The sequence below is a fragment of the Balearica regulorum genome, chromosome 9 (genome assembly GCF_011004875.1).
Source record: "Balearica regulorum gibbericeps isolate bBalReg1 chromosome 9, bBalReg1.pri, whole genome shotgun sequence".
In the NCBI taxonomy this organism is placed as follows: Eukaryota; Metazoa; Chordata; class Aves; order Gruiformes; family Gruidae; genus Balearica; species Balearica regulorum.
Genome location: NC_046192.1, coordinates 24,495,743 through 24,557,118, shown reverse-complemented (window position 1 = coordinate 24,557,118; position 61,376 = coordinate 24,495,743). Strand labels below are relative to the sequence as shown.

The window sequence follows — 61,376 nt, the reverse complement described above, 5'->3', positions numbered from 1 at the left end:
AAAGTAATGATAGACTCTGTTTCCCTCAGTTATCAGTTGACAAGCTGAAAGGGACTTTAAACAATAGGTATTTACCCAGCATTTTTTCCTAGACGTAATAATGTCCAGTATAGCTTTTTCATCCACTCAGCTGCCAGTGGGGATCAGGATGTTATATACAGGAGAAAACAGCTCTCATCATCTGTTTTTGAGGGCTTTTATTGTTAAGTTTTTATTGTATAATGGAGAGTCCTGGCTCCTTTAATACTATACAATGGCCTGGCTAATTCAGCTGTCCACGTTTCCTAATCCTTTCACAATAAAGCAAATATTTTTCCTTTCTTGATGGATACTAGAAATCCCACTTAAAACAAAAAGCAAAGCTAAACAACAACAAAAAAAGCTTGTAAAGTTAAATTGAATGCAGTAATACCGAGAAGGCGTTTCAAAGACAGTGAAGCCTATACAGACAGGCAACTCCAGCCAGCAGCTGACGCCTGCAAGAACGGTTTTAAAGTACTTCTATGTTTTTCATGCTCTTTTCTTTGACCTTTAGTTCAAGGTCATCTGTGCTGAGCAGCTGACTTTTCTTGGTCCCTTGAGTGGCTGCTGAAGATGGGCTTCAGTATCATAATGAGGAACATGGAACAGTACATTTTTAAACCTTCCCCTTTCCAGATAAAGTATGATAAAACTAATTTAGCCCTTGAAGGAACAAATCTATTAGCTCTTGATAGCTAATTTAATTCCTGATAATTTATTGTGCTGTATGAGTTGTGAAAAGAGATTCAAATGCCTTTTGGAGGGTAATAAGAAATCATTATCGGGAAAAAAAACACTATGGAAAAGGAAAATATTTGAAAGATTAAGCAGAGAGAGATGGAAGCGCCTGCCTGACATGAGCTGTGTGAGGAGGTTGGCAGCTTGAAGGGGGGAGCTGAAGGCAAGTGAAGTATCTGGGGAGAGGATAAGGTGAAGAACTTGGCTTGAGAGAAAATACATTCTGGTTTTAGGCTGGTTTGTCATCTCAAGGTTTCAGGAGTTCATGCTTTTCACCGTCAGATAAAAAGGCCTGTTTTAATTTCTTTGCATGAAGAAATAGGGGGCAATGGTTAAATCTGAGTCTGGTATTTTTTCTGGAACTGCAGGAATTTGTGTGATTTATTTGATTTTTATCTAGCGTTCCCATAGACTTTTATCTCTAGATATGGCCACAAAGTGCTAATATGTATAGATCCTCTCTTAGCTTTTATTGTTGAATCTGGAGGATGGCACTATGTTCCCTAAGTGAACAGCCAGCATCAAAACAAGTTATTTGTATGGTAATCCAAAAAGAGATAATTTATTGGCACATGCTAGGTTTCTGGCATACAAGGGTAGGTAAATGTTCTGCCAGCAAGCTAAGGGAGCAGCAAAGCTACTCATGTTTGCAGGACATCTTGCATATTAACACGCATTTTCCCTCAAATTCAGCTATCCTACCAGTTCAGTGAGCGCAGCGTAGTCACCGAAGTCCAGGTCTCTGAAATATGCATCTTTTCCTCTCATACTGTATTTTGTAGCACCACAGTTGCTGCCAATCTTATTTGATGACTGCCATGTGTTAACAATTTTCCGTACATAAAACCAGCTAGCTAACACTGCATCTTTCCACTTTCGTTAGGCCCTGGACCAGGACACAAATTTCATGGCGTGTGGGAGCCCCGCTCCCATTTCCCTTGTCATAGATTTTTCTGTTTGTTTTCGGGCAGGCTGCTTTCTCTTTCTGTGCCTCCTCCTTTAAAGTGGAGCCATAACATTATTAGTGAATAACTTGTTTGTTTGAAGTATAAGGTCATTAGGTAGAGAGCAGAACACGTAAAAATAACGCCAACAATTTAGAGAGATGTTTGCACAACACAACAACAAGAGGTGTTCACTCCAGCATCCTCCTCGCTGCAGCTTTTGGTGCGGTCAGCCCTGCGAGGCTTGAGAGGCTTTCTGACATCTCACAGTCTTTAGGGACCGGACACCGTATGGGCCTGGACACCCCCTGCCCCTGGCTAACGCTCCAGCCCATGGATCCCTCTTGCAGGATGGGGGCAGCTGTGTGGGGAGAGGGGCCGCTGCCCGAAGGAGCCGATCCAAGGGATGGAGGCTATGGCAGCAGCGGCACCCGAGAAGCCAGCTCTTTCCAGAGGCAAAGCTGTCAGGACTGACAGGTTGCTAGAGATTCATTTTCACTTATGAGCCATGAAATAAAGCTCATCTCCCTGGCCATTTACTACTATGCAGTCCCATTGATTTTTATGGGAGTTGCCCAGTGTTTCATAGCAGAGTGTAATTCTGTTTTTTTTCTTGGACATTTCTGATTTGCCTACCATTCACTTAATGGTTCAATCAAAAGCCCGCTAAGCTTTTTATCGTATTTAAATGGAAGACATTAGCATAGCATGGATGCTTTAATGTACTTATATATGAATCTTTAATATATTCTTATTGATCAAGTCCTTCTATGATAACAAAGTGCTGTCCTCCCCATTTACACAGACAAAAATTAAAACACAGAAAGGAAACTAATTGCAAATGTCATATGCAGGGTTTAGCAACAAAGACTCAAATGCAGTTGTTCCAAATCTAGTGTCCTAACTCCAGGATCATCCTTTTTCCTTCAAGAAGGCTTTTTGCCACTGTTTGAGGTGTCAGAGGTTTTTGTGCACAGAAGGAGCCTTGTTGACACTGTCACAGAATCCCAGACTGGTTTGGGTTGGAAGGGACCTCCCAGCCCATCCAGTCCCACCCCCTGCCATGGGCAGGGACACCCTCCACTAGCCCAGGTTGCCCAAAGCCCCATCCAACCTGGCCTTGAACACTGCCAGGGAGCCAGGGGCAGCCACAGCTTCTCTGGGCACCCTGTGCCAGGGCCTCAGCACCCTCACAGGGAAGAATTTCTGCCTCCCATCCCATCTCCATCTCCCCTCCTGCAGCTTCAGGCCATTCCCCCTTGTCCTGTCACCACATGCCCTTGTCACCAGCCCCTCTCCAGCTTTCCTGTAGCCCCCTTAGGGACTGGAAGGGGCTGTAAGGCTGCTCTTGGTTATGCACAGCTGTGTTTGGTTTGGCGAGGCATAATTCTGCTCTGCGCTGAGTCTTCATTTACAATTAGAAGAGAATTGTTGCAAAGGAGCTAAATCAGGTTCTAGGGTTTAAAAAGCTCTAAAGGCAATTATTAATTTATGAGAGTAAGTTGTTGGTAAGATTACGTGAGCATGTGGAAACAACTCTTGGGGTCATTAAAAAACAAGAACAGATTTATTGGCTGATCAGATGTCAATACGCTTCCCTTACAAGCGTGGACATTGTATCCTGTGAGGGAACTAGAATGGGCAGGGAAAGTATCTGCTATTGCTAATACAATATTAAATAGAAATCCTCTCTACTTAATCCTCTTATTAGGTATTGTATTACTTTGGATGTTAGCGTGTTTGCTACCTGTTGGTAAGAGCAAGTAATGATGTGATCTGACATTTTATGAGAACATTGTAAATTATTTGTATAAAAAGGGATGATATATCAATCAATTTGCATCGATACTGTGCAAGAGAGGATACCCGTATGGCCCAAATCTTGTGAGGCATGGAGGAGAATTTACTACAAGTTTACCATTTTCTGTTGCTGACAGTTAGATGTATGTCCTGTCTTGCAGAGGATGAATGCAGTTTGCTTGCTGGCAGCTAAATTATTGAATATGGGCCTGGTAATAGAAAATGTGGAAGGCTTTATCTCCCTATGAGATCAGAAGGAACTGAACAAACCCAGCCCCTCCTTGGAGGACTGAAGCCTTTTTTCTTTTTTCCTTTGTTTCTCTGTGTTTTCCTTGCGTGCATTCACTGTGGCTTTAGAGGCAGAGGAGGGGCTGAACTCTGCCGGGCTTGCAGCGCTGAGGCAGGGTGGAGTTGGATGGCTGTACGGATGGGGTGTTAGGCAGTGGCTGAGGGACCAGTGAGCAGAAACAGGGTCTGCTGGAAATCTAACCTGGCACCTGCTTTGGCTTCTGGGCACCACTGGCCCAAGAAACCAACATCGGAAGGAAAAATAGCATTTTCTGACAGCAAGTAAACAAAAACTATTGAAAACTGGAACTCGACTCTCTACTTTTACTCAAAATGAATACTGCTTTCTACAAGAGGCATGTAGTAGCAAAATTCAGCTGTGACCACATCAAGAGACTATGCAGTATGAGCAAGTCGTGCAGACCAGGTTCTATGTAAATGTGTATTTGGCTGTAGAAAATGTTAATCACAAAAAGAATTAGCAATTTGTGAAATTCCAGTTGTTCTGTGTTGACATGAACCCACTGAGCAAAGCGTGGGCTTGCCCTATAGAAAGAACAATGGTGGGTTTTTTCCCCGATGCTTAAAATACAGCCAACCCATGTTAGATCTTAAAGCATGCATCTGTGGCGCTGTACCTGGTATGAAAATAATCCCCATCTGTAGCACACTGAAGAGAACCAAGGAACTTCTCTAGAAAGCCAGGCCTCTTTGAGCTATCCATGAATCGTTAGCAGTTTCCTAAGATACAGAGGAATTTCAAATGATCTCCTCTTCTTTTCCCATACTACAACCTTTATAGTTTGGGAGATGTGAAACCTTGGCTATCAAACAAGGCAAAAGTGCCCCCCCTCTTTCCTTCACACCTTATGTCCCTGATACTGCAGACAGTCTACTAACCATGTGGATTAGATGTGTGCAGCCCAAACTTGGAGTTTAGATTACTCTAATGGTAACATTATCTGCAAACAGCTTAAATCCATGAGGCTCAATAAAGCAGTTTAGTGCATAAGGGAAGACTTGAGGTAGTAGCAGTGCGGTTCATGTGGATTTACATGAAGTGGAAACCCTCTTCTCCTAAGAACAATTGTTAAAGGCAGGAAACGTAAATAGTATAAATAAAAACAGGGTAAGAAAGGCTAGGAAAATGATGCTCTCTCTGTGTCACATTTAAGTAGTAGTAGACCAAGAATTCTTTGTGTTAACTGAAGCAATATGACATGAAGGTTTGTCTGGATGGGGAAGGTAGCAGGCAGTAAGGTAAATAGCAAATTTAATGGCATTTGTTGTAAGGACAAGCCCTAAGGGGAATGTCTAACAGTGTGGAACCAGCATGCAGAATAACCTGGTGAACTACTAATTACATTACAGTCAAAATCAATATGGAAAATCGAAGCAAAGCTAGAAGCTATGACATATATTCTTTCCTCATACTTGCACTGAGTCACCTTGGCTTGTAAGAGAACCACCAAATAACTCACACGATCTCTTAGTTTCTCTGGTTTTGGGCTAGCAGAGCTGGATACACCAATGTGAAATTCCTTTCTACATAACTTTTCTATTATTTTTAAACTGCAGAAGGGTATCAGGTTGTCCAATAGTCTAATATTAAAGACGCTTTCTCCAGTATAAATCTCAATGTTTTTTCAGGAATAACATGGTTTGTGGCTTTGCACATTTATCACTGTGAATTATAACACTTCTACAAAGACTTTCTTCAATTACAGCATTATTTTCAACAAATTTCTTTTAAAACCCATCAAAATATTGATCTTGAGATTGGAAACATCTCAATATTTTTCGTTATCACACCACATCCCCTAATTTTACAAGCAAATTGATCTGATAACGTGACCATCTGATGTAGCAGTAAAACAGGAAGTGGAACCATTTCCACGTCTTCTAGAGCATTTGGAATCCCAAGGAGCGTGAAGGAGCGCAGTTGTCTCTTCGGTGCCACAGAACGTCACTGCTCTGCAGTGAATGAGCCCGGTCGGCTGTGGATATTCATAAAGGTCTAACTCAGATTGCAGGAGAAGGGCAGCAGCTCGAAACTCAGAACTGAGCTCATCTACAAAAGTCCCTTGCCCAAGGTTCAGGTAAATACAGTTCAGCACCAACTATTTCTGAATGTAATATATATTTCTGTACAGCTGTATATTCTTTATACATACCTGTCTAATTTCAAGGTAACACAAATTGCTCCATGGACACTAGAGCCAATGAAATCTGGTATCACGTGGGTTTATGTCCTTCATCCCTACACTTGTTCTGGCACAGTAACCCTGCCCACCACCTCGGGTTCCATATCCCCCGGTTCCCAGCAACGCTGCGGTACGACGGCTGGTGCTGAATTAACCTTGTCCTTTGCGGCTGATAAAATACCTGTGATGCTCAGTATTTGCCGTGAGGTCACTCTGAAGCTTTCAAAGGTGTCACTGCTGCAATAAGCATTTGCATACGTTCATTTCTAATACCTGTCGGTTATTCCTGTGGTGAAATAATAGAAAACTCCTTTAATCTTTCTTTAATATCCATTTCCTGGCACAGGCCCTGGTTAGCTGTGACTTAAATACAGCAGTTTTCATTGGCAACACTATTGCTCTTAATCGAGCACGCTGGAGGTGTGCCAAGGTGTCTGGCAATGGTCCACCTCCCATTTCTGCTCTGCACCAACTTTTAAATGAATACTCTGACCCCAGCTATGTGTTCCCAGATACTGATTTTATTCTTTGGCATTATAGTATGAAACTACTAGTAAAGCTAAATCCAGGTAGGATTTGTTTGGGTGTGAGGATGCTGTTCAGGATTACAAACCATCTCAGCTTAATGTATAGGAGCCATCGCATTTCTCACCCGTCACAATAAGTGACGGGATAATTGCCTCCCTGTAATGCGGGAGGGCTGTTCACATCCGACTTGCAATATCTCCTGTACACAAACAGCTCAGGGCTTCTGCAATCAGGAGTATCTTGCATGGGGCTGACCTGGGTTATTCGCCACAATTCCTACTTTAGAAAGGTACTTTGCAGCTCCTGCCAGGAAAGAATGAGCTTGTCTTTACAGCTTGGGGAGAAACTGCAGCTCTTGCCATTCTTTTTGACACCAATGGAATAACGTATCCCAAATAGTCTGACAATTAATCTCATAATCTTATTTTTACACAACTGTGGCTATTTTGTTCTGATGAACATCTAACAGTATCATTTGTTCATTAATTAAGGATGCTGCCTTTTCCCAAATGCCATTTAGGACTCTCTTTGTTCCCTTGACATAAGGCAGTGTATAAAATTCCCTGTGAAGTTTAACCTTCCATTAGCGCTCACCTTTTTTTATCTACTTCAACTCTAGTTAAGGTCTTAATTGCACCTTGTGGACAGATGTAAAATGGTTTCTTTGACATGAGTATGAGCTCTTTCAGGAGAGTAACTCTGCTAACTCATTTGTGATGTAAAGCAAAATGCCTGGTAAGGAGAGGGACATTTCCACTGGACACTATGCAAATTCATGGTAAAACCCAGGAGCCTTTCTAGAGAGAATAATGAAAACACAGACCCTCCCATGCGTTTGACCTCAGATGCATGAGATCCCCTAATCCTGCCTTCGTGGCAGTGGGTTATATCGTAGATACTTTTATTCACTTGAGAAAAGAGAGGTTGTGGAGCCAGGGGTGGCCGTGGAGCCCGGTCTGTCACCATCTCTGCCCCCAGCAGGAGGAACTGCTGGGCCAGCCCTGGCCATCTCCTTCCAGTCTTTGCCGCCATCCTCTGCGTGAGGAAGGCACGATGAATTGCACAAGCCTCCAGCATAATGCCAAAGACTTGAGGAGGCCCTGCAAACATTTAGGAAACACTAACTGTTTTATCACAATGCTTCTGGCTTCCTGGACAGCTAGGCGCTGACTTGTGGCACAGCAAGAGCTCCGCCTCATCCTTAGCCGTGAAATTTTACTTTATGCAGTAGTTTTTTCCAGCAAGCACATTCTTCCAGTTGCCTTCTCCCTCTTTGAGAAATGTAAAGAAATCACAGAACAGCTTGTTGAGTACCTCTGATGAGAGAGTCAACATTTTGAGTTTTATCTAGCATCAGAGGCAGGGAGATGTTCCCTGGTTTTAGAACATCATTCCTAAAAAGCACCATTACAGCACAGTCTTATAAAATTTGACGGGGGAATCAGAAAGGCTCAGTGGCCAAGGAGCAATGCTGCACATGATGATGGAGCGAGTTGCCCACAGAACTGAAAATGAGTAATAATAAAATATTATAATAATATAACTTTAGAATGACTATTGTAATTATAATTTATAATAAGATGTTATGATACAATTATATTATAATAATATACATTTATTTCCTGCCTGTAACAGAGTAAGGAGTTCTGTGCACACAGTATTGACCTACATTTTACGCACTCAGACTTGGAAAGCTGAGTGAAGGTTGTTTTTAGCAATGTCTGCTGTGCAGCTCCTTTGTCATGAAAACCTGCAGCAAAAGTGGATAAAACTTGTCAGGAACCAGTTTGTACTGGTTTGTACTGGATGACAAGCGCACCTGTGTGTTTCATTCCTAATCACAGCCATTTGCTAATATTTCCTTTAAGTAGAGCTATCATCTAACTCACTTTTCAGCTCAGTTAGATCAAGCCTTAAGTTGGCAGGCTGGCATTTGACAGATTTGGACAAAACCCGGAGGCACAGCACGCTGTTTGCGTGCCAGTGCTGGCTGCTGGAGGCTGTCAGCCTGCAAGTGCTTTCAAACTCCCTGATGTAGATGGAGCTGTTAAAGGCAACGTGGCGAGGAGCCGTCATTTTAGTGAGGTGAGATGTGGAGCCATAATATTCTATATCTGCTCTGTTGGAGGGTTTCTTGACCTACAGAATGGGGGTTATTTTTTCCACTGTGTTTCACATATTTTACGGGTAGAGCATGCTATTATGATTTTCTTGACTGACCTTTCAATTTATCACAGGCAGTAGGATTTCTTTCGTGATGCCCAAGCTGGGGCTGAACTAGAAAGTCTTTTTAAAAGGTGTCTAGTGATCAAGAATTCATCACGGCCTTTAAAATAATTGCTGCAATGACTACTTAACCCCATTACTCCATATTTACGCTCTATTTCTGGCCTGAATTTTATTGTGGGATTTCCTTTTGTTTTTCACTGGGAGGCTGAGGACTCTTAGCTGCCTCTGTGGGTTCTCCTAACCTGCAATCAAGTCACCCTGACATTTCTTTCCTGAGCTGATTGTAGCATGAATGTTCTTTCTGTAAGCCAAGGTCTCCCATCGCTCTCACCCAGTTCCCTGGATAGTCTCCAATATTTTGATGAGCAGATGCTAGACCTGGTCCCAGCACACTAATAGCCATCTTGCTGCTGCCAGATCCAGATGTGATGTAACTTTTCCCTTTGAATTTACCCTTCCACTCTATTGATGTGGGACTCTCATTAGTCCTCTTTGCCCCAGCGTCATGCTGGGAGTCAGGCTCTGTGAGCAGTAAAACTGAGAAAGAGCATTTTCCTCTGTCGTTCGTCCTGTATGCCCACAAGGCTGGAGCTGTGGGCCATCTCTGGTTTATTTTTAGGTCACATAAACACATTAATTTCTTGATTTAGCAAAGCATTCAGCATTCCCTGTATCCCAGAAGACATCCTATGGCAATGAGGACCACCCGACCCCTTCCAACCACCAGCTCATTCACCAAATAGGACCACAGGGTCTGGCACTAAGTGACATGTGTCAGGCAATGAGGTCAGAATCATTTTGGGGTGAGCAGCCACAGAGCAGGCAGTTGTGCAAGGTCTCGTGTGGTTTGCCCGTAGCCTTTACAAAAAATACTGGAAGTCCTGAGGAATGGTGTTTGGAGTCATGCCAGCCTGAGCCCTGAGATGCTGGCAGGGTGCAGCACTGGCCAGGGAGTCGTGGGAAAGCATCGCTGGTCGTGGCTGGGGCGCGTCACTGAGATGACACACTGGTTTTCGCAGCCAAGCCTGAAGTCTCACTCAGAAAGTTGATCTTCAGTCAAGTAACTCTTGTCTGAAGTGAATAGGCCCTTGATTAAGGACAGAACAGGCTTTCATTAAGACTTTCTTGGCCTAGCCACATTAGATGTGGACTCGTTATGCTTGCTGAAGTAAATATTGCATCTTCTGTGAATACTGGCTCATACAATGCACAATAGGAGCCCTTATTCTGCAGCTTCTCTTTCTTTCTGGGCAGAGCTTTGTTGTCTCTCTGGACTCTTGCTGGAGCCACGAGTTGCCCAAGTGACACCCCACAGCCTGACAGCAAACCAGAGGATATCCTCAGAGCTGCTTAATCAACGTGCTCTCCGCCCCTTTCATTGCAACTGTGGCCAGCAAATTGCTTAAGCTGTTGGAGGGACACAAGCAGCAGCTTATTTGGTGCGGATAGGTAGCCTGTACCTGCAGATGACTCTGGAAGCGGCTCTTTCCGCACAGCAAACGTGGCAGGAGCCGGTCTGTGTTCTCCACATCTCCCCAGGCAATGCTGCACCATGAAGACAAATGCTGAAGCGTACAGCTCACTGCGAGCACCAGAGATGCGCAAACTCTGGTTTGCACCTGCAACTTCCGTTAGTCTTCCTCCACCAGGGAGGAAGGGCTGTCCTAGCTGGAGTGGACCCAACGCAGGTGGCTTCCTGCACGGTGGGCTGGGCAGGACACCCTCCCCTTCCCTGCCAGCACAGAGTACAAATGCATCGTTAGGAAAACACAGCAAGCCATCACACTTGTGAAAGATCATTAATTGTATTCTAGTTTATTCACTGCAGTCAAGTTTTATTATGCCTCAAATAATTAAATACTGCAACTGTGACATTAAAAATACAGGCCAATTTACCAAAATAATTGTATTCTGAAGATTATATACATATCATACATTTTACAGTATCATGTAAACTTTTTTTTTTATACATAAGGTAAATCTGATTTATGGTAACTAGAAAACCCAAAATACTTGCTGACAAAAATATTCCTATGAAACATAAGCACTGTGTCTGGGACATTTAGGAAAATTGCAAAGAATGGAAACAGACTATAAAACATAATATCATTGAGTTAGTAGAAAAATGAATTAAATTACATTCATATAAAAAGTTAAACTAAAAACATTGCTATGCATCATTATTAAAAAAGGGAAAAAAAAGTCCCAAACCCTCTCCTCTTATATATTAACACACACTTTCATGGGGAGCTACTGTGCGCCTCATTTCCAGCAATGGGGCGTAGCCCGGGAAATCCAGATTCCCATTCTCTTTTGAACATATATTAAATAACTAGGGTCTGTACCAATACAAATATTGTATATAGTCATGCACTGTGATTATGTTCATAGCAGCCTACCAAGGCACAATTTTTGTGTAGTTCCCCCCCCTCCTTGCATTTGGGCATGCAGTGATAGAGATGTTTGCTGTGCAGCAAAACTCACGTGGGATTTGTCTTTAGTCTGAGTTTCACACTGGGGGACACAGAAATCCTTCCAGCATAGACTTAAGAGGAAATAAGCAAAAGAAGGGAAAGGCCTTAATTCAGTAACTCGGTTAAGACACCTTAACCCTCTGCAGTCCTCAGAAAGCATGTCCCAGAGGTGATGTAATTATATTTCTCCAGTCACATATTTTATATATGTGAACTAGGAGAACAAAATTGTTCCTTCTATAAGTCTTCATTCCTGTGACAGCTGTAGTGTTTCGATTTGGCATAATGCATCTTCAAGTGTAAATGGGTTTCTAGCTCCCACCTCATCTCAGCACACCACCGCTGCCATTATTTGCTATGTAGTGCATGTCATTGAAGTACCTAGGCATGCTCATTAAAATAAATGCATAATTTAACTGTATAGAAACAGCTGTTAACCTGGCTGTATTTTGAAGGCTTGTAAAACTTGCATATTTTATAACTGTTCTGCACCTGTAAAAGGCCCGCTCCTGCAAATAGCTAGGCATGTGCTTATCTTCAAGGGTTTGAAGAACCTCATGAGATTGTAACGAATTAAACCACCCATGGGCCCCCACGAGCGCCGCAGGCTGTGCCTGGGCCGGACAGCATGGCCAGCCGTTAGTCATAAAAGTTGCGTCAAGGATGACGGTGAGAGCAGGAGTGACCAACATCGGCTGGGTTTAGGCACTAGATATATTCCCTCGGATGTTGAACGTATCTGAAATCAGACCAAACGTCCCTGTCAGACTTGGACAAGGTGAAAGTGTAATCCAGAATGGTCTTTAGAAAACATGGCCAGAATTATGAAAAATTAAACCTCTATGATGTCTGTTTATGTACAGCTTTAATAGAAAAGAAAGCCTAATCTAGAGTATCAAAATACCATATCCATATAAACATGAGAGCATCTAATAGAAAAGTAAAAAGTGTAAAACACAAACTTTTTTTGGAAATTAAATATCCTAAAAAAGTTGTTTTTAAAAAAAAAAAAAAACAAAAAAACCCCCAAAAACAGGAATTTGTGTGCTTAAAAAAAACAACCCACAAAAAAAGAAAGTGAAGAGGACTACATCTCCCCTCGTCTACGCGTTTTTGCTGCAACAGCTCTGCCTTCCTCCTCCTCCTCCTCCTCCTCATAATTTTCTTCATGAACATCTTTCTGGTTGTTCTCTTCTGGCATTTCTTGTTCTTGGTCAGCCCCTCCGTTATTCTTGTCATCTGCCTGATTGGGGGGGAAAAAAAAAGAAAAAAAGAGGGAAAAAAGCTTCAGTGCAACCGCCAGTTTCCTGACAGTTTATTTTGGGGCAATGAGATGAAGTTAAGGAAAAGGAAGCATGACTGTCAGCTGGAGTTGTTAGAGCTGATGGACAGAAACAGGAAAAGATTTCCAAAGGCCTCCAGGCAGCAAGAACTGATGCGAGGGTGGAAGGATGAGCAAAAGGAAGTTGAGACAACGTGAAATCTTAAGGTCTACTATCTAAAGCAAGCTACAACAGTTATTATGTAATGTCATGGTGACATGATCACAGCTGTGTTAAGTGTTTAACTGTGTCACCAAGTTTGTGGGTTTACACAGTACTTACGTTCTCATCATTTTCACCATATGGCTCTTCAGCATTGCGTTCCAGTTCTCGTTTCTTCTCTTCAGTCAGATCTTCCTGAATCTACAAAGCATAAAGATGTTCCGTGTATTTTAATTTCCTTTAAAAAAGTAGCCTGTGGCATAAACATACACATCTTCACAGCTATACTTTCCATACAATCACAGAACAGTTTGGGTGGGCAGGGACCTCCCAGCCCATCCAGTCCCACCCCTGCCATGGGCAGGGACACCCTCCACTAGCCCAGGTTGCCCAAAGCCCCATCCAACCTGGCCTTGAACACTGCCAGGGAGCCAGGGGCAGCCACAGCTTCTCTGGGCACCCTGTGCCAGGGCCTCAGCACCCTCACAGGGAAGGATTTCTGCCTCACATCCCATCTCCATCTCCCCTCCTGCAGCTTCAGGCCATTCCCCCTTGTCCTGTCACCACATGCCCTTGTCACCAGCCCTTCTCCAGCTTTCCCACCATTTTACAGAATGAAGATTGAAAGGAAAGGGAGGAGAGGGAATGGAGAGGTTAAAGGAGGGAAAAAATCCAACAACCACCCAACAATCAGGAAAATATACTCTCAGAGGAAGTGAGTTAACTTTTAACTACACTTTTCACAGACCTTCTCATCATCAGTTAACACCTTTAGATTTCCATTCCATGTTTTAACTTTACACAGATATTATTTTCTCCTTGTCCTTCATAGGACAGGAGAGTCATTACCAACACTTCCACCCACTGCAGACTCCTAGAACCATTTCAGTTCCGATACGTGATATAGGTATTTAATGGTAACTTTGCCCATGTTTTCCCAGCAGTTTAGTGATCCTTCTGCCAACTGCTCCTGGAAAACCACAAACGATTGGGAGCAAAGAATAATCTCTTCCAGCTCTGTCCTTGAAGAGAGCACAGGCCTCGCTGAGTCTGTTTTCCAGATGTTCAGATCTGGTCTATCACTTCTTTTATGTCAGCACTTTCCCTCGCTTCCGCGGCCTTTTATATTAGGTGCCAATTTGAAAGGGGCACGCTTGGTTTTCTTTTGGAGAACGCCGTTACGCACATCTGCTCCAAAGAGTGTCCCACAAGCTGGGTAAGATGCTTCCGTACGGCTCTTCCCATGGAAAGAAAGCTGTTCCACCTCGCTGGGAAGCACTCGCCACCGAGTGCTGCCACCTACCCCTGCTATGACAAGACTGCTGCTTCCCACAGGGCTTCCTCCCTCCAGCAGCTGCTATCCCGTTCTCCTGACGGCCGCAGCCACCTTCCCAACTGTGTCAGTAGGAGGACAGTATATTTAGCAGTTGCTCCCAACAGGAGGCAAAGCTGCTTGTGAACAAGTTCTTTGGGGTTAGGTATTGCTGCCTGTGGAAGGGCAGCGATCAAACCTGGATCACTTTGAGGGATATACAGGAAAGATTTGAGCAACAGCAACATGTAATATTTGAGTCAACCTCAAACTGAAGCACTATTTCTAATTACAGCATCTCAACTCTTTCTTGATTGCTCATTCAATCACGGCTCACTCTAACGCTTCCAGTAAGCAGGCTGGCCATAGCCCTTTATGAAACATGTATTAACTTACTTCCTGTAATTGCCAAAGTTCCTAACGACCTGGTTTGACTTAAGTGACCGTGGTTTGGACTGGAAAATTCTAAGTGCATACCAGCTAATCTAGACAAAGTGGTCCCCATAAGGGAGTAATGAGTAGCCATTTCTATTGCTTTTTGTAAATCATTATGTATGAAGTAGAAAATAGCAATTGATTAGGTAAGTATCGAAGAACTGCAGGGCAGGAGCACGGCATTCAGCACACGAAGGAAAGAGTCCCTTCCCCTCCTTTTTTCCTCCAGTTCAAAGCAATGTGCTAACAGCTTCCGGATAAATAGCAGGGGCTTACGTAACTTGGATTGCTTGGGATAAATCAAAGATAAATCAAAGTCAGAGCTCAAGAGTAAGTGACCAGCCAAGAAAGGAGGTTGCCCAGAACAGCAGTGTGTTATTAGAGATGCAAAGTTAATGAGGTTTTCCATGACCTTCAGAGGCCTTGAGGTTTTCAGGAATTTTTCCTTGCATTGTGAATGGCTTTGTCTTTTCAATTATTGTACAATTAATGCCATGTTGCAGGAAAGACTAATGGGTTGCAGCATATAAGCTTGAGTAATGCTAAACGTGTCCAGAAGCGGACAGCAGAGTAATGGCAATGGCTTCCTAGGTTTCAGGAAGTCAAAGTGATTTGGGTTCATTTTGTAGTTATAAAAGACACCAACGTTGAACGTTAATAGAGATGTGCTTTGCTACCTGAGCCCACGTATGCCTTATGTCTGCTTTCTTACCTCCTCTTCTCCTTCTTCCTGGTATTGTTCATCCACATTATCTTCCTGCTGGTCAGGATTTCCTGCCATCTGCACACACATCATATAAAAATTCAGTTCTATGTGCATACCTATTAACTTGAGAAGACTGAAGGTTAAAGCTTCTTGTTCTGGAACTAAAACTTTATGTAAAGCTAAAGTAACAATAATAGCATAAGAAGTTACAGAGCGTTCATTAGCATTAATGATAGCCTGGCTACATGATTTAGAACTGCCCTAAATTAAAAAAACCTGACAGCAGAATGATTATAATAAAAATTACTTCACAGAATAAAGCAAGATTTTCCATACTAAGCAGGAAGACACTGAAATATTCGCACCATTAAAGACGAACACCATAAAAATACAGATTCTTTCTGCCTAGAGGAGTTCACAGTTTTAACAGGGCAGAAGTACGCAGCATTCACTGGAATGGCCGTAGCAGGAAAGTGATGCCACTGCTTACAGTTGATTGAGTATTGATGCCATGGAAGCAGCATAGAAGGGATTTGTGGAAGGACGTGAAGATTGTATGGACACAAAGACTGTTCTTGCAGGGGCTTGTGCGAAGGTAAATACAGGGGCCCTGATCTGTGAGCCTACAGATCCTCACCAAGCAGAGCCAGTGACAACAGACATACCAGTGTATCACCAGGAGCAATTCCACACTTTTACGTGCACATGTCATAGATGCTTAAAAGAGATCTTTAAAAATCAAAGTTCTCTCGCCAAGCTGTGCTACGCTGTCCTTACAGAGGACCTACAGATGCTCCCTTTCCCTTTACTGACCACTAGGTGCTCTTCCATTCCTGGATGGCCTTGTTTCTGACTGGTTTGCTTGTGCTTTTCATTCTCATCTGGCAGATTTTCTTCCCTCTCTTGCTCAGCTTCCTCAAATTCATCTTCTCCCTGATTGTTGGGGTCATCAGCAGGATTCACATCTTCCATGGCTGCCTTCTGCAATTTTTAGAAGTGAACGTTAAAGACGTATTTTTATCTCACAGTCAAATTCCATTTTACTTGAAAGCTACCCTAGTGTGAGCTATGTTAGAGCCAACTCTGTACCCATGGGACCCAGCAGGAATCTCCAAAGGCGTCAGGAGTCACTAGATCAAACCCCACCAACACAGAGGTGTCAGCTCCTGAAAGGAAAAATACTTCAGCACGGAACACAGAGAATTGCAGCACGGGTGTGTCTGCTAAAATCCACATTCAAGCCGATGACTTATTTCACACAGGCTGTTGAACTCCTGACTGTCTGACATGTGACAACACCTGATAAGACCAGGTGAAAAAAGATAAGAGTTTAAATGCTCACAGCTCAAAAGAGCTGATGTGATCTTTCAATGTTGATCTTGTCTATGTTTCATTATAAAAAAAAAGCAAGCCACACTCAATTTTCATCACACTTTGCCACTCAGAAAACGAGCATTTTCTTTCTACCTATCTTGATAGCTGTCAAGTTATAGATCCTTTAGAAATATTTACTATACAACTTAATTTGCTGAGGGGAGGGGAGTAAAGACACCACACTTGATGTTCCACATCACCAAGAAGGAACATGGGGGAAGGCACAGGACTCAACCTCCTGCATCCAGGTGTCTGTGCAACCAGTATCACAACTGTGTTCAGCGCCGAAGTATGTTCTCTTTCAGGATCTTGCACTTCTTCTGTACCAACTCCAGGTGGTTTCAGTGGCTGTTGAGTTGGCTCTTACCCTCTTAACTAGTGGTAGTATGAAAAATACCGTCACCACTCTTTTTGACTGACCACCACTGAGTTACTCCTGTTATTTTTTTGAATCCAAATTTACCTGTTCAAGTCCCAGCTAAGTTCAAATCCTTTATTCCACCTAAAGCACAGATCAAAGGAATGTAGAAAAGCAACTTGCTTCCAACAAGGAAACTTTTTTTGATTTCTTCCCAAATCAGTAAGGACAACTTTAAATAGATCATAGATGTAGTTTTAAACTGTCAAACTTGTCTTCTTAGCAGACCTCTGGTTCATCTTATTCCTGTAACGCGCAATTATGTTAGATGAGATTCTGGGTTTTCACTTCAGTAACGACTGCAATCCAAAGCATCTTAATTCATACTCACTGATTCATCAGCCTGCTGATTTTCTACTTGATGTTCTGGTTCTTGCTGTTCATTTGCATTATTTTGATCATCATCTTCACCTTCATCCTGGTGCTGGTTGTCACGTTCATAAGCTGAAAAATTTTTGATATTATTATTGTATTACAGCAGTCTCTGGCTAGCACTTTTAAGAAAGAGTCTCCTATATACTAGCTTCCACACATTTTTAGTAGTAGGCAGCCTTTACCTAAAGAGCTTACCTAAATAGATAACACTAACAGAATTGTTTTACTGCTAGTAGGAAACTGACACCAAAAGATTTTATAATTTGAAGAGATCAAACAAAATCAGAGGCAAAGTCAGGAATGTATCCAAGATCCACAAAGCCCTACCCTGGCAGCTCCATCAGAAGGACTCTTTTCCTCTCAGGAATGTGGATATGATCTTTAGTAATACCTGTGCTTCACTCAGTCACGTCAGCCAGTGTTATCTGAGCTTCTGGTTTTAAATTGCGAGTTTATATTTCACTTGAATCCAAACAGGATATGAAATGAATATTAAAATCTCACATGACAGGCAGCACACAGGGAACCTGTGAACATGGTAGGGACATACGTTTTATCTTACCTCCTTCCTCTTCCTGAATACCTTGTTCTTCTTCCCCTTGTACAATATCATGGTCCATGTTATCATAATGAGCCTGTTGGCTGAGAAAATTAAATGCAAATACATCATTTCGGTTTCAAAAAAAGCGTGGTTTTGCTTTAATAAACAAACCATCCTACTGCATCTCTGCCTCTCCCAGCTCCTGCCAGAAAGGGTTCCATTTAGCTATTACCTAATATTTTCTCACATCATATTCCCTGAAAGACGAGATACTTTGTAGAACGAAGACTTTCTTGTCCAACTATAGTCACTTCTGCTTTTGTATTTCTCCATATATCAACAGGATCTACCTTGTATTCCCAAAAGTGCTAAACTAGTATATTCCATAGTCAAAGCACAAATACTATGACCTGGAAGCAAAGAACCCCTCAGATAAAGGGTCTTAAAGACAGACTGCATGGATCAGTTATTTCGTTGACTATGCAGTTTTAGCTTTCATCTCGAAAGGGGTTTACTTGTGGGGTTGTTCTTGCAGGACTGAATATTTTGACTATCAATTTATGAAAGGCTTTCTTATATCAAAATCCTTTTAGAAGATGGTTCAAGTTAATACTTAATATTTCAATGTTTCAGCAGAGAAAATTCAATGGGCTTAAGATTCCAAAAGACAAAAAACTGTCATTAACAATTTTAAACAAAGTAGAGGCATAAGGAAATACAAAAAGGAGGGTGAAAGGCATGTAGAAGCTACAATATCATGAGTGTAACTGCATTCACAGTAACTTCATGACACTAACAGGGAGTTGGTTTCTCCTGAAATCATGCTTTTGTCTCTACAATGCAAATACTACTAGTTGCTCTTGTCCAGAGAGTCATAGAATCATACAATGGTTTGGTTAAAAACAGCATCTCGCATTTAAGAGGAACTTCAGATTAGGTACCTTAATGCATATCTGATACTGGAGCTCCTCAGTACAAGAACATCATAATTGCTGCTTAATGGAAAATAATGACTAATTTAAAGCAAGCTTTAAGACAAGGGGCATTATATGCCAGAGGCCCCTAACCTCCTTCAGGGATGTGCATGGCAACATGCACTCATTACTCCAGACTTCAGAGGCTTCCATAGTAAAAGGAAAGAAAAAAAGGGAAGAAAACCTTAAAATAGCAACTGGAATTACCAATGGAAAGGAGATGAGGCTCACTGAATTTAGTTTCTGGGCAGTCTAGGTTTATGGCATTAAATCTCCATCTTTTCAAAGGTGACATGGTGGAAGCCATAAACCCAGAGCACAGACCATGACAAACTCATGTAAAAGAATTTAACCTTAGCCGGTTTTTATAGAGTTTTTCTCCTTGTTCTGCCTGTTTCTGCAGCTGAAGCTCTTGTTCTTGAAGCTGTTGCTGCCGTAACAGCTGTCCTCGCAGTCTTTGCTGGTGTAGTGATTCCTGATGTTCTCGTAGCTGATTGGCTTCCTCTGCTCTTTGGGCTGCAAGATGTTGCTGCTCTAGTTGTTGTTCATAAGCCGGCTTGTGTCTTTTTGTTACAGCTTTTGTTGATGTTATCTGGCAGAGAAACGTGTTAGTCATAGATTAATCATAATTTCAATGGTCAGAAACAAGCATGCAGAAGCCTGTGACAAAAGGGAAAGTTATGCAGATGCTACATGCAATAGGCAGAATTACAGCAAAATGATTTTAAGTTTTCTTGGCTCTGCTTAAAGTTTAATTTTTTTGAACACAGACTGGAAGTGTTGGGGTGTTTGTGGAGGACATGGGGAAGGAAGAGGAGATAATGGGCTGCGGGAAGCCATGCTTTGCTTACACATCAATAATAATAATAATCCCTCCCAACATATTACCAGTAAAAGGAAGTTTTGATGGCTGAGAATTAAGACAGCAAATATGCTTCCATTGATTTAACCAGTAATTTCAGTAGGGGTTGCTTTGCGCCTTAAGTGAGACACTGCATATTTTTTACAGTCAGCAGTAACTTAACTAACTCCAGTTTCCCAGCCTAACCTATTGCTGCTCTTCTAAACCACTGCACCTCTCCAACAACGGCTTCTCATCACGCTGCAGTTATACAATTAATCTGCTAGGAGAGTGTTTACAAAGCCTCAGGCAAGATCAGCAAAATATACTTTCCACTGGAGATCCGATCTAGAATGTAAATCCAGGATTTGTTGGTTTTATTTAGAGCTGCATAGAGCAAGACTTGCCATTGCTGTGCACTGATTTCCCCTGGCTATTTTAGTCACGTTCATCTTGCAGTTAAAATTTCCTGTCAAACGACAGCCAACATTTAGATGGAAATGTGTTTACAGAAGGTAGGTATACCTGACAAGGAAACACACTGCAATTTGCTGAGACGCATCAAATTAGTAAGGCAGGACAGTTCTCCATCAAAGTGTTGAAGGTGAATCTCATTCTCATCAGCAATCTTCTTCCCATCAGCTATCACAGGCCTCAAATTTAAAGTAGGAGATGGGATTCAAGCTGACTGCTCTTTTTTTCCATCTGCTGCTTTTTATCAGCAGAATTAACGTTCGTTAAGCTGCATTTGGCAAGCACTGCAGTATGGGCATGCTGAAGTTGAGCCTGAATCCTATGCATCCAAGTGCATTTATTTTCTATAAATATGGCAATTTTATCTGAAAAACAGCGAGTGCTCTGAATCCCAAACTTTCCATAGATGCGACACTGATTTTACTTAGAAATAGGTGAGTGGAATACAGGGACAGCAATAATAAGAGATGCCTCCATTTAAACAGCACATCTAATCAATCAGTGGAAAAGAAAAAAGCTCCATACCTCTGAATTAAGATGATCGCCCAACATGTTGGTTTCTTCTTCTTTCTGTTCCTGTTTTTTCCACTCATGCTCTTCTGGTGCTTGATCCTGTTCCTCCTCTAAGCGCTCAGGCTGACCTGCCTGCTCCATTTCTTCCTCTTCAAGTTCTTTTTTGCGTTCCTCTTCAACTTGATCAACGTGTTGCTCGTCATCCTCTCCTGCTTCTTGTTGCTCCTGAATATTTAGTTCTTTGACGCGCTGGCCCTCATTAGCCCGTCTTTGCAGATGAAAAGGCTCAGCTTTGTCATCTTTTTCCTGGGTATTTACTACTTCTCTCTCTTTTGGCTTCTCATCCTGCAAAACATACACAAGATTATGTGCATGCAAGATATTATGGATTTCATATTTTCAAGAGAGCCGAGGATGCTTTTATTCCAGCCTGCAGTAATGAAGCTAGAGGCACAAGAGCCAAACGCCTGTGTTGGAATAAGCTGCTACTCCTGCCAAACGGTATCAATACCGGATTCTTGGCTCTGCACAGCTACACAAGGTGCTCTACAATTGCATCATGAAGCGGGTTAAGCTTCATTTTCTCTGAAGTGGGACAAAACACTATTACAATTCTATATCTACAAGGGAAGCTTTGTATTTTTATTTCCTGTAGGTTCTGCTGGCCAAGAACCCTTGTAAAACAAAACCATGGCTGATATTGTAACTTCTAGATTTTACCCACAACTTTGCTTTTTTCTTTCTGAACATTGGATAGCATGCCAATTTTTTATATACTGACTTTTAAGTGCACCACTGAAACTTTATAAAACATATGAAAAGACAATTTCTTCAGAACTTGTGAAAGCTTTTCTGTAACACATGAGATACCTAAAATTTTAGAGACTGCCTATTATTCAAAAAATTAAGATTTTAGCAACTTCTTAAAACAGCACTGGTTTAAGTGCATTTACAGTCATGTTGGAAAAGGTCATAATGAATATATTTTTCTACTACTCAACAAGATTAAACTGTTCCTCACTACTTTACTGAAGAACTGTACAACTAGACGTACGCTTCTAATGGAAGTGAAGCACATGGCTAGTATTTTGCTAAACCAAACCATTTCCTACAGCGCCTGTAGCCAGTCAGTACTTGATACCTCCTTCTGCTCATCAGCCACAGCTCCACGGTGCATCAGGAGGTCACTGCGAGGAGATGGTGCTCGCACCTCTGGTTGTTCGTTGGGTTGTTCTACCTTGTCAGGCTGTCGGAAACTTGGCATTTTATTGAGTGTGTCCTTCAACTGTTTGTATTCCTCAACCTGGGACTAAAGTCAACACATTAATTATAGTGTGTCCAAATTAATTTCTTAATAAAACGTAGCCACCTTGGAGTGAACTCGCTGGCAAGACATATGGTAGAAAGACTCAATATTCACATCGGAGCAAACACCAGGGAGAAGGAGGGACGGGAGCCTTTAAAATTGGTTGTTTCCGCGCACTAGGTAACATCAATGCACGACAATCTTTTCAGCCAAAGTGCACATGCATACAAAGTATATTAGAAAAATCTCTGTGGGACAAAGACGAAGATTTGTTTTATTCATGCCAAGCAGGAGAATTGTCAAAAGGGGATGATGCAGTTTTCTTGGCAGACTAAAGCGAGGGAAATCGACAGCACCACAACTTCTCCTTTACTGGTAGAAAGAAGTGCAGTTCTTTCAGAAACAGTAGTTTTAAAGTATACGTACACGTTCTGAAAATGCCAAATCCTCAACATTTAGACAGGTGTTACACAAGACAACAGCCAACGTACAGAACTGAGGCAAAGAAAGTCACAGTACACCTTTGGTGAAGAGCAAGAAAAAAGAAAAAAAAAAAGAGGAAAAATAGGATAAAAAATAAATTTCTAAAGTCTTCCTGAAACGCAACAGTAAAATGTTGTAGTTTGATATGCTGTTTAGTTTTGTACAAGATGAGGATACTTTCAAAAAGCTTTAAAGTCCAGTGTGAGAAGCCAGGCTGGTTGGTACACCAGTCCCTGTCATACAGCAGACACACAAGACAGAATATCTCATAAAGTAAAATTCTGGCGACGGACAGGATTTATAAAAGCTGACCAGCGGCATATACAAAAGGTAGAACCCCATGCGAGGGCTTCTCTCTTGCTCCAGTGGAGGTGGTGTGTGTGTTTACTACCCATTCTGAAGTTGGAGGTGCATTTCATAATCCTTTCTAAAATTCCGGTTAAAAACTGGCTACAGTTCACACTCGGTGACCGCGTATGTTGTTTTGTGTGTTATGTGGTATCATAGCAATCAATAGTACAGCAGACAGGCATGACGCATTGAGGTACAATGCAAAATCCTCATACAAAACAATATCCACAGTGCTACAGATTGACATGATGCAATGCATAACAGCTCCAAAGCCAGACGCACCTCAAAGCATCTTCAAAAGACTATGGCATCCACTAAAACAGATGGGCCTAAAAGCAAAGCAGAATGCACAGTAATTACTCTTGTCATTCCAGAGGGATACTTCTGTTTCCTGATTAACTGTTGGGGACTTCAATAAGAAGTTTTACAGGAAAAAAATGGTATTTTTTTTTATTTTTTTCCCCGCTCACTGACCATGTAGAGAGACCAATATACTAGGATATTTAAACAGTGCACGTCCAGATCAGAATTCAAGTACTCTGCTCCTCTGCACAAGTCATTCTAAGCTGAACATTGTGATTCAAGGCCATAGCCTAAAATGGTATTAATACTGGCAGAAAGACAGGGTTTATAAAAATACATAATGAATCTGTCTGGCTGTTTGAGCTATGGAAAAGTACAAAGATTACAATGCCTTAAAGATTCAGGTCACAAATTCATTAGTGCGGTATTGACTACTGATATTTAATGTCTAGAATACACTTAGAAATAGAGGGATCGTTTATTGAGCTGTGTTTCTAAGCAATAATCCCTTGTGAACTTTCTGTACCTCATTTGCAGGAGAAATCATGCAACTGTGCTAAATACATCCTGTTCTGAAAGAATGTGCAAGACTTCTGTTGAAGGAAAGGTTCTCCATACGATAAATGCTAAATTCTGATTGCAGATAGAAAGGCTTTGTGTGTCACAGGTTTTCTAATTAAAGAACTGAATCAAAGCCAGGAGAAGTATAGGGAGCTTCCCTTTGGGTTTGGTGAACCTTAAATCAGGCCCTGAATCTGCCCTGGTGGAATTTCAGATGTTAGCAAAAACAGCCCAAGTAGCTAACGCGGCCAGTGGGAGAAGAGCTTAAAATTAGCTACCAGCATATTTTAGTGCTGGAAATTAAGATTCTTCATATATTTAGTCTATGAGGGACTTTTCTGGTCTTTCCCTATTTTTTTAGTATCTACATGTATTGACATGCAAAACAAGCAGAACTGAGGGGAAGAAAAAATCCAATGCTTTTAGTGCTGCTAATGGTTTTGTGGACCGTGAAAATACTTAAATGAAGAAAATTAGTCAGGAATAAAAATAACTTCATGCTGCCTCATTGCCTTCCCCTCTGATCTTTCACCACCAGTCTTCCTCTGCTCCAACATTACTCCTACTTTCAGATTCCCCGTGGCCTACACAGCTTGTACTGGCACAGCTGACTGAATCTGCACTAGTCTAGCAAAGTTTGCGCTTCGTGGGTATTTCACTTGAAAATGACATTTAAGAAAACTAATGCGGCTGCTGCTTTTTAACTAATTTGAGTTCCACCTGGAGTTTACATTCCTCCATGTATACTCCACCTCTGTTGCACTGATGTGTGTAGGTTTACAAACCTTCCAGGCATACACAAAACAGAGACTTTATAATATACCAGCATCCAGGTCTCTGTAACGATACACATGAATGTCAGAGTGTGGGATGTTAAACTCACAGAAGTTCTATCAGAGAAGACAGAGAAAGAAAGGTATTCGACAGCTCTCATGGAAGCAGAGATACTCTTTTTATCAGTAATACATGCACTCTTGGGCCTGTAATACAGCTTTTTATTTTCTGACAGCCCTATGATTTGTTGCAGCTTCTTAAGAGCAACCCTTGAACTCATGCATTTCCCTGCAGTGTGCAGCGTGGCGCTAACTGCAAATTCCCCATGCGAAAGGCTACATGCATAACATTACAGTCAGCTGAACTAGGAGAAACGAGTTTTAGGAAGGTTAGAGCTGGTAGAAGCTGCTTTCCTTTCTGACCTGTGCAGCAGCTAGTGCACTCTTGTGGTCTTCCAATGTCACTACAAGCTGGTTGTGTTGGGAGAGTAAGTTCTTATGCTGTTGCTACACAAAAAGAAGAACATTACATGTTTCACAAAAAGTTCATTCTAAAGGTAAATGAGGTAGCCTGGGGATTTTGAACTAGGAAGATAATTCAATTTATTTTGAAAAGAAAATCCTGAGTTGGAATGACAGCATTTATTTCTTTAACATGGAATGCATATTAAACACGCAGAGAAAGCGAGCGTGCCAGGAAAGAAAATTTTGGAGGCCAGAATTTGTATAACTAAAATAAAGTTAAAAGTTGGAGTAGATGTTGATGAATGTTTTTAAAAAAAAAAGAGCTGGAAAACATTCATCTCAGCAAACTTAGTTTGCCAAAACACCATTCTTAACTTGCAAAGTCAAATTTCCAATTCCAATTTCTATACTAAATACTTCTTTTTCAATTCTTTTGGTTTTTCTTTTTCAAATGAGCATGTACCTAAAGTGCAGGTGGCAAAAGACAAGCAATCCAGTTCAGCCATATTCCTCTCCTTTTCGCATAGTCTTCAGCATAGCCCATTTCTGGCTTGTTAAAACTTGGGAACATTTTACTTTTTCTTAATGGTCTTGAAAGTTCTCAAAGCAAAGCTTACCTTGACATCTTGTAGCTGGGTGTGAATGTCTTGGTGAGCTTTTCTCAACTGTCTGTTCTCCTCCCTTAAGTTATACAGGGATTCTGTTTAAAAGAAATGGCACACAGATTTTAAACCCGGTCTGATTTGTAATACTAGATTAAACACCAAAATTAAGACTATAACACAAAGTGCATAAAAACCTACACAACTGCTATAGTAAAAACGGATTAGAGTAATCATATGATTTGTTTGTTAGATCTCTCCCCAGCCCTATAAAGCGCCTTACATTTTCAAGCAGAAAATTGTAAAACTTGGTTAAATTTTATATTAGCGCACCCAGTCTGCAACTGGAATTATGCATCACTGTTCATGCTGGGGAATGCAGACAGCAAAATTCATTATGCTAATGTGAATCTTTAAAAGTGGAGAGGAAGCCACCCTCCTTTCTTCCCCCACATCGCATCTGGTGAGTGAGAATTTTATGTCGTAGGACTAAGCTATTCTTTTGGAAGAGGTGCCCAGATGGCCAGCATACTTAAAAAGCTTTACGTTCTGGGATCAGGAAGAGGGGCTTCTCTTCCCACTTCTTACATGATGTCGATGTGGAATATTGCAAGCAGACACAGGCAAGCTCTTCCCACACTCCAAGCTGCTAGGCTGCAATCCAGCTCAGTCCGAGAGCTAGCTGTATGACTTCACTGGTGCAGTGCCAAGGCAGAACTAATAAACACAGCCTCTGCCTGCAAAATACCACGCAGACAAAACTGCAGACAGCTCCAAAACTAACTCGTGTGTTAGGGACACATGGCAGAAAGTGGCTGAAGGCCCTTGATGAGGACAGCCCCATCCTTTTGTTCTATGCAACTGCATAATTAGGATTGAAGAGGTCTGCAGGCTACAAAGAATCTCTTAATAGGAAACTGGATGGTAAGAGCAAAAAATGAAGTATTCATCATCCAGGTATACAAGTGCAATGTGTTTCAGAGAAGCCGATACAGAGAAAATGAGGTCTAAAATGTATGTAAAGTCACTTCCATAAAGAGACATCATTAAATCTCTGAAAGAAGTACAAATATTCTTAGATTACTTTTTTTGTAAATGAAAGGCAAAGAGGCAAACCTATTTTCCAGATTTATACAAGTCTTGGAACTAAAAATGAAAGACTGTATAAACCAACCTCTGACACTTGACGGGCTTTCCAGTGCTCTGTTTCTTACCCTTTCTCTAATCGAAATAGAAACACGAAGCACGCATATGAATAGATTTCAGAGAGGCCACATAAAATCAGCAATAAAATACAACTTATCAGGAGGCATAAGATGCATGAATGGCCTGTTAGTGAGAACACAGACAATGCCTCTCTGTCTCATCACACAACACACTGGCAAATACACATTTTAATAGAGGCAGCCAGATAAGGTTGTATATACCCTTCAGCTTAGAGATCTCCTGCTCTTTCTCCTGCTGCAGTTGTAAGTATCGCTCCTTGTGGTCACTGAACGTTCTGCTAAACTCTTCTCCTTGTTTTCGGTGATCTTCCTCAAGGTCAGCATGCTGTTTCTTTAGTTCTTCATGTTGACTCTGCAAACACCAAGTTGGACACTGGAACAGTTCTGTATCTGCATATCTGGCTAACATTGCCTTTGGCAATTTGTTAAATAAATCCAGATGAATAGGAAGCATTCATAATAAGCAGTTTATTATTCAAAGCATGCATATTGCAGCTCCTCTCAAACACAAAATGATCTCTGTGATGAACAGTCTCCTGTTCTGGAGCTACATCACCTCACCCTGCAGCTGCACTGTCCCATTGGGAGCTGCTGTCTCAGAAATTCCTTACATGCCAAACTGAGTAAAGTCTGATAAGTCAGGGTTCCATACAAGTAATTGCATTTGATAAGATTAAATTACCCACTGGAAGGCCTGGCTGGAAAAACTGCAGTAAATCATCTTTTAACGGTACCGTTGTACGAGGAAGCACCATCGATGTACTGACGTTCTGGAGTGAATTACCAGAAGCCAGGGAGGCCACATCTCCCCGACGCAGCAGAACCAGTGTCCTGGGAAACCTACCTTCAACATCTGGTGTTGTACGCTCAGCGCACTGTATCGGCTATTCGAGTCTTGCTGTAAAACGAAAACACTAGGGTTAAACAGAACAATCCTGTCATTCCTCTAACCTCTCTACAGGCTGTTATTTAGGAGTCACAAGCCAAGGGACATTAACTCCCCAGGAAAGAATCTCTCCACTAGCTCTGGAACATAGCAAGCATGTATACTTTGCACTTACTGCAGCAACAATGTATTTTAACTTATGCTACTCAGCTCACAAACTGCTCCCCAGTTTCAACATGAAGTAGCCATAAAATACTAATTTACTCTCTTTATAAAAAGAGTTCTCTACAGGTCTCTGGGTCTTTTGCCAGATATAGCTCTCCTTCTGGCACTTGTTATATAAAACAAAGTTTCCTGATGTTTTTATACTTTCCAGTTCAAAGACCATTTGTTAGAAAGTTGTCACTGTCATTTTCCCTGGGGACTAAGCTACAAAAAGATTTCTAATGACTTCTTATCCTCCCTTCCCCTTAAAAATGGTAACATTACATTTGAACAAGCATAATATAAACAGGAGGATATTTTCTGAATTAATTTTTCTGGAACGATATTAGGATCTCCCATTACAGCTCAAATAATTAGGAACTGCAGAACACTTACACATGCAGAGTAGAAACTGAATAAGTGAGCACTCTTTTAATTAGTATTTTGAGACCTCTTTGAACAGTTATAATTGCAAAGCATTTCCTTTTTCTTGCAACTCAAATAGCATCAACCATTAAAAACTTAGTACGTACTGATGACTTACCCTTCCTTTATTTAGTGTTTCCTGTGCTTCTAGTTTATAAACAAGAAAATCTACAACATAAAAGGGAAAATACTGATGAAAAAAACCAGGAGGATTAGAATCTGTACTTAAATGTTAACTACTGCATACATAAATTCTCTTAAGAGCTGAATACTTATGCAGTTACAATTTTCCAAATGATCTTCAAAAAAAACTACAGAGAATTTAACAAAATGCTCAAATTTTGACAAAATATTTTAATTTAAAAATTTCATAGTTTCATAAAATATTTTCATTAACAAGTTTCATATCTTAGTGTGAGAGATAGGGGGTACAGGCTCAAAGCTACAGACGGGTAATTCAATCTGTTACATGAGTTCTCTCAGTAGAGGCCCAGCGGCATCATTCAAAAGGAAAAGGACATTTACAAATGGTGTATTCTTGTATTAGGATAAAAAAATACGTACTTTAAGATGTGTGAAAGTCTAGATTAATTTTAAATAAAACAAAACTTTCCCCTTTTGTTTCTTGATCCTCTTTTCAGGATTTGAAAATAGCAATGGGACAGCTCTACACTAGATGGCACCAGAAAACTACCGAGAACTTCACGGTAAGAAGAATCTCTTACGCGTTCTTAGCCTTTGCTAAAGTAGTTGTTTTAATTCAGCGGCTGAGTCCTCAGTTTTAGGAAGAATACAGGCTTTACTCTGAAAATTGTAGTGAATTTAGAACAACAAAAGACTCGGAGAAAACTCAGAGGATTACATTCAGCTGAAGTTTCATAGAGGGCAGGTGCGTAAGTAATACAACGTGTACCAACATCTCCCCCTCATGCACACCTACAATTTAGTTTTAACCAGAAAAAGGTACGTAAGCATGTGTTTACCCTTAAGCATGTGTAAAAATACTGATTTAGAGTCTAATTTCACATTGATGGAATGCAGGAAAAGATCCTGCATTTATGGTACAAGTTTTAAATCTTCAGCGTGCCGGAACAGGATTTACTCATGCCTGTACTCCACATACCTGTTAGGTTTATGTGCATTGATATACACACATTCTCTGTGTATACTATGTCATGTTACAGTGATCTGTAAGCAGTACTAAAGAGATGTTTACTTTTAAAAAAAAAGGTTAAAAATAAATTTGAAAATTAAATTTAAAAAGATGGACTAAAAAGACCATCACAGATCTGCTGGGGTTGTCCTGCTAATTGGTTATCCATCCGTAGCTCATTGAAGAGTGAACAAAATACATTTGAAGTTACTTTCTGAAAGATTCAAGTTATCTTAAATGTCAAAGTCAAAAAAGCATGTTTTTACCTTCTTTTGCTTTCTTATGTTCAAGCCTTTCCTTTTGTAATGACTTTTCTAGTCTTGACCTGTGCTCATATACGACTGAAAAGAGAAATTTTGGACACAATTCATTTTAGAAGTAATACATACAAAAACCACCGCCCACCCCCAGCACACCCAAAGAGCATTGGCACAGAATGTACCAGGAAAATACAAGTGGAATGAGGTCATAGGATAAAGGACTGTTTGCATCATTGTAGACAGTAACTTTTTTTCTTTTTTTTGGCACGCTACATTGATCCTGAATTTTGGATTATTTCCATTGCATAAACATAGAATGAGATAACTGTGTAAATGATTTGTTTATGGGAACAGCCAGCTATGGCAGATCTACAAAAGCTACCAAAACCTCTCCATCCCAAGTACGCAGGTACGCATTTTCCCATGCTTTCATTCTCTCCTGCCTTGTTTGTAAGGAGAGAAGGCAGTAAGACAGGACAACCTTATTGCCACAGTAAATACTTGCGGCAAATGAATCATCACAAGGAGGGAAGCGAGATGCACCAGAGCAGGACAGCTTAGGCAGTTGCAGTAGTCCACTAGACAAGCTGCTTAGGCTCAGACGTGGAGAAATTTAGATCCGCTCCTAAATACTTCCAAAAACTTGGACAACTCAGTTTTCTGTGACCTTTTTTGTAAAGCCTGGATAACAGTATCCTTTTACACTACAGCGCTGCTGAAGACCCACAGACTGCACAATTAAATGCTCAAATATCCTGCATTTCTTAGTAAACATGTGCTAACAGCAAGTATACATATGCTAAAGCACCCTGTACTCGCAATATCCACACAATCTGAGGAGGATTTGGGGGGGTTTGAGGGGTTTTGTTACCCACCCCACACACCACCACCCCCACCCCCGGTTAAGGGGATAAGGCAGGAAGAACAAAAGAAGTCATCTGAAGGGCTAGGATAGCTGAAGTATAAAGCTAAACTGGATGCTTCTCTGTAAAGCTAGGGCATCAGAGACTGCTCCTCAGGAAATCATTTCAGTTTGAGGGTAGTCTTCACTGATTTTTAAATCCATTTATGCATTTGCTTGAATTGAGTCAAAATACCCACACAATAGTCCAGAGATGAACAAAGAAGTGGTCTGTGTACATTACGTCATCCCAAAAGCAACAAACTGGGGTTTTAGGGGCACCACTCCTAGTACAACCCACACCATCCTCAGCAGACCAGGTCACAGCAGTCATGCAGTATGTCATGAGGTGTGATGCTGTCCCCTCCAGCAGGGTCATCGACTACAAAAAAAAAAATGCATGTGTTTTTTTGGAAAGATGCTCTGACATCTTTGCCAGACTCCACAAGCCCTTTGAGCTGACAGTGCTACCAGAAGAGGTGGTTCTGGTGCTCGTTCTTGTACTGTCCTGCCCGTCGCTCTCGCTGCTTGTGTGACGGGACAGCAGGACCTGGAGGAGGGTGTGTAACCATTTCTTCTGGTGGCAGTGCCGGCTCGTACAGATTTTGAGAGAGCACCGCAGTGACAACTGGCAGTGACCTGGAACACTGGGTGGCATGGCAGGAGATGGATTACTCCACGTTTGAACACAGAAAGCAGAACACAACCTTATTTCTAGATTTTTATGGCATGACAACCACTCTTGGTCATCTCAGTAGTCCAACGGACCCACTGTGCCATCTCTCAGGACCGGAGAAGAGCAGATACCAAACACAGAATACACACAATGAGTTTACAGTATTTCTTTGGCACTGTCTCCCAGGAATTTATGGCTCCCAAGGACTGTCCGACTGCCTGCAGGTCCTTTGTGTACACCACTCCAAAATGGATCTCACATTTATGAATTTGTCTAATCGTTTGTTGTATCCATGTGTATTTAGGAGATCCAATATCCTCTGGCAGACAGTCCCACCACTTACCTGCCAGTAAAGCAGCACTTCATTCAGCTTTTGTGTTGAACATCTCATTTGGGACGTCTCACAAGTGATGGGGCACATCAGTCCCCATTTACCCTTCCCTTGCCACTCACTAGACTGAAAGATCGTTATTTAAAATAGTCTACCAAGTTTGCAGCAAAGGAAATATATTAATTAAAACTCCTGCAAATGTAAATTATATTTGCTCCAGCTCAGTGTAAAACAAGAACTTTTCACTGTCCAAACTGTGATTTGCACTCTTTTAAAGAGTTATTAATTTGTATTAATGGAATGTGTGATTTTTCCTTCAAAACTAGGAAACTCATTTTCTGCAAAGTAAACAATTGGTAAACATAAGCCTTCAACAGGAAGCATCAAATAAAGATTTGCATCTTGGCAGCCACAGAAAACTCCTCTTGCACCTTAAAACATGTTCTTAATTCCACCAAGGTGCATTCTGCAGGCTCTTTAGCTACTGGCTTATCTACAAGTGTTTGTGTTTTGGCTTAGAAGCTGGACTGCTAATCAATCCTTGTCACCTATCTCTACTTTGCTATTTATCTTCTAAAGTCAAGGGCATCAGTCAAGATGAACTAATGTATCAACATCCTCTGCAACAAAACAAGCACATAATGAATATTTACAAAATCACCAGCAAGTAAGCCGGAAAAAAAAAAAAAATGGTAGCACTACAGTAATGGTTTTATCTAGGCATCAAAGACCGTGAATGCCGAATTACATAGCAACCCAGGAGAAAAAAAGAAAATCCATAACGGTTTCCCCTCCCACGCAATCAGGGGTGTAAATAGGCTTTTTGGCAAACGGACTAAACCACAAATGGATTCAGAGGTAACATTTTCCATTTCACTTGTCTGCAAGTGGACCTTCCTCAGCTCCTCCTAGTGTTTTAACAAACACGGGGGGGGGGAAAACCCTGCACAACAAACCCATAATAAGGACAGGAAAAAAGGAGAAAGAGAATGCATTAGTTTGAGTTTTAGGGACTGCAGTGCTCTGTACTTTCCACAGCTAATTGCATCTCTGCTGAGCTTTGCCTTTCCTGTCTTCACCCTGCACTTTCAAGCAATGTCTCTACATCCCTCCCAGGTAATGCATCCTCACTGCTACCTTTGAAACACTGGAACAAAGCCAGCAAAGTCTTAAAATAGCCCTTCAGATGGCCAAAAAGGGCTAAGAAAAACTTCCTCCTACGCCTCTCCCCTTCTAGTTCATTTACTCATTGGTTCAGCAATGTTTTTCTCTGATAAAAGTTCATAATGTGCAACGTAATGAAGATTTTGATTAAGAAAATAATTATTAAGAAAGCATAGCTTCCATATTTTCTAGCTTGCTCTTTTAGGAAGTAGGTTGCAGGTCAGAATTTGTAAGTACATATAGCTGTTTATCTCCCATAAATGTAAATTATTCCCACCAGTCAGGAACTTCCTAGGCAAGAGTCCAAACTACAAGGCTCTTGTTACTCAGCAGGGGATTTCTCCTTCTTCACTACCAGCCTGGATATAAGATGTCTGAGCAAGAATCTCAAAGAAAAAAACAAACTGAAAAACATGTTTTCTATGATAGGTTTCCCAGGCGGCTGGGAGGGCGGTGAAACCTGTATAAGGAATTTGGCAAATTCCTACCGATGCGATGCACTTCATAAATTATTTTTCCCTAGGGTAAGTTCTGATCTTTGTACTGATCTTTGCACAAATAACTGAACTATGTTTCCATGTTATATTTAATAGAATGGTACAAAAAAGGGGAAAAACATTGTCATCTAATGGCTAATATGCACTATTCCAAAGCTGGAATAATTGCAGGTATCAGTTTAATTCTTGAAGTTACCTACATGATGTAACCTACATGAACGAACAAAGAACCATATAAACTCAGAGAGGTGATCCAGCCTCCAAGAGCAGAGCCCAGAAATGCAACTGCTAACATCACAGCTAGTTAAAACACCTTTTGCCTTTGACAAGGAAATATTTAACAGGTCTTGAACTGATCCCAATTAAATCACATCCTTGATTTAAGATTTTTCTCATACAGAAAGGTGAGGTGTGATGCTCTATTGGTTCTCAGAAGATTACACCACGTTGACCATTGCTGAATGTTAATTGCAACACAGGAGTCAAGCAATGTGAGGAAAGCAAGCTTATTTAACAGTCATGGCTATTCCTCTTATCTTTGCTTTGTACCTCTGAGCAGTAAAACATTTATTAAGCAAAACAAGCCATTACTGTATATTTAAGTATTTTCCCATTTTACATTATCAGCAATTTTGCAACTGTGTTACTTTGGTGTTTTGGTCCATCAGAAGCACGACTCCAGAGTTTAAAATACCCCAGCTCTATCTTACATACTGCAAAATTAAGATTACATTGGGATTTAAATATATATGATGCAAGAAATTTTATTAATTTCAATGTTATTGTTTCTTATGCAATTCTGCAATCTTCCTCTGAGCTTACAGTAATACCTTCTGTTTAAAACCAGCAGATTTCAGTAGTCTTGGCACCATTCAATGTTGTGGGTTTTTTTCCTCTCAGACTGTGGCAGAGTTGAACCGAACCAGCAGCGTGGGGTAAGCCTTTTCTAGTAAGACTATGAAGGTCTGTAGAACATAGGCTTGTTAGAAAAATACAGTTAATTTCCAATTCTTGTCACCACAAATAGAACCATTTTAAACGTGAACCCATTCAAATAGCTTTTCTGCTGAGAGTAAAGCAATTACATGAGCCAAGGAAGAATCCCTTCAATATGGGATGTAGGATAGATTTTCTAGTCCAATGACAATAATTAAAATTTTGATCTCAGAAGATATTTTTTGACTCATCTGATGCTAACATTTCATGCTGGGAAATATTAATCTATTAATCTAGCAAGACCTGCTCCCCAAGCTTCCAGCTCTGTATTTGATTAAGTCAGTGAATCTGGCTTTAAACAAGGAGATCCACTATTTTACTACTTATGATCTTCTCGAAACCAGATTATCAAACCATGGGTAGCTCCTGGACAGTATCAGGATGCCCCACCACAGTACAACCCATACTGGTCACAGTACACACTCCATCTACTTCAAAGACTCTCAATTACGAGTTTAGCAATAAACAGATATTCCAGTGACATTGCAAACATCTAAGAAACAATGGAAGTATTCCCACAATAAAGATCAGGAAAACCATGTTTTAAGTATAGAGCAAGAAAACAACATGACAAAAACCATATATTTACAATATATTGAACAAAATATTGAGCCTATTTCATATTTTGTGCCCTTTTTCTTGTTTATATTTATATGAAAAGGACAGAAATAAAAGTCAAGATAACGTGACACTGATTGTGTGTGAAAACCAAGCATTTTTCTGGCTTTATTATGGAACAATTTTGCATACAGGCAGGGATGGACTGCTCTCTTTTTGCTCACTGAAGACCACACCTAGCACTGCGTGCAGTATCACAATTGCCGTTACTTTAAAACAAACTCCTACACTTTTCAATTTACTCATGTGAAGAACAATCAAGTAATAGCTTTGTCAAATTACAGCCAGTCACTGCAGAAGACCAGAATTTCTTCTCCTTCATATTCAGGGGTTTTGTAGTGTTTGTCATAGACCTACCACTGATTTCAGTTGCACAACGAGAAAGCAGTAACATCTATTGCTTTCAACAATCCTGCACGAGAAATAACCTATCAATTAAAATAAACCTGTTTCTCCAATTTAGTACTCCAATAAGAAACTAGACTTTGAGAATGGGACTTGAGCAAATCATGGAGATTTGGGCGTGACTAGCTTGAGTGCAGGCAGCTAGCTGTACACCAGAGCGACGTCCTGCCGCACAGGTGTCCCAGCACAGAGTGGTTCTACACGGATGAGACGCACCACTGCTACTAAAAAGAGCTCCATGCAGAGCTGTGGAGGGAGACACATGAAGTACCTGCACCTAGGTCAAAGTTTAGCCATAAACCAGATGAGACCTACCCAAAGATAACAGAGAACTATGTGCATTTTTATATAACGTTTTCAATCTTGGAACACTGGAATCTTTTCTGGGTAAGCTGGAATATGTCTGAAAAAACACAGAATAGTTTGGGAATTACCTGTATCCTGCTACTTGACATGCCACTGAGCGCTGGGAATCCATCTGGCTCTACAAACTCCAACTCAGTCCCTGGTGTCTTGCCCAGGCCAAGAATCATCAGTGATGCTCTCTATGAAACTTGCCTTCTGTCAAGGGATTTTCCCCCACACTAACATCACAGAGCTTGGTAACAGATTAGACAAGGTATCAGAACTAATCAGAAGAGAACTTCAGAAAGCTCTGGAATGTGTGGAGAGTTCAGATAAGCATATAAGAAAATTCACATGCTTATCAAACCTTCAGCTTTGCATCCTCTAAAAGAACAGAGAAAATCTGAAGCACAACGTGGAGAAGTGTTGCAGATCTTAAAAGTTTTGCTTTGACTGCAGTTCTGAAAATGGGGGAATGCTGGGGAATTTGCCACACTAATGCAGTGGCTCCAGAAACACTTGCTTGAATTTGTAAGAAATAGTTGTGGCCTCTCTTCGTTGTAAGGATGACACAAAAATTAATTTCTAAACTGGAGTAAACATCTACATTTAATAGAATCATTTCACTCCACCCTGCCTCATGTACTCCTTTCTTACACATCAATAACACCTCTAGGAAACAACAGATTTAAAGACAAATTGCAAGATACGTTGGGATATAAGGAGGCATTTATCATGTTGAAGCAGTAAACTAATAGCTGCTGCTAAAAATAAGAAGTTTGAGAAGGGGTATCAAATGCAATTAAATATTTAATCCCTAACAGACAGCCTTCAGACATGACTTTTATTAGGAAAGAGATCACGTTTTCCATCCCAGAAAAGATTTCTTGCGCAATCCACAAAAGATTTCTTCCAACCTTTGGTGCCACCCACGGTTGTGACATGCTGGGTTCAGACTAGCATCTCACCTTGCACAGGCTGTTTTCTATACACTTATGCTAAAGATTTTTATTTTAAGTGAGGATAAATGCAAACAGTTCAAACAAAACCTGTTTAGTGATTTAAGACAAATTCTTACGGTCAGCAGATCTACTTCTAAAAAAAATTCCATTCCCTTTTCTTTTTAAGATTTTCTTCTCTCTATTATTCTGCCATTTTTGTGATGACACAGCAGATGATTTTGAAGAAAACACACAAACATTCAGAAGAGCTGCAGAGACAACAGTTTCCTTCTCACATCATCTCTGAATGTCTGGCTCTGCTCAATTCTCAGCTCCAGGAAACAAGGGCCTGTTCTTTCTCTCCAAAACTGTTTTAGACTTTTTCTTTTTTTTTTTTTCTTTCTCCAATTTTATGCAGAAGTCTAGTGATTCTATCTACATGGTATTAGGATCTATATAAATATATATTCCGAAACTAGTGCAAAATCCACATTGAAGAAAAACAATGTAACCTATATATACACACACATGTTGTTTTAACGGTTTCTAACTGAAACATATATCTCATTTTTATCATAATGGAATATGGCAAAACCTGATGTAATACCTATAGTTATCACATTACAAAACTGCTAAACCACTTCCTTAAATTAGTTCTTGAGAGCTCTAACACAGGGGACTTGGGTCCAGTCAGATGTTTCAAAACACAGCATACAGAAATCAATAGTTTGAGTTAGTGGTTCATAAGTTTTTTTGGTAACAGAGGATCACTGTCAAACCTCAAAACAGACATCTGAGTATGACGGCTGAACTGAAACACTGACAATGGCATTGTTCGACGTGGTGGCATGGATAGGAATAGACTCCTTCCTATGCCCTCCATGAGCACCAGCAGGCCATACTTCTCTCATCATCTCTGTAATTAAGCCCTGGAAATGACTGCCAAACTGGGGGATCTGAGTCACCTCGGGAAAATAAGATACTAGGCTAATTTCAGATACCTTAGGGGAAAAAAAAAAAAAATGTAGAGGAAGAGGTGGAGTAATTGCAGTTTCTTTTATATCTTAATTAATGATACGTGGTAGAAAATCTTGGGAAGTTTTTCTGGTTTATGCCAGATCTCCAGAAAGATCAGAATAGCATGCAGCTCAGAAGACCCTTCTTCAAGCATAGAACAGCATCCAAACACGCTGAATTCCTTAAGTGCTTACCTCAGGCTCCAACATGACTAGATATTGATGCCCCTGATCCTAAAAATCCCAAGAAAAATCACCCAAGAAAAGATTCTGCCTTAATTAGTTGTTCTGCATAGTTCATTCTTTCAGTAATCTGAATTATTTAGCTTTCATTACCATTAAACCTCAAAACAGCACCTGACTTTTAGCAGGACAGATTTAATTATTTTTTGTATGCAAGGATCCTATTCCAAAATTAGCAAGTGAACTATATTAGCCACAAATTGCTGGCAACATCCTCACCACTATATAAGAGCCCCTATAATGCGTACTCAAATCTCATTGTGTGTGGAAACCTTACTCACATGGTTGTCCCACCCAGATACGAAGGCTGACAAGCCTGTATCCTGCCCAGCAAAAACAACCAGCCCAATGAGACAATGCATTTGGAACATCGTATTTAAGACTTAAGAATTAAATCAGTTTTGCTCATGCAAGAAGTAAGGCAGTAATTCCACTCTGTTGTTTAGGCTTTGGTTTTAACAGTAAAAAAAAAAAAATTATCTTAACTGAACCATTCCAGGAGTACCTAATGCTCAGACATTAAAGTTTTGTCAGTACAATTGCAAAGTCTCAACCACCCTAAAACTCTTCCTGCATTGTGTGCTTATCACAGCCAGATAGTGCTTAAACTATGCTGTTGACTACAGGATTTCTGGCTCAGTGTGCAGCTACAATTATCAGATCGTGACCGCAGCTGTTTCATCCTCTGCTTCTTTACTGGTCTCCCTCCAACAAAGCTGATGATGTTTTAGGTGATGCAGAAGCTTCTGTCAAACCTCTGCCTGCTAGGAATATGTGACAGAAGATGACTGTCAAAGAAGCCGGAATGCAAACTCACCAAAGCGTCCACCCATCTTGCATCCCTCCTTCTCTCTCAGCTCTTGAGTGTTCATAAACCCAGACAGATCAATCACTCACAAGCTTTAAAAGGCTTAAATCATAATCAGTAACAAATAGTTTCAGCATATTGGCTCTATCTTGCATCAGACTGTTAGCTACCAGGCCCAATATTAAACCCGGCGAGAAACAACAAAACGCAGGGAACAAAACCACCCTGTTACCTGATGCTGCTTAGCATTCCTTCAGACTACGTGCTCTGTGATCTGCAGCCCAGATTCCAACTTTGCAGCACTGGTAGAAATTTATCCTGGAAGTATTATGTCCACAAGGAAAGTGATTTAAGGGCATTCAGGCACGGATTACATGAATGAAAAAAAAAAAAAAAAAAAAAGGGAAGTCCAGGCATTTGCTCAATTTATCCTTACAGTCGTGGAATTCAGCTGCTGGCACTCTTACTCACTGCGGACCTAGAAGCAGCAAACCAGCTCCCTGAGTTAACTGAGTGAACAAAGCTCTAGCACCTGTTCTGCACTCAGATTATGAAGAAATCTTGGTAATTCCAGACAACCTGAAGATTTTGGGTTGAGCTGCAAAACAGGCATATACCTATCTAAATATACATTTTGTACATACATATATGCATGCATACATATTTGTATACATACAAATGCATATATGAATATACATTCATAGCATTATTTTGCACAAATAATTTCAAACATTTAATGCATTCTAAGTATTCAGAATATTAAATACCCCGTGGAAAATGAGAATGGAAGTACAGAAGACAGATTTTTAGATGAGGTTACAAACCAAAGCATGCCACTTCAGGAAGCCAGGCAGCAGAATTAAGGATGCCATATTTGCCACTTCATACAGTACCATACTTGGCATTGAAGTACACCCACAAGCCAACAGCACACAGGGAACTAACCTCTACTATTATAGTACTACCACAGATCTTTCAGATCTCAGATAGCAACAAAACACAATCAAACTAAGTGGTGTTGTGCTATGTGCGATCTGATAGGAATAGGAATGCGATCTAATAGGAATCACAGGAATTCAAGCTGCTGTTGTAGTGGAGAACAACCAAGCCATACAGGAGCTGCGTGGACGTAGCTCTGCTTGTATGACGCATGTGAAAAATAAGTCATCAAAAGTACTGTTAGTTCTTCCTAGCTCTGCCAATTTAAGCTACAAGTTTAAATAGAGTTTTACAAAAGGGAGGGTGAGATAGTGAAGTACATCCACATCTGTATATACTTCACTAAGAAACGTTTTGGCATCTACATAGTTAGCATGCAGACAGACATAATAAATATTACCCACTACAGTTACACAGAACTATGCTCTGATATCGTGACGCATCATGCGAGTCTCTATAGATAGAGCTGCTATAGATCTAATTAACTTCTAGCAGATCATCTCCAAGGAGGGGCCTCAGTTTAGGACAAAGAGAACAACAGACACAGAGGAATTCTACATTTGCTTTTCAGCACTGAATCAGACAGCTTTGAGGAAATCCACACCTTGGCTACAGTGCGGCAAATCCTGAACTCTCAAGTTCAGAGTCCCGGCTGGGCTGGCTCCCAAGATTACAGTGTGATCTCAGACTGCACAGAGATTGCCTGAAGCCATCGGATATGTTAAAACAGTAAGAGAAAGAGCAGGAAAATTAAGGTAGTAAAAGGCACTAGATGTAGGCTGTTATTAGGATTAGGGATTAAAACAGATTAAACAGATTAAAATAGTACACAAGGAGTTACTTAATACCCAGAGGATGAGAAGACAGAAGTTGTAAGGACTAAAGAGACATTCGTAGATACATGCAATCTTGAAGCAGTCAAAGATACAATCAGGTTCATCTACAGCTGTCAACGTGTATCTGTTCTAGCAACTGAGGTCTGTTCCTATATGGCCAACAGTTTAAGACTTAGCTTGACACATCTTTGTGGGAGGCAAAGAGAGTCAAGTTTTGGTTTTATCACTTTAAGAAATACTAAGTAAGATTATCTTCATGCTTTGAACATATAATGCTCAGAGAATGAGATTTAAAAATAAGCAGCTTACAGGGAAGATCAGCTTCTCTATGAAAGACCTGACAGATAACAATGACTTTAGTTTTTCTTAGCAGCCAAAGAATTTCACATCATCTCTAAATTTTGCCTGCAGTATTCCCTTCACAGGTTACAAAAGCAGCACTACTTTCTCCATGCCCATTAGAACTTTGTTAGAGATAAAAATGCCAAAGTTTGACATTCTTTTTTGTGAAAAGTTTAGCCTTCAAATACAAAATCTTCTACGACATGGGCTGTCTAAAGAGGGTGAGCTGAAGATCCCAACCCCTCCAAAGCAGTTATGCTTATCATGTTTCCCAAGTCTGCCATCCTTTCAATCGCACCCCGGTCTTATTTCTCAGCTGAGAACCTGAAGCTGCGAACACCAGAAAAAGCAGAACTCCCTACAACCGCAGTTGTATGCAGCCCTCTTCAGATCTGGGGCTAAACGATTTTGAGACCTCTTCCTGCACCGTTTTTCGGTAATCCGTGCATTCTGCCTCGGTAGACAAGTGCTATTTTCCCACGTGTACAGACAACCTAGCCTGGTTCACATGCTGCATTTGAGCAAAACAAGGCAATGAAAAAGATAAAAATCTAAGACAACTGGCTTTTCAAACAAAAACAGAAAGCACTGCTCATTCAGGCATGAAGAACTGGCAAGTACCAAAAGGAAGGTTCTTATTACCTATGTAGATGAAAACCCTAAAAAACTGTGCAGAGATAGAAAAATTGTAGAGGGGACAGTTGGAGGTGAAGGGAGGCTACACTCCAGGCTACATCTGAGGAGCCTTCGTAAGATTCTGGGCAGACCAAAGGCACTCGGGTTCAAAACTCTGCCCTTATACATAAACTTAGGAGTTGCCCGTGACCCTTAAGCATTTCACAAACTGATTCCAGTTTCACCCAGAAGCCCTAACAGCGTTCCTCTGTGTACAAGCAGGAAAGCAACTGTGTTTATAGCACCAGTAGTCACAACAAAACCCAACCAAAATTCAGAACAGGAGATATGAGCCTCAAAAGGACAACTTTGTCATCACCTTTTTTTTTTTTTTCCCCCCTCCCTCTCTTAAAACAGTAAAAGTCTACTGATGAAATGTTTGTTCAGGAAGTAGAGGTCCAAAGTTTGGTTCTCTCCTCAGCTTGTAATGAGCTTTAAAGTCTTATTCAATCACCCAGAAGAGCTGTAAACACCAAGAAATCAACCACTGTTGATATGGCACCCTCTTTTCCTCCCAGCAATGCTGTGTCAGTGACCCTACCCTTTAACTGGTTCCTGTTTAAACAATTTCAGAGTGCTCCCATCGTACTTCAGGCCCCAAAGTTACCTCCAGACCAGTATCCATAGAGAAACTGATTACCCCGTAAGTTGCACTGCTTTACTAGCAATACATTTTGTTGCTCTCATAAAAGAATAAACTCAAAGAATAACCTCTCATGTTGTTAATGACGGCAGTGAGATGTAGCCTAGATATTCTTAGAGGGTTTTTTTGTTTGGCAACAGCAGCATTGTTGATTTAAAATCCAGACCATTTAAAAATCAAAAGTTCAAAGTGCAGTCAGATACTGCACCTGCAAACACAGGATTTTCTGTCAGCAGTTTATGTTGTTTCAAAGTCTCTGTTTAAAGAAAATTCCTTCCTGTTGTTCCATATCAAAAAGTTAAATAGAAAAAGTTCAGAAATGGTTTTGGTGTTGTCTATTACCAGTTAGCACAGTGCTTGTGTGCCTCTGGGCAAGTTAGGCAGAGGTTCTCCTCACTAATAAACTGCTACTGCAAAAATCCAAGGGATTATGCAGGGCAGGCCATCCCAGAAAGAGTCATTAAATGTACAGGGAAAGCCAGGGAAGAAAAGTTTATTTCTAGCTCACGAGGCCCAAGTCCTCCAAAGTGCTTAGGCATGTAGCTTCCATTTACTTTACTGGGAGATTAGGCATCTAATGCTTGCTGCTGCATTTAGTACGTCTCTGGGCTCTCAGTCTCACCCTCTTTTAGGTAGTATTAATTAGCAATAGCTAATATAATATAAAATGCAGCATTGGTGCTGCATTTGTCAACTACTAATTGCCTTCTCTTTCCATGAACTTGCTTGGATAGATGATGGCTACTCAATGTTTCAGACATAGAAAGTTTAAACTAACAGTCCAGACCCAATATACCTGACCAAGAGAATCTCTCCTCTGTGTTAGGATAAAGTTTGTTGTGTGCTCCTCTTTGGTATAGCCAGAGCAACAGAAAAAGCTAGCTTGTTGAATTTTAGCTTGAGAACAAGATGTTCCTGTGTCCTCTTCAAATAGTGTTGGCAAATATACAGACTAGCAAAAGTAGCCCTTCAGCCATCTGCCACATACCCATCTCCCAGCCAAACATTTGCACCTTTTTCGTGACTACAGTGAAGGTTTCTGTCAATTTTTTCCATGGCATTACCTGGAAATGGCCTGAAATTGAAATACCAAGTAATGATGGGCTCAGATTGTAGCTAAACACATTCAAGTAATAAATCACTATAACAATCTAACAGCAGAAGTTCAATTCTATGTGCTCTGCATGAAAACTGTACGCTTCCAGGCATGCTTTTATGTATGCTTCCACAGTGAAAAGTATGGTTGAAGATCACCCTGAAGTACTGTTACAGCTGCTAGAGCAGACCACTCTTAATCTTGTTTTATACAGCTTTGAGAAATAAAACTCTAAAGTTTTGAAAGTTGGCTCTGGACTTCATATATGCCGACCAGATAATCTTGCACTTGACAATTAGACAGGCGCTGAGGTCTTGCACTTGCTAAAGCACTGACGCTTCACATATATATCTGCTGCTTTGCATCTGATTTCTGGACATGCAGATGTCAGACACTGGCATCTTTTCATCTTCAAGTACAGGACACCTACATTTGGTACATCCTTAAACCAAGACACACAAGGATCTGTATTTATGTGACAGCTTTAAGCCAAGAAATTCAAAGTTATTCCAAAATAATAGAATAGCCTTATCCAAATAACTTACTTGAACTTTACTTTCAAATTACCCTTTTAAAAAATGCTTTATTAGAACACTCCTCTCCCTCCTGGCACTATTTAAGGTTTACGTTGCCCAGGAACTGTAGCCTTACATTTTTGCAGCTGAATGTTCTCTCAGCAACAGAAAATTAATACTGCTAAGACAACACAGAAGCAGACCAAAGTCCCAGAACTGGACACAGTCTGTACTGTTACATTAGCGGCAGGCAGCATGCCTGCCTTTTCCATTTATACCAGGACCTGCCAAGTGATGTGCAGTCCTTCGGGAGTAAGAGTCACTCTGTGAGATGTGTGGGAGCGAGGGGGAATTAGAGCTCTCTAGGAGTCCATGACAAAAACTCACACTGACTTTGGCGGGGCTGGGACCCTACCCACGGTTAGATATCAAAACCCCACAGGCTGGGGGAAGAGAAGGGGAAGAAGCGCGTAAGAAGCAAAACTTTGTGAGAGGTTGGACAGCTGGAGCCCAGACTTCCCCAGAGGAGGAGGAGGGTATTCTGCAAGCCTTAGGAGAGGGCGGCAGAGGCTCCTGCCGAGGTAAGTACCTTGTAACTGAGCTGAGAGGGACTCTTGATGCTGCTGATACTTGAGCGCCGTGGCCTCAGCCTTCCTCAGCTGGCCCTGCAGCTCGTAGTAGAGCATCGCCCCGTAGAGGAAGCCGAACACCACAGTCAAGAGCAGGAGGGTCTGGAAAATCCGCTTCTGTTTTCGGGAGCACATCCCGTTGCCCATGTCCCCGGCGGGGTCCCGAGGGCCCCCGCCCCTCACGGCTTAGCAGCGGGCTGCTGGAGGCGGCGGACGACGAGGAGGCGACATCGGAGGCCCCGGGTCCGCGCCGGGAGGAGGAGGCGGGAGGGACGGAAGGCGGGAGGGGCGGGCCGAGCACCTCAACCCCTGGGCACCGCCGCGACACCCCGGGCGGCTTCCCCCAGCCTGCGGGCCCTGCGCGTCGGAGCGGAGCCGGCGGGACTCTGCGCGGCGCGGGGCGGGCGCCCCAGCCGCATGCTGCGGCCGCGAGGCTGCCCGGTGCTGCCCGGCCCTCCGGCGGCGGGAGGCGGCGGCCCCCGGCTGACTGCCCCGGCCCCCGAGTCCCCGCGGCAGGGTTGGGCAGCGGCGCTGGCTACCGCGGCCTGCGGGAGAGGGGCTGCGGGGCGGGGGCGGCTCCCTGCTCGCCTCAGGCGGCGCCTTCAGCCCGGCCCCGCCGCGGGGACCCGCCCGGCCGGTGGCTCCGCCGCCGCCGCCGCCGCCACCTGAGAGGAACAAAGGCAACTTCCCCGGCCCCGCACTTACGTGTCACCTCCGCTCCGCCGCGGCTCCCCGCCGCGGGATCCCCGAAGGAAGTCCCGCTCCGGGCGCGGCCTCATTGGGCCCAACCGCGGGTCTCTCCCCTCCCTTCGGGGCGGCAGCGCCTGAGCGCATTGGGTGCCCGCCGCGTCCGTCCGGCCTGCCGGGCGCTCCGCTTCCCTCCGCCCGCCCCTCTCCTCCCGCCCTGCCCAGACCGCACCGACCCGGGGCGGGGGGCGTCGCGGGTGCCGAGGCGGCTTCCTACTGGGGCCGGGGCAGCCGAGGCCCGTGTGCCCGCTCGGCCCTCGTGTGAGGGGACGGGGCTGTTGAGTAGGGGTGTGTGACACCGTGCGGGGCAGGGCACCTGGCGGGTGTGGCAGCCCGTGTGGCAGCCCGGGACAGCCGCTGGGGCAGGGGGTGAAGAAGCCTGTGGCGGCTGGAGGGTACCCTGCCCCACAGCCACACCAGGGCCCGCGGCGAGGGGGAAGCTCCTACTGAGAAGGCAAGGTCCCAAAGAGCCTGGTTTTATAACCAAGCGCCTGATTTATATACACTCTTCATCAGATTAATATATTTTTTTGATAGGTCATTGACCGTACTTTGTTTCGGGGTGCTGGCTGCACCCGAGAGGTACTGCATGTCACGGCCGTCACTGCTCTTTGCCTTTTCCTTCGCCAAGAGTCACGCTCGGGCCGCTGGTGAATCTTAATTCAGGCCCAGAGTATGTCTGTGCTCATGCAGTGCTCCCAAATGCCACTGTCGGGCAATAAAAGGTGAGATAGATCCTAGGGCGTTTATCCTGAATCAGCGTAATTTCAGAATTAGCGTGTATTTTATCACAGGGAAAAACCCAACAAACCAAGACTCAAGCTAAACTAGAAGTAATAATAAGCAAAAAAAAAAAAAAAAAAAAAAAATCAAAGACATACTCCAAAGTTATTTTTTCTAAATATGTCTAACTCATTGATCTGTGTTTTTCACAGGCATTATTCTGGCCTTAAATGAAAAACTACATGAAAGAGGCTTAAAAATTTGTTATTCAAATATTCTACATATACTGGTAATTAATAGCAGTCAGTACCACAAGCTGGTATGACTTCCATCTAAATGTATTTCAAATTTATATTTGTTGTCTTTTAATTTAACGGAATGCCTTGCTTTCTGTTTGAGGACCAAAGTGTTCAAAATTATACGTTAGGAAGAAACTGTAATTGCTTTGAACTAGTGATACTTTAAAAAAAAGTCATATTCTTTTCCCTTGCCTTTAAGAAGCTTCCTGAAGTTCTTGAAGTTACATTTAAAAGCTTTTGTTCAAAACCACGAGTGTTTCAAATTGATTTATCTTCATGCGGGTTTATATGATCCATTTCTTTCACAAAGTAGTCCCAGTAGGTTTCTTAGTATCCCCCAAACTCCAGCTTCCCTTCCTCTCCCAGACTCCTTCAGAGATGTCCTGTCCGGTTTTGCATTACCAGACTCCTCAGGTTGAGCTCAGTTAAGTAGAATGAGACGATTCTTTATTTCTAGACTGAGATTTTGAAATCACTGAAGATGATTTATACTTCAGTTTTGCAGCTATTAAATTATTTAATTTCTTGTTTTTCCACTTGTTGCTTTCATTACCTTTCATAAACCCAGTCTACACCTTTAGTTTTGATCACTTTGCACTGGAGAACAATTGGCTCACCAGCACCTTCATCTGAATATGGTACTGACTTTCAGTTATTATGACGAATCACAGGCATCATAAATGTAAGAGGACACTGAACTGGCATCATTAGTTAATACCTATTCCAAATACATTTAATTGATTATGTTGTAAATACACTTTACCTGCTTGTTGAAATTGGCAGTATGATTAACAAATGCTGAGAAAAAAAGTATGTCCTTTTGCTTATTCAAATATTACTTATATTCAGTAATAGCTAGTGATATATCTCCTCCTCAGCTCATGTAAATTGTGATTCTTCATGAGCAAACCGATTAGAGTTAAAATGAGGAATTTATTGGGAGCAAGGGACTATTATGTGAAGCTATTAGGCAAACTTGAAATCCCAAAATAGAAAGATTTGTACCTAAAAGAGTCTGTCATATATAAAAAAGCATTAAATTAGTTGCTAGGAGAGGAATGTTACTTCGACTAATCACTGAGTAAGTTACTGATATGATCAGGAAAGATGGGGGATAAGTGTTTTCCTTTCCGAGCCATGTTATACCATGGGAAGCGTGCTCGGAGGCTGCAACAGGGAATTCATGGCCAGGCATTTATACACACCTATTTATCATCTTCAGCTTAATTTCCTAAGCAAATGAGGCTTGTGCAATCAAACCGTCTGTCAGTTTGTGCTTTGTAAGGACAAGCAGTTGGCCAACTTCTTGGCCAATTTCAGACAAATTTAAGTGGGTCGTAGAAGTGTTGAGCAAAATGAAGTTCCTATAAATGTTGAGAAATTAGAGGAGCAATATATAAAGTATAACCCTGTAAGTTCCCTAACAGAAGGAAAGGCTATGCATGCTCAGACTCAAGTGGATAACCAAGAAGCTGAGAAATGTTAGGTACATCCTATTTCTTTGGGGCATGGGTTCTCACCATCAACCACAAGATGCGGGAAGCCAGTCCTCAGTAAGTTTGGACATCACAGAACTACATGGTTTTTTGTTTCCTTTGTTTGTTTTCCTCCTCTTAATTCTCTTGTATTTTCTTTCATTTTTTTAAATGTCAGTTTTACTAAGCTTGATTCTGTGATTATTTTGTAGCGAGGGATACCAGTTTCTAATAAAAATTATCGTTGAACGGCTTTGGGTTTTTCCAGAATGATCCAATGAACACAGCAGTTAAATAGATCAGGCAGCAGGTCTTTTTTTTTTTTTTTTTTTTTTTTTTTTTTTAAATCCTACCAATCAATGGATCAGGGATCCAAAGTGATGGAAATGTACAGTGAAAGTTGTCCCATACAGGTCACAGCCCATTCATTCGGTTGCCAGAAGTTAAGGAATGTACTGGCAAGGCATATGTTATTACCTCTCCAGCTACAAAGTACATTCCAACTGCAGATGTTTAGGCAAGAATGACCTTTTTGTCCAGTGACTGCAGCTTACTAATGCGTACAAAGATTGTTTTAACACTCACTGTCATTTATTAGTGGTCAGGAACCGAAGGAATAAAAAGATTAAACTTGAAGAGGTGAACGCTCCTGGGAAAATTGTATTTATCCTTGTCTGAGGTCATAGTTTGTGATGTTCGGGGAAGTCAGGCTTTTCACAGCTGCGCTATCAGCTGCCTCTGACTGAGTGTCCACCTTAAGGAATCAGTTGAACTCTGTTTGCTGATGTCCTAATTTGAGGTGAGGACAAGGAGGGCTGTGTTTTAATATAGAAACTATGTTACTTAATAGTCTGAAAAAACCCCTCAAACATAAGGTATCCCGAACCGGACACTCAAAGTCAACACAGCTTTGACATTTATTTTCTGGTTCCTCAGTTCTGGCTGTAGAACAGTAGATGATGACTGATTTCTGCCTCATGGATGCACATAAAGATAAATTTTTCTAAATCACTCAGCATTTATAGTAGGAATGGGGATCAAACACTGGTAAGAAAATTCTGCGTAGGTACACAGAATAATTTAAACGGCGTTCCATACTGAGGGGAGACAATGTGGTTACTAGCGGAGATGAGTAAGGAGGCTACACTCTGAGTATCTTGTTTCTGGTGCTTCCTTAAATAGTCTTGTCATTTTACTGGCTCCAAAACTTTATCCTTTGTAAATAATTAATGCAGGTAAGCAGATGCATTAAAACGTACAGTTACAAACGCTATGTATGCCACAGATCTACAAATTCACTACACATGTGGCACATAAAGGACACCCTTGGAGTTGCCATACATTATGTCATCACCTTATAGTCACCACAGGTGAACTTCAAGGGGCAGTACTCCAGCGTATCCTGGAGTGTTGGAGCTATTAGTTGGCTGTCAAGGCAGAAAAAATTCTAAGAAAAACAGGAATTTGATAAGCCTTTTGCTGCAATCCCCAGAAAAAAACTCCTTATAGTATTACATGCTCCATTGTTCTTAACATGACAGCTACCATAAAAACTGATAGTAAACACTTAAATATTAGGATCCCAAATCATTTAAATACTATGTCAAATCATGAATTAACTTTAAACAATGGTCAGATGATCCACCTTGTAAGAAACTTGCAATTGGAAACCCCTGTGTTCCTGAGGGCTGGTGTTTTTAAAAAAAAAGAAAAATAATAATAATGTTTGAGTGCTAATGATAATATGAATACTCTTACAATTGAGGGGCTGGATATTTGAGCCTTTAGGCACTTAGCTAACAGCATGTTATTTGCACAGAACAGAAATGCTCCGAGACAGGGATCTGTGTGTATTTTGTTTCTGTGTGTTTTGTTCAGACTCCAGATCACTCTGAACCACAAAGTGAAATGCAAACAACAATAATGCTCAGTCTGAGCAACAACACATAAAAGACCTGGGGCTGTGCCTGCCTGAGGTGGCAACAGGAGACAAATCCGACTCCTGGGGGAGCACCATGCAAATATAAGGAGAATGGTTTGGACATGGGAGCCTGGTGGTTTTTCTGCATGGTAGAGTGTTGGGGAATCCTGTGTCCTAGCTGAAAAATTCTGCGAGGAAAGTCAGCTTCCCCATTTTACTGTTTCAAAAGATAGCAGTTGCATTCCGTATTTTATGAGTTAGAGGAACATATTGACTTGGGAACGCTGACTACAGACATTGTTTTTTCTGATACATAGAATAATCCCCAGTGATTACATTTTCCTGGTGCATTTCCCATTGGGCTGTCCAGACTGGAGGCCATGGCAGATGGAGGAGTAAATAGGTCAGTGAATTTTGAATTGTTCCATCCCCTGCTTTTTTCCAGTCTTGTCGGACTTGTCTACTTTTTCACAGTCTTTTGGTTTCCCAGCATCTGAATAAAAGCCAGAGTCTGATATCCTACAGCTGTAAAACTGTCTGGCCTTCCAGGAAAGAGAAATCTCATCTTCATAACTGTTCCCATTATCATTGCGCTGTAAGATAAGGTAGTGACTGATGAACTACTGTAACTTTCATTGATGTTTATATCTTTGATATCTTTATGATTTTATAAGGATCTGAAAAGGAGACTTTTAAGCAGAGTTTGGAAAGAACTGTTTACTTTGTAGAGTTAATTTGAGGAGAGAAAACAACCACTCAGGAATTTATGTATAAATCTGAAGAAATGTAGGTGAAGAACTTTAAATGAGATTGAAATGAACTCAGGACTTTAACAGCCATATTCACATTCATTTTCATTTTCATAGGACTGCCATCTCCGTTAGCGATATTATCATGGCCTGCCAGACTCAGAACTAGAAACTGTTCTTCCACTCAGTTACAGGGTTATCCCTGGATTGTAGTTTTATTTTAATTTTAGTTATTTACTTCTAGCTTTTGTGCTGCTCTTCCACACCAGGAAAATGTGTGCAGTCTTGTCTCACAAGGCATGGATATCTGTCCTAATTGTTAGTCTTGGAAGTGCTTTACTGTTACATTACAAAATAAAATTATTTCCAGCACAAAGGAATTTTACAGATTTGTCTGGGAACATAAAAGAGTATAGAGGAGTGGAGAAAATAGCTGAAAATAGCTGTCAGGAAAATCTTAAGCTCTTCTCCTGAAAGATTCGTAACATTTTGTGTTTCAGGTGTCACTGTTGAACTCGGTAGGAGTGGTTGCACTTAAACACATATGTACCTGTTTGCAGTGTCTAGGCCCCAGTTTGTAAAAGGCTGTCTAGGAACTCACCAAGCTCTTGCTAAAGACAAGTCGTTAAGTGAAAACCCTATTTGTTTGTTGTGTTTCAGAAAATTCTGCAATTTCCCCAATTTTTTTGCCTAGTCTTTAGGACTTCATTGTGTGAAGGGTTTTTTTGGTTGTTTTTTTGGTCAGTGTTTAATTTTTGTGCAAGTATTTGTCTTACTGGTAGCTCAAATGCCTTGAAGAATTTGCGTAGAATTCTCCTGTACCATGTGAGCTGCTGTAGGATTAACCTAGTCCTGGTGTTCCAATGGCTCAATGCACATGGCTGGGCACCTTAACAGACGTGATGATCCCGGTCCCTAGGTTTGCAAACCTTTTCTCCACGTCACTGATACAAGTACAGCTCTTTACTGTTTTAAATTACTTATCTTTGTGCACTGTGAATATTTTATGTCTGAGATATCTGAAATTACTTCAGTCCTATTGGTGAGGAATTATTCTTGACTACTTCCTGTTGAGAGAATTATTATTTTTTTGCTTGCTACCAAAAACTCATTGAGCCACATTTTGCCTGATTCAGTTTCTGTTTGAGTTCCCTTCCAAGGGTTTTGTGTAGGAGTCTCTCCTCCTCCTCCTCCTCCTCCCATTTACCAGGAGATAAATGCCTGCTTGCAGCTCTCGGTCACTGCCCCATCGGTTTTCCTCACAGCTTTCCCCGTTTGTCCAGCTCATCAGTCTGTCTGGGATAACGGGTATTCTTGCAGAGGTTAGGTTTATTATGCACGCACATGTAAAGAACCGCTAAGGACTCGTTGTATGAAGATGGTCCTGAAAGAAGTAATTAATGGTTATACCAGTGATGTTCTTCAACTAGCTGTAGAAATTGGAAATTGATCTTTTTGTCTGTGAAAAAGCATAGCTTGTCTTTTGGCTTGAATCCGTGCAGCACTGTAAGGACAGGAAAAAAAGATCCCAGGAGCCGTTTGGTTTTGTAGTTATTAAAGCCGATGAGCTCAGTGTTTGGAAATGCTGTAAAAAGGGAGGAAGGCAAGGGAAATTCATGTGCAGGGTGGAGAGAAGAATGTCAGATAGTCGGTGCCACCTAGTGGGAGCTCTGTAGAAGATTGAGCAGAACCAGACTGCTGCTTTACACCCTGAAGTCTTGTAGAGGTCAGGCCTTTAAGTAAAGAAATCATTGACGAGGGTGTGGGTGCTCAGCAGCAGCAATAAGCAAGGCAGGGAGTGTGCGAGGTGAAGGCAACGCTGGTGAACCACGTGTGAGTGAAAAAAGTAAAGTTAATTAAATTTCTGATACAGCTCCGTTACAAGGGGACTCATGTCTTCTAGAGTTAAGTAACAGAAAACCCCCTAATAGGACCGCTCAGTGAGTGTAGAGGAGTTCTTTGCCTGTGATACGACACAAACTAACTGGAGTATTGCTCTGAGAGGTTAGGGAGAGACACGAGACAGTTTGCACATGCATGATTTATTAATCAGACCTGAATTGTAAGTGCTTTGAGGCAATAGAGTTCATAAAGTTTTACAAGCATTTACACAGCACATTTACACTGTGAATAAAGAAGTGCTGTGGCTGCTATTAAGAACCTTTGTATGGAATACTGCATAATAAATAATGAGCCTTGGGAGTAAAACCTACTCGTCTATGTTATCAGACATTCTTGTGTTCTGGCCATGATGATGAATAGCCTCTGAAAGGCATGAAGTCCAGCTCAGTGCATGACTTTTTTGTTTGATTTTTTTTTCATATTTAATTTGGTTTCCTTAGGAAACGATGCTGTAATCAACTAAGGGTGCTGTGTTTGTGTGTTGTTCTCTTTAAGACTTTGCAATTCATTGTCTGATTCAAGCAGACTTATCAGAGGGCAGCAATCTCAAATATTACATTCCTGAAAGTTTCATGCAAATAGGTGGCTGGGTAGAAGAGAGCGAGCCATGAGGGAAAGGCTGAAATGTGGTATCAACTAGCATCTAATAACATGGAAAAATACTTTATAAATACTGGGAGCACAGGAAAAGCTACCATTACTTTTCATAGTAAACTATAAAACACAAGACTTTCAAAGATAAGCTTCTGTTGGAACTATTTGTTTAGGCAAAAGTAGCAGAAAACTGGTAGTAAAACAGGAATGTGAACAGGATTAGGGTATTAAGCAGCGTCGGTGGTTTTACTCCTGATTACAGTCCCTGAAGTGGAATCACATTGCTAGCGTACAGCCATCATCACCGCCCAGCACACTGCCTGGTACCATGGCATCAGTTAATGCTACAAAAGTTCTTAGCTGGAATACATTTATATCCTGGCAGAAACTCAAAGACACTGTTTATCTTACCTAGATTTCTCTTGCTATTTCATAGTAGAATATCCTAGCGTACTGTGAACGTATTCTTGCTATTTTCCACACATTTAAATGTAAGATAACCTTGTCCCCAGGTGGGGGTTCAGAACTACAGTAAGTGACTGCCAGCAGACTGCGGAACTGATGGTCACTCAAGACGGTGCCCTGTGACTTAAGGAGGGTTCCCAGGAAGAACACATGGAAGGGCCCGAGCTCCCTATCCCTGGGGCTCCTTTGCCTCTCTTATCTCCAGGCTCAAAGGGGATCTCCCTTCCTCCCCACCTATTCAGCCCTTGATCTGAAAAGAGGAGGTTTTCATTCGTGGGGCAGTTAGCCTTGCACCTCTAGGAATCAAAAGTGTATTTACTGTAAATCCTCCCCTGAGGAGGAGGGGGAGAGAGAGAGGAGAGGTAGCAGCAACCCCGTGGCCCAGATCGTTGGTGACGGTCCACGCATTTCAGTGAATATCAGAAATCCCCACGGCATCAGGCGCACCTGGGAACCTGGTTCTCTGTTGTTTATCTTTGGATATGTTGTGCTTTTTGGAGTCTCACTTCTGCTGACCTGCTGGAGGGCTAGGACGTGAGATTATGTAGGACTAGTTGTACCTGCATGTAATTTCTAGCATGTTGTTGTTTATTATCTACTCTTCAAAAGGAATCTCCTTCGCGAACAGCCCCACGGAAGTTCCTGTGTTTAAAAATAGCGACCTTAAAGAGCGTGTATTCTCCTTTTGGCTTTTCTTCTTACATATTGCATGATTCAAGAAAAGGCCTGAACATATAGGGAGGAAGTGACACAGACATATTGCTCATGATGAGAGCACTAAGCAAATGGGAAACAGAAAACAGAAATTTGGCAGAAGCAGTAAGGAAGATTAAAGTACATCTGGAGTAGAGCTGTGTTATTCCAAGGGGTAAAATAACCAAAACAATTGGAAACAAAAATACATTATTGGATATTTTAGCATTCAAATTCCAGCAATGAGGATGGTGAATTTGCCAAATTTTGGTAAAATAATATTTTATTTCTACAGTGACTCAGGTAAACTTCTCGGTCATTTAAAATTAACTTGTTTTATCTGTAAAGTGCCTCAAAGAATGGAGAAGTCTGCTGCAACAAAGCGATATGACTTTTGAGTTGTTACAGTACATATAGAATAAACATGCTGCTAGGAAGCCGATGTTTTTCCCCAGTTTCAGATAGCAGAAATGCCCAAATCTGAAGGTTACAGTTAGGTAGAATAATTCCTGACCTCCTGCCTTTAAGAATGGTTGATTAAAAGTGCAATTCCAAATCAAATCAAGTATGTATATATATCTACCTAAGGTCTTCACCTCTCAGAAGAGGACCGTACTACGTAATATAAAACAAAGACTTGAATTCCTACAGACAGTTTTCTGGGTGATGTACTGGTTCTATTAAAGTCAACATCAGATTATTGAACATAGTATACTCAAGATTTCACTTTTACTTTCTTTTGACTTCACAATTTAATATGCGATTACTTTGTTTTGACTTGACTTATAACCTAATGCATGACTAATGCTGATATACAGCGATAAAACTTCCTGTTAGAGTAAATCCCAGAAACTTAGTAATTTTATTGTCAGTTTGGACTCACACCAATGTTACAGTGGAGAATTTTTTCATCTTTATTTCCACAGTAAAAGTAAGAGGCCCCAGCTGAAATATGACAGCCAGACTGCATTTTGGAGCAGTTTAGGTCCAGAGCCAGACCTGTATTCTGCAGTCTGAATCTTTTTCTAATTAAAATACATTTGATCTACTGTTACAGTCTTGAAGTGCTTTTGAAGTCAGACTCTCACTTTTTCTCTTTTGCAGGGTGTTTTGAGGAAAGAGGATTGTCTCTGTTTTGGGGCACAGAAATGAAGTTTGGTTAATAGGTTATAGAAACCATAGACTGGATCACATGGTAAGTTTCATACCCCGCTTTGATTTGTTTGTCCTAAAAACCTGACATTTTCACTGCATTTATCACAATGGTATTCAGAGACATATTAGGTTTCAGAGTGGGCTTACTGAACTCTCTGAATCTGTCTTTTTTTTTTCCTTCAGGTCAGCATAGGCTGTCTTTTAGGGCTCTGTTCATGTGTTTCAGTGCAAATTTTGAAACTAGTTCAAGAAGTAGGTTTTATATGATTTTCTGAAGACAGGAAGCCTCAGGATCAGCCAGGATTACCCATCCTCTTTGGATACATCACTTATATCCAAATATGCCCATATTTCTCTATAAATATCAAGGGCACACAGCGTGGTCTGAAACATTTTTTTAAAAATAGAAAATAAATTTCCTTTTTTTTGAATGGGAATTATGGTATCTAGGATATTTTGCTTCAAAACAGGTTCCTTTGCTTATCTGAAGGGAACAGCTAAAACCCTGACTAACTTCACACCGCTAGCAATGTACATTTTACAGCTCACTTCAAAACCGATGCAGATGCATCATGTTAGCTCATTTGTGTGTGATGCAGCACACAATTGAACACTTCAAGGTCTGCACTGGCTGGATGACACTGCGTAATGTCACTTGGGGAAAACAGTTGTCCCAGAAGAGCAGGATTTGGTTTAAACTTGATGTTTGGCATATAAACTACCTTCTCAGGCAAGCTAGTACTCCCACAAAGTTCCCGCTTGGCAAATATCAGCCTGTAAACTTTGTGGGATAGCAGAGTGCTCTGGGTGACCTACACGTGCACGTATGGAAGCTACAGCATCCGTGAGGTTGTTATGCTGGGTGCTGTCAGGGGACCAAAGCACAACTGGGCACACAGACACCTTGTTGCCGAGAGAAAGCAGGCTGCCCTAAACACCCCTCCACCTCTGGCTTCTCAGTTCAAATCCTCAGAGAAAACCTAGAAGTTGCTTCAAAAGCTAACCTGGAACGTTAACATTTCCTGGTTCTAATAGACAAGTTGCTTTTATAGCCATTACAGGTTTCCTCACTCTGCACCATCTATTAAGTTCTCACTGTCCCAAAGATAGCTCTCCTTCTCCTGCTGCTGCCACAGAGTCAAAGGAGCTTGTCTGTTCCGTTGTGTTAGCCTAACCCTAACATCCCGTCATTTCCCAAAGTGCTAGCACCCTCTTTCTCACAGTAATCGATTAAAGCAGTTAGGTAAACTCCTTCCTTGGTCTCAGCAGCTCAAAGGTTGGTGAAAACCAACCAAACGTGAAGAAAATGGAAAACATGCAAGAAATGGAGCTCAGTTAAATGAGCAGCAGTAAAGCAGCAAGCACATAGATATCAGCCTTCTAAAAGGCATATGTGGACTATCCTCTGATGATAAACCTATAAGTGGCACATATCCAATATTTTTAGTTAGTACAGGATTTCTTCTGGCAATAATAAAAACTGTTTAATAATAACACAATAATAAAAATTGCCAAAGCTGTTATCACTAGTCACAACTTCTATATGCGAACATGTAAAAAAATGCAGAGTGTGTTCCAGTTGGTTGGTGCTTACCCAGGTATTATGCCAAGACTGCAAAGCCACGGACTAATCATAATAGTTGTTTTTTGTTTGGGTTTTGGGTTGGTTTTTTTTCAAAGGAAATTGTGCAATTAAGCACATGTATAGCAGTTCTGTATAATAGGAAACTTCACCCAAGAGATCTGGTTGTAGGTCTTGAAATCACTGGAAATCTTTTTAGTACTGCACGGGCCCCAAACCCTCCATTTATAAACCAGATCCAGAACACGCATCCAAGCTTTCTATCCTGTTTCCGTGCCGTAGTGCTTTGTTGGGACACAATTTAAATTCCTTTGAATTCAAATTCTCCTTGACTACAAGAAACATTGACTGGGATCCTGCCTTTAAAAACAGCAAAGTAAATGAGCCTGTATGCTCAATCACAAATAGTCAGGCCTCTGTTATCTGAGCTGCTTTTAACATAAAGATCTCCTATGCAAAAAAAAAAGAACACTCTATTTGTCAAAGCTCTTTTCTGAGATGAAGGGATAAGTCTTGTCAGAGTCCTCAGCGAGGCAGTGTACAGATAAAACCCACTTGAGAGATGGCAGATGGAGGTTACGGTCATCTTTGAATCAGGGAAGGGAGGAATTCAACCGTGACTTCTGCACAGTATGTTAATAACCCAGCCACTGGGCTTCTGGCTGGTTTGGATACCATGCTGAAAAGTCTTGATGTCATCCCAAACCAGATGGGGATCGTACTGTAAATCTCCAGTTTTTGTAGGCTGGGAGAGAGTTTCTCACTTCAAATAATGAGCTGCTTTTACCGAAACAACCAATTAGGAATGTGCTCCTGCCAATTTAAGTTATTTTCCTTTGCACCTAAAGATTGAGCATGGAAAAAATGTTTTTTGATGTTGTATTTGGTTATACTGCTTCTCTGCCCGATATCTTATAAATACCTTCTGCCTTGAATTTTATGCGGAGTTTACTGTGAGGCCATGTTGACTTCTGAGATCAGGACCCTGTTGTTGAACTGAACTTGGAAAAGGGATTACAAAATACAGGGTGTGACTGCTTCATTTTGGACGTGGTAAATGTGCGGTAAAGAGCTTTTAACTAGTCTATCTCCATCACTAGAGCCCATCTAGTAAAGGCAAATAATGCTGATAGAACTGAAAAGGATGATGGCGGAGACAAAAAAAAAGAGGCAAACAGGCTAATTGATGATACCCAGCTCATTAGTAGGCTTTTTAAAAGGAGGAAAACACACTGAAAGAATTCTTACTCCAAGTTCCCTGGTATGTCTTATTTTCTATGTTCCTTCTAGAACGCAGCTGCCTTCTGGACAAAGACCACCTATGTTATGCCATATTATATGTTTCTGATACACATTCAACAGCAAGAAGCTTATCCAAGCTTTGAATGTCCATTTGGATTGAGAGGTGCGTGACCTGTAACTTTATCTTTTCATAACAATAAGCACCACAAAAGTAAATGCCTGAAGTGTATTTGCGGTGGTATTTGCAGAAACAAATCCAACAAATCCTTCTTGGGTTCTTAGTAACCTCTCAGATGCTGAATAATAACTGCTTTGAAGCGAGTACGTAACCCTTTTGGGGGGGGTTTCAATGAAATATGACTGTGTTTCAAGATGTGGCAGTGACAGGGAAGCCTCTGTATGCAAATCAACCACACGAATTATTTTGTGCCAATGAGAAATTGTTTTACTTTTTAATGAGACAAGAAACACTGACTAAAGTACAATCATGTTATACATTTAAAAAGGAGCAGTATATTTGTTAGCCAATTTTAACACCTTGTAATGAGAATATATAGTGACAGAAATATTTCCGACAAGTAACAGCCTGGTGGTAAAACACTGAGATATTCTGGCTCCCAATTAGCACGGCAGAGTTCTACTTTCTATAGGTATGTGCGCTGTCATGATGGGATGGTTGCTCTTAAAACTACTCAGGCGTGGTTCCAATGTGCATTTTTACACTGTGCTTCTCCGTTCCAGCACGTGGCTGGCACTGACGAGCGAAGTTCTCAGCAGAAGCGGAGCATCCCTGGTCACCGCAGAGGAAGCTGCTCCGATCCGTGTCTGCGGCAGGTTTTGCCAGCGGTGCTCTTTGCTGCCATTCAGGCGTCTGAGCTGGGAACCGCTCTGAGATTCGTCCTTCCTCTCCTGCCTTTTCTCCTTGTTCGATGATCTTTAACTGTAACTTCTTTAAATTTCTCCTCTATTTACGCTCTACGATTCCTCAGCAGTCACAGCACGCGTTGCTGCTGTAGGGAACGCAATCCTACGGGTCAAGCAGGCGTGAAAACCCTTTTACGTGCCTGTCGTGTCAAGGCCACTTCGAACCTCCCCCGGGGCCGGGGCCGGGGCCGTGCGCGTAGCTCCCGCGTGCTGCCGGAGCCCCGGGAGTTGCCCAGGTTCTGTCCCACACCGCCGTCGGCAGGGGCCGGCCCTGCCCGACAGATGGCGCCATGTCACCGTCCGCGGCTTTCCCGCCGTCCGCGCCGCGAGCCACGGGGGGGGGGGGGGGGCGGGGAGCCCGGGGCGGGGTGGCCTCAGCTGGGCCCTCTGGCCAGAAGGGATTGACCTAAACCCCGAACAGTCAAATTCCTGAAGGAAAACTCCTGGTTATAGAGTTCCCCAAGGCGGCGCAGTTCTTTCATGGGGATACATGAAAGCGGTGTGTCCCGAAAAAGTCTCCTGGTCTGAAGGATCTTGGTGAGAGGATCCTTCAACCCACCCGCCCTTCGTATTCCGGGACACCTTTGTGGAAAGCCTTTTGCTCTCACCATCCATCCCTGCCTTCCTCCGTCTCCCGTGTGCCACCGGTTCCTTACAGAGCTGGAGCTGAAGGGGTTCTGTTCTGTTCCGTTCTGTTCTGTGCCGGTGGGTTGTGCTGCCGTGCAGGACAGCGGCCTTGGCCTTGTTTCCACACCCGCCACACTTCCTGGAAGTTCATATACCTGCACTTTCAGGTGTATGGGGAACACTTTCAGCTCTTGGGAAAGGCTCTGCTAGATGCTGTAATATGTTAGAGCCTCTGTTCTGCACTGCTCTGCTCCGTTTCTAACAGCCTCGGTAAAAATTCTAGTTTAAAAAGTACGTCTGGTTTCTACTGGCTTGAGCTGGCTTGTGGGTTTGGAGATGACTTAGTCAGTGTACTGTGGCCAAGGTGTACACACATAAATAAAATGAGATGTGTGTTTATTGCAATCTTATCTTCATTGGGCAGGTTCTGGCATTTTACACGGGCAGTTTGGCTGAAGAGGTTAGCTACTTGGAGCAACAGCATTTCATCCTCCACAAAGTAGTAAATACTATATTGACACTCTTCTTCCACTTCACTTGAGATTAGACTCTGTCCAAGAAAAATAAAACCTAGTTGGGGCCACCTGCACAGGTTTATTTCAGAGTCAAAAAAGATACAGTGAATAGGAAATAGAAACAAAAAGTCCTTCCCCAGTTGGTGGAGATTTCATCATAGACTTCAAAGGTGTTCACTATGTCACTAAATAATAAACTGTAACTATGTGTTAATGTTCATCTAAACTTCCCATCGGCTGATACAATTTCATGTATTAGTTACGTGTGCTTTACTGTCTTAAAAAAGAGAGCATTATACTGTACTATCCTTGAGCCTAGGGCACTGGCACAGGCCTAAAGGTAACTCTGTGCTATCTCTGCTTCTGCCTGACTCACATCCTCACATCCAAACGTGTTACATACTGCGTTTTTCCTCTCTGTGAATTAGGGATGGTCATTTGCTTCTTCCCATGTGTTGTTTATTTATACTATAAAAATTTAATCTCTCCCTGTATGTTTTTTCACACTGATTTTGCCTCAATGGGTATCCCTAGATAACGGAATATAATGGAAAAAATATTTCACTGCTATGATTTTTTATTGATTTTTTTTCCCTTTCTGTCTACAAATTGCTGATAACATTCAGAAAAGCTTTTCCAGAACTTTAAGGCAGCCTTTGCCAGAGGTTTGTAAAGGGTTTTGACATCTGCAGGATGAACATGCTAAAGAAGTGCCAAGTAAGATGATAATTGCATACATTTATTACATTGATGCAATCCATAGAGTTTCAGTAGAAACAAGTCATAAAGTGCTCGTACCCAGCTGATGGAAACTAGGGTCTTACAAAACTTTCTAATTCCCTTCTTCCCCCCCCCCCCCACCCTGGCTCTTCATCCTGCTTTTCATTGACCTGCTGTTCTCAGCTGCTTGTTTCCAGTGCAAACTTGATTTCACACAGCCCAAAGTCTGCATTGTAAGTAAAGCACTTTGGTTTATGTTGCCTCATTATTTTTCTTCACAGTACACCATGACACAAGGGTGTTTTTGCAAAGCTTAATTGAAACCAACAGGTAACTGTCTGACCTGCAGTAGTTAGAAATGACCTGCTAGGTATCAATTTAGTATACTTGGACTGCTTTTTTGGCTTGTACACAAATATTTATGGCAAATTGGTTTAAAACCTATTGTAACAGAGTTGCTATGGCACCATGGGATTATGCATGTCTCAGAATTTCACCCCTTAAAATCCAGGGTTTATTTCACAAATAAAAATGGGTCTGTTCGTTTCTGCTGAATGGACATTTTACTACTGCGCAGTCCCACATTTACTGGGAACTGCTCAAACTGGAGACCTGATTCAGGGCCCTGAAAGGAGAGGAAAGTGGAAATCTGTGTACATAGGGGCTCACCAGGGTAGCTCCAAACGTGGCTTTTGGTCACTCACTTTTCTCAGGAACAGCTTTTATAGGAAATATTTGTGGAGGAAAAATTCTAG

General features: G+C 41.6%; 1 protein-coding gene and 1 long non-coding RNA gene across 4 annotated transcripts; one reads left to right on the top strand and one right to left on the bottom strand.

The window, feature by feature from the left end:
* Positions 1-10,541: 10,541 nt before the first annotated feature.
* GOLIM4 (golgi integral membrane protein 4) lies at positions 10,542-44,676 on the bottom strand. Of its 2 annotated transcripts, XM_010312267.2 has the most exons (16): positions 44,249-44,676; positions 29,679-29,753; positions 28,378-28,427; positions 27,588-27,641; positions 26,945-27,095; positions 25,533-25,615; positions 24,874-24,957; positions 21,815-21,982; positions 20,686-21,018; positions 19,199-19,437; positions 17,893-17,972; positions 17,287-17,399; positions 15,977-16,144; positions 15,170-15,238; positions 12,831-12,911; positions 10,542-12,469 (listed from the first exon to the last, which is right to left on the bottom strand). In XM_010312267.2, the coding sequence occupies exons 1-16, from the start codon at positions 44,433-44,435 to the stop codon at positions 12,314-12,316; spliced, it is 2,091 nt and encodes a 696-aa protein (XP_010310569.2). In that variant the 5' UTR covers positions 44,436-44,676; the 3' UTR covers positions 10,542-12,313. The 2 variants fall into 2 exon arrangements, with proteins under 2 accessions (XP_010310569.2, XP_075617726.1); XM_075761611.1 differs by lacking the exon at positions 24,874-24,957 and having other exon boundaries at positions 44,249-44,580.
* An 817-nt stretch (positions 44,677-45,493) lies between these two features.
* LOC142603006 (uncharacterized) lies at positions 45,494-58,803 on the top strand. Of its 2 annotated transcripts, none has more exons than XR_012836876.1 (4): positions 45,494-45,760; positions 49,771-49,856; positions 54,961-55,051; positions 58,577-58,803. It is a non-coding gene; the product is annotated as an uncharacterized LOC142603006 (long non-coding RNA). The 2 variants fall into 2 exon arrangements; XR_012836877.1 differs by lacking the exon at positions 58,577-58,803 and adding an exon at positions 57,884-58,535.
* The last annotated feature ends 2,573 nt before the right edge of the window (positions 58,804-61,376 follow it).

Bases quoted from the DNA above. Each gene is read 5' to 3' on its own strand.
- GOLIM4 (XM_010312267.2), bottom strand. From the start codon at position 44,435: ATGGGCAACGGGATGTGCTCCCGAAAACAGAAGCGGATTTTCCAGACC. The intron at 21,983-24,873 runs GTCAGAAAGGAA...TGTTGACTTTAG, and splicing joins GTGCACTAGCTGCTGCACAG to TCCCAGGTTGAGGAATACAA. The intron at 12,912-15,169 runs GTAAGAAAGCAG...TATGCTTTGTAG, and splicing joins AGGAAGAAGGAGAAGAGGAG to ATTCAGGAAGATCTGACTGA.